Genomic DNA, 64,187 nt, shown 5'->3' with positions numbered 1-64,187 from the left:
ATGTGAGTGTATGGTGTTTGTGTGTGGTGTGTGTATGTGGTGTGTGTAGTGTGTGTGGTATGTGTGTATGTAGTATGTATGTGTGTGGTATGTATGGTGTGTGTGTGGTGTGTGTGTGATGTGAATGTGGTGTGTGTGGTATGTGTGTGTATAGTATGTATGTGTGTGGTATGTGTGTATGGTGTGTGTGTGCTGTGTGTGCTCACACACATGTGGTGGAGGCTCCCTGTTGGTATCATTTGCTTTCTACAATCTTTCCAATCACTCTCAACTTCATGTTTTTGAGACAGAGATTCTCTTGAACCTTCTTGTCTCATGATGCACACAGTATGCCCTACCATCTGCCTGCCTCTCCTATCAGGAAGCACCCAACACATCTAGCTTTTTACATGGGTGCTGGTGACCCAGGCCCACATCTGGCGTTTCCCTTGAGTGCTGACGATCTACGCTCAGGTCCCTCAGGCCTTGGCAGCAGGCACTTTACCCGCAGAACCATCTCCCGCAGTTTTTACTCTTAAGTTGTTTCTCTTGAAAATTTTTTATTTTTTCTTTCTGTCTATATTTTTAAATGACTTCTAGAACACTCTGCTAGTCTAGATGACTTCATTTTCTCTTGAGTAACAATATGTAATACCTAATTTAGCTACAGTTCCTTTCTAATTTTTCTTCCCATGTAAAATTGTCAAAAATATGCCATGTATTGATCTCAATAATAAAGGTTATTTTTTTAAAAAAACTCTATAAGTTAAAAATCAAAATCTTCCCACTTAATCAGTAACTAGACTCAGTTCTGCTTAGGTTTTGAGGTTATATTGAACCAGGCTCACTTAAGATGGCATGGGCGTAGGCAAAACCCAAGTCTCAAACTGTGTGGTAGCATATGCCTGTAATGCCAGCACTCAGGAGGCAGAGGGATTTTGGGTTAGCCTAAGATACAAATCAAGACCCTGTCAAGAAACAAAGAAGGAAGATGGGAGGGGGTGCAGGGAAAGAGGGGGAAGTTGGCGACTGGGGAGAGCAGAGCTCTCAATCAGTCTCATTTATGAGTTTAAGAGTGGGTGTACAGCCTGGTCTTCACACGCTTGGACTGTGTTATGCAGATGAGAGTACACTGTACACACAGGTTTCTTGTGTGATTAGTCTTGGGGGCGTTTTTAGAGCATTGCACACAAGCTTGCCTCGTTCTTTGTCATGTTGTATAGGATGCCACTGTTTTTATTATGCCCTAATATATTTGGTTGATTCTATATGGAAATTACCTAAAGCACTTTTGTGATTTAGAAGAGATGTTTTATTAGATTTTTTTTTTTCTGAGTAGGGGCTCCACTGTATGGGCCAGGCTAGCCTCAAACTTGTTGTCTTCCTGAGTGCAGGGATTACAGGCATATTCCACCATGCCCTGCTTTTTTTTTTTTTTTTCCGAGACAGGGTTTCTCTGTGTAGCCCTGGCTGTCCTGGAACTCACTCTGTAGACCAGGCTGGCCTCGAGCTCAGAAATCCACCTGCCTCTGCCTCCCAAGTGCTGGGACTAAAAGGCATGTGCTACCACTGCTCGGCAAGTTTGTGCTTTTCATGACAATGGTAAACCTTTGAAAACCTCACTCACCTGGTGACACCCCTGTAATGGAGTTACCATAACCTATGCACAACACAGGCGAGGCCATGGAGCCCCATGTCCCTCTGTAGCTCTAGTGATAGCTGGGACCCCTCATCCCTTCTGTATGCTATGTGGATACACATCCCTTTTATCCATGGCAACATGGTTAGTTAAAATAAGATGTGCCACCCGATGGAAGACAGCATTGCCTTCAGTCCTCTTTATTGACCTGTGAGAGCTATTACTTCTCATTCTGGAGCAATGTGGTTTATCGATCGCTATTGGCTTTTTTAATAGAGTAGGTTATTTAAAATCATCTTCTTCCATCACTCTTTGGGGTTCACTTATTCATAGGCAATAAGCTGCTGGAGCACAAGAGAGAATTTAGTCAATCATAATCCCGGAGCATCAGCGATCAGTATCTGTCTTGTTGGTTCATGCTTCAGTGACATGGTATATAGCCTTGAAAGTAAAAGTTAAATGTCCCAGGGAGACAAAGGGGACCATTTGGGAGAGGGGGGAGAAAAGAATAGAGGACCTGGGGAGTGTGCTCAGTACGCAGTATGTTCTTGGGGGAAAGTGCCCTTGTGTGGCACAGTGCTGTGCTTAGTGAATAAACACAGGGAAAAGCTGGCCAACCCCACAGCATTTCCTGTAGATGGAGACAGATCTGGAGTCCTGTGGGTTGTATAAAATGCACATAGCTCAAGTTTATTCAGTTAGTATGTATTGAATCCTTGCTATGGGTCAAGCACTTGTGCTAAACCCTGGGGATGAAGTCTTATACAGTCTAACTCTGAAGGAGCCCACAGTGTGATGGTAGAGAGGTAAAATACCAAACAATAGTACAAGGTTGGGGATTTGCCCAAACATGACTACTCCATTTGGGGTGCATCATGTGTTTGCATGTGTAGCACCCTGGGTCCAATTGATAGCAACACACACACATACACACACACACACACACACACACACAAACCCAAAACAAAAATTTGCTTAAACTGGTTTTCTTTTACTCCTCTTTTACTCTGCGATTTAATCAGCTACTTGCTCAACTATCACTCCCTACCTCTCAAATCTACATGTCTATTCTAGGTTATCATGAAACTCCACTCTATACACCAAAACACCCCAGGGTAGTTGCTTAGCACAAAGTCAGGTGTATAGACTGGAGTTTAGTGATAATCTAGAAAAGACGTGTAGATCTGAGAGCTGGGAAGTAAGGGTTGAGTGTGTAAGAGCTGATTAAACCACTAAGTAAAAGAGGAGAGATTTGGGACTAGAATACACACATACATATGTGAGTGCATGTGTGCTTGCTCTCTCTCTCTCACATACATACATACACACATGCATAGAAGCATGGAGAATGCATGAATACACACACACATATATATGCACACATGCACACACTGGCATTTGAAAGACAGGGAGAAACAAGCACAAGAGAACCTAGAGAGGTGGGAACAAGCACAACATGGGCCAGCATCTGAGACCCCCAAGGCACAGCACTGTAATTCAGGTGGGACCTGAAAAGACAGAGGGGCTTCACTATTCCTACAAGGTACCTACTAAAAAGTTGAAGCTGTTGGAGACATCAGCATGAAATGTTTCGATCAATAATGAAGATGAAAATTGTATTTCTGGGAGCATCTAAGAAGTCAGGTATGGGTGGCATAGACCTGTAATCCCAGCTATTTTGGAGACTGATACAAGAGGCTCCCAATGAGGCCAGCCTGGGATAGTTAGCATTTTGAAAATGACCATGAAAAGAGGTTTAGGATGTAGCTCAGGTGGTAGAGCACCACACTAGCATGCCCGAGGCCCCCAGTGTGATCTCACCACCACTTAAACAGGCATCAGTGGTGCATGCCTGTCTGCCATCAGCACTCAGATAGTAGAGAAAGGACAGTCAGAGGTTCAAGGTTATCCTCAGTTACACGGTAAGCTTGAGGTTAGCCTGGACTACGTGCGATCCTGTCTCAAAGCAAAGTGAAAAGGGCCTGTGGATGTGGTTCAGCAGTAGAGCATGTGTCTAATATATGCCAGGTCCCGAGTTTAATCCCTGCGCCATGAAGCAAATAGTAGCCAAGAAGAAAACATGCCATCTGCTCTGGTGAGAAGCAGAAAGGGAGAGTAGTGGTTTGGTAGCAGCTTAAAGGTGGCGGAGATTATGAAAAGCAGCTTTGAAGCCACGAAAGCTACCGGTATGTTTCTGGTTCACACAGAGGAAAAGACATCGGAGCGTCAACACGGGAGGGAATTCTCAGGGGATAAACAGGGAGGAGGGGGATGATCTCGTGGGGCTCACAGACAGTTGCTTCACCTGAACTGATGCTGTGTGTGAACCTCTCGCTGACAATACCCCTTCCTCTTGTCAGCAAACACCTCCCTTTCCTCGTCCTGGGTCCATCGTCCATGTCCTGCAGGAGCTCTGCCCCCCGACCATGGGAAGTAGTTCATCCACCCAGCACCACTTTGCGTTTCAGAACGCTGAGAAAGGTATGTGCTTTCCCACTTCAGAGCTAGCTTTGGTATCCGAAGCCCTTGTTGCGTAGGTTGGAACCCCTTAGGATGAAAGTAGAAAGCCATCATTCGTTCTCAAGCCGCCTCGCAGAACTGGGTTGCCCTGGCAGTGACTACCACAGTGCTCAGCCGACCATCTGAGTTGAGAGTTAAAACGTCTCCAGTAGTCGCTGTTGTCTCCGGGTTTATCCCGTCTGCGCACAAGCGGATAAAATGATGGACAAAGAGGGAAGAGAAGAATGCTGTGTGCCACCGTGTGCCAGGGTCAGCAGGGACAAAGAGCTAACCCCCACTCATGGAGTTACCACCTGGATAGACCAGCGGTTCTCAACCTTCCCAACGCTGCGACCTTTTAATGCTGTTCCTCATAATGTGGCGACCCACAACCATAAAATTATTTCGTTGCTACTTCGTAGCTCTAGTTTTGCTACTGTTATGAATTGTGATGTAAATATCTATGTTTTCTGATGGCCCTAGGTGATCCCTGTGAAAGGAATCTTTCGACCCTCAAAGGGATTGGGACTCATAGGTCTGACGAGAACAAGGCGGAGAATTGAAGGGACTGGGCTGTGGAGGCTGGCGGAAGCCAAACCTTACAGGATTTTGTTTGTTTGGGGTCTTATTTATTTATTTATTTATTTAATGTCTATGAGCACTCTAACTGTATGTTTGTCCATATGACACAATGGGGCATCCCATCCCAGAATAGATGGCCATGAGCCACCACTGTGGTCGCTGAGAAATCTGCCTGCCTCTGCCTCCCAAGTGCTGGGATTAAAGGTATGCGTGAACACTGCCTGGTGTATAACAGTATTTTAATCTCTTCAGAACACCCTCCTGGCTTCTGTGAAAAAATAAAATGAAGAGTGGAAAGAAATTAATTTATTTTATCTACTTTTGCATAGATGTGACCAAACCCTTTACAGGACAAATAATAATAATAATAATAGTAATTATTATTATTATTAACAGCAGGGTCTCAGGCTGTCCTGGAACTCACTAGGAAACACTCATCACTTGTGTGGCATAAAAAGAGTACCTGTTCTCCACTGAGTTTAATTCCTGGTCCAGATAAAGATGCTGAGGCATAAGCTGATTTGTTGAAGCCACATAGTTTGGCAGGACAGTTCAGAGGAACCCAATGTCTTGATATTCATAATACTGCTGTTACATTGTGGAAATACCACACACACACACACACCCCTACTTCATGCTTCCAGCCCCCATCTCTGGGAGTCCTTGCTCATTTAGGCTTGTATCTTCATCTGTGTTACAGCCTTCAAGGCCTTGATCCAGCGATGGTACCGGCGCTACATGGCCCGCCTGGAGATGAGGTGGCGATGTACCTGGAACATCTTCCAGTCTATAGAGTATGCTGGACAGCAAGATCAGGTCAAGGTATGTGGCGATGACCGCAGGGGGTGGGGGTGGGGTGGTGGGACCTGGTGTTGGAAGGTGCAGCGGATGGGACCGCTCCTTTGTTTTTAAAGCTTGCCTTGTCTGGTTCTTCCACAGCTCCATGAATTCTTCAGCTGCCTTGTGGACCACTTTACTCCCAGTAGCCTCCACGAGAGTGAGTATGAGTTCCCACGCTATGCTATCTTGGCTTAATACTGTACTTTCGATGTTTCTGCGGGAGTGTAACTGGGAATCTGCGGAGAGTTTAAGTGGCAAGGTTGTCAAATGAATGGCCGAGTAAACTTTTAGCCTGTGGCTCTCCTGTAAACATCCCTGGAGACAAGAGTTTACAAGCATGGAGTTGGTTTTACTAAGAAACGCTGGAGGTAGAAGGAAGTGGAGAGAAATGAAAGGGGTGGAGAGAGATGCTAGCCAGCAACTCAGAAGGGCTGCGAAATAGTGAAGAGTGAACATCCAGGTACCAGGACCTTGGGGAAACATCTGCTTGGAAGATCCTGGTTGAAGCCATCCTAGTGAGCCAGATGGAAGGGGGGTTGACTCTGTGGCCTTTCTGGTTCTGCTACCCATGATCCCCTGCAGTTGGGGAGGGAAACCCTTGGCCTGGACCTTTAAAGCCTGGCAGGTAGAGGAGCCTGCCATGCTGGAGATGGTCCGAGCCTCTGCTGTGCCCACTGAACAAGGTGAATGGCCGAGAATCCTTTCCTCACTGGCTTTACCCTGCTCTTCCTTCTGCCTTCAACAGGCCTCTGCATTTGGGGATGTCCTCTGATCAATATTTTGATTTTTTAAAAAAAATATTTATTTTAAATCATGTGTAAAAGTGTGTATGCACATGTGAATGCCAGTATCTAAGGAGGCCAGAAGAGGGCCTCAGATCCCTGGGGAGCTGGAGTTAGAGGTCACCGTGAGATACCAGATATGGGCGCAAGAATCTAACTCAGGTCTTCTGGAAGATTAGCAAGCACTCCTAACAGCAGAGATATTACCCCTCCTTCTCCTACTTCTGGTGATTTTTAAAAAAGTAAATGTAGACCAACTAATGATTGCACAGACACAGAAACATAACCTTCCTCCTGCGCCCCCGCCTCATCAACTTCAATTTATCATATCCTGGGCTGGAGCCAGAGCTCAACTGGCAGGGTCCCACAGCACTAACGATCCCTCAAGGTCTGTTCCTAAGCTGGCCTGCTTTTACCCTCTGTGCTGAACTAGGAGACTTCCTGAACCGCATGTTCACTGAGGAGAGATTCGCCCAGGATGTGGAGACAGAGGAGGGTGGATATTTTGAATCCATAGAGGTGTCCGACAGCTACACAGGGCCATGTCTCTCCTTCCCACTTCTTCCTGACCACGCCACTGCCCTGGTGGAAGCTTTCAGGCTGAGACAAGTAAGCTTAAGTGAGGATGTGGGTCCCCACCAACTTGTAGACCAAACCTGCTGGGAAATATAGCCAGGGTCCAGCAGCCAGCTTCTAAGAGGGTAACCTTTGTGGTTTTGTTCGCTCAGCCTGCAGGTAGCTGGTGAGGAAGGCTGGGGGGGCTCACATGGATCTAGGTATGGGGGGCTGCCACTGCCCTCGTGCAGCTGACATGTTAGCAGTGTAGGAAGTAATAAACTAAAGGATCAGTAAGCAGTAGCACAGAAACTGATGGGAGCTATGAAAGAGAGGCCAGGAGAGGAGGCAGTCTGAGCAAAGGAAGATGTCTGAGCAAAGGTCAGGGTGCTGAGAGATGCGATATCTGGAAACAGAGTGTTTGAGATAGACGAGCAAGTGCAAAGGTACAGAGGCAGGAACTCCGTGGATTCTCCAGGGACCTCAGAAAGGTCACTGTGATTAGTAAAGAGGAATCCAGGAAATAAGTAAGAGATGCTAGGGCAGAAACACAGGAATGATACTTAGGCTCACTCTTTAAAACAGTCACTGTGCATCAGACCCTAGTGGCACACACCTTTAATCTCAGTATTTGAGAGGCAGAGGCAGGCAGATCACTCTGAGATCAAGGTTAGCTGAGTCTAGATAGTGAGTTTCAGGAGAGTCAGGGATTCCTAATGAGAACCTATCTGGACTAATAATAAACTTATTATTAATAGCACTTATTAAGTTCTTGCCAAGTTGAGACTGGAATACCAGTGAGCGTGGAAGAGAAGCAGAGAGACCTGTCAGTAGACAATAGTCCAAGCAAAACACTGTGTTGGCTTAAAACCCCCCAATGGCCAGTGTAGACCTGGTGAGAAGTTGTTCAGTTCTGTGAGGTACGTAGATCATGGTCCTTCCTCTCTCTGACAAGATGAAAGCAGTGTAGGGGTTGGCTGTCTCTCAGTAATGGCAGGATTAGTCCACACCATCAATGGATGTGCACAAATTCATACATTGCTACTACTACAGTCATACACTGCTTCCTGAGGGCAAAGAAAAACTCTGTAGATTAGACAGGAAAGAGGAGGGAAGATAAGTCAGGCGAAAGCAGAGTTGCACGAAGAGGATCTACAGTTTACTGGGTTCCTTTTGGGGTCTGGGGTAGCTGGACGTTTGCCAGCAGAAGCAGGGCCATTCCTGTTACTTTATGGCATCCCACCCCTTCCTGCTGGTAGCAGCTCAATGCTCGCTGTCTTTACTCTTTTGTATGAGACCAGAAAACACCTGGCCCAGCTGCCCAACATCAACCGAGTCTCCACCTGCTACAGCGAGGAGGTCACAGTGTGCTGTAAGTGCTGGTGGGAGCTGCCTTCCTGGGTAGACACAAATCAGAAAACCCTGCCACAGAAAGGGGCCAGGAGGAGAAGCTGAGCCAGAGGAAGACATGCTGGTAGATGAACAGGTCAGATCGGCTCCCTTTCAGCCGACTGTTTTCTCACAGTCACACATTTATTTAAAGGAGACATGGCTCAGAGAAGCAATTCATAGTGACTCCAAGTTCACATTCCATACTGAGAATAGAATCACCACAACAGTCAACAACAACAACACACACAAAAAGATACCCCAGCCTTTTGACATTTTATTTCTTGGTACTTGAGCAAATTTCAAGGCTTACAGAGTTTTTATTTCCACCCCTACACATGCCTGTCACATAGAGAACCATAGTGGCCGACCTTCTCCATTTGCTCAGTAGCATCCGTGTGGACGGAAGCCCACTCCCCAGCTGAGGGAGATGCACACGAGGAGGGGGTGTGAACTGGTCCAGCGGCATGCCTTGCTCACCCTTAAGCATCTGAAACTTAGAAATCATTGTTTCAATGTGTGAAAAGGAGATTTCTTATTAGATTTTGTAAGTTCTCTTGAACTATCTCCCAACACTAGTCCACAAGTGAGTGACAACTTCTAACTTAGGGAGGGTGAACTTCCCAGCTCTCTTCCCATTACTGCCCTGTGTTATACTGCCCAGTCTTTGCAGCAGTTAACAATGTAGCTAACTGACTACTTGTGATAATCATTTTTTTAAAAATCCCAGTGTTTTCTGCTTTTCAGTACTAACTACATCTGCAACTAGGTGAGATCGAAACGATTCTCCCTAAACTAATAACTGTTCCTTTCAAGCCTTGCCCCATTCTTCCAGGCATAGATATTTTGTTCAAGTATAGATCAGTATGAGCTAATATTCTTTTCTCTGTTAGGAGATCTACATGGCCAGATGGATGACTTAATGTTTATATTTTATAAGGTATGAACATCCAATTTAAGTTACTTTCTTGTTCGGAGGCTTAATTTAAAAGTTCAGATCGGCTCCCTTTTAGCCGACTGTTTCCATATTCCTCACACATTTATTTAAAGGAGACATGGCTCAGAGAAGCAATTCATAGTGACTCCACTATAAGTATATAAGTATCGTAAGAAATACTCTCCATTACACAAATGCCTAACCATTGCTTGGACTTACAAAAAAGATTTATTTTTATCTTATACTTTTGTTTTGCTTTCCTGCGTATATTTCTGTATGCCACATGCCCACTGTGCATGGAAGCCATCAGAGATGTTGCATCCCCTAGAACTAGAGTTACAGATGATTGTGAGCCTCCGTGTGGGTGTTGGGAATCAAACCTGTGTTGTCTGCAAGACAGCAGCCAGTGCTTTTAACTGCTGAGCCATCTCTCCAGGCCCAATTGCTTGGGTTTCTATATGTGTGTCTCACAGCAATACATGATCTAGAATCAGCTTTGCTTTCTACTCTGGTTTATTTTTGTAAATCGTAGGCAAATCCAAATGTTGGCTTGATGAGCAGGGGGAACCAACATTTAGCAGTTGATTTTCTATTTTTTCCAAATAGAGAAGATTATTATGGAGGCATCCAAACTTTGTTTTTTATATTCACTTTAGCTATAAGTAGAACATAAAACAAAGTATGTATACAATATTTTATTAGTACAATAGTACAATACTACTACTTTGTATGTGTACTATATTTCCAAATTATTTACACACAGACACAGACACATTCACACACACACACACACACACACACACACACACACACACACGTTCTCCTTTTTGGAAAGTTTTTTGGAATAAGGGCTCATGTAGACAAGAACAGCCTCCTTCTAACTCACTATGTAGTCCAGACTGGCTTTGAACCCCTGACCCTTCCTGCCTCCATCTTCCAAGTGCTGGGTTTACAGATGTGTGCTATCAGGCTCAGCCTGGTCTTACCTTATTTAATCCCCATGAGTTCATGGCAGTCATTACAACTATTGAAGACCTCCGCAGAGGGGAGACCCTCACTCAAGTCTCAGAAAGTCGCAGCCTCCCAGTAATCTGCTCGAGACACCGTGTACCAGAGCAATTGCGAGGTTTATTAGGGCGTGACAACTAGCTGCTGAATTGACCCCGACAGCCAGTTTGAGAAGGGTTTTTAAGGGGAAAAACCACAAACCAAGGAATGGGAAGGGGAATGAGGGGTTGTTGAGGTGGCATAACATAAAAATAGTGGAACATTCCAAAGGAACCCAACCTACATGAGTCAGGGTCAGGTGAAAGCTCTCTGTCTGCTTATCTTTCTCAAGAATGTGGTCCTGCCCTGTTACTTCGGCCTTGCCCTGTCACTGTGGTTCCCAGCTTTGTTCTCAACTTGGTTCTCAGCTTGGTTCCACCTAGTTCACTTGCATTCTTTCCTTTCTCTTTGCAGATAGGCCAGTTCCAGTAATGGTGACTGGTCTTTCCACATTCCTAACTTGCTTCATGGCTCAGTTTCTCAGAAAATTTTCCATGTCCTTATAAAGAAAGCCTAAAGAATATTTTATATGTCTAAAAAGGATTCTATATACCCAGTATCTATAATTTTTCACTCTACACTATTATTGTTATTGCCAATATGAACCTGGAACTTAGAAGTGGCTTCCATGATACAAGCTCAGTGCCCTTTGGTTCACACCACATGGCTGTGTCTCTGCATCAGATGCCAGATTTGCTGAGCATCTCCTAACTTCTGCATCTTTGGAAAGGAAATATAAGACAATGGAAAACATTTCCCTTTTTGCTGATATTTCCTGTGTAGAGGAACCCACAGATCACAGGATTGGCTATGGCTCTGACTTAACAGTCAGATGCCTGCTGCCTTTAACCTAATGTTCTCTCCCCTCCTCCACTGCCTCTTTGTGGACTGATCATCTGTCAGAAGAACGGTCTACCATCATCAGAGAGAGCATACGTGTTCAACAGTGACTTCATAGATTGAGGCAAGGACTCTGTAGAGGTCCTGATGGTTCTATTTGCCTTCATGTTGGTGTACCCCAAGGAGTTTCATCTGAACAGAAGAAACCATGAGGACCATCTAGTGAACTTACGGTACAAGCCCAGACTTGTTGGATGTTGCGTGATTCCTCTAGCGTTCCTTGCTTTAGATGTCTTTTAAACATAGCTTTCTTAGGGCCAGGATTCCTTGGAGGCAGAGTGCTTGTCTAGCACACACAAGGGCCTGGGTTCAAGTACAAGTGAAAAAAAGGAGAAGCTTTCTTATTTCTGAAAGAACACACGGTATATAATATTTTAAAATATTTTTAAATTTCATGTTATTTTACTACTGTAATAAAAATAACATTTCTTTTGTTTTGTTTTGTTTTTTATTTTTTTCAAGACAGGGTTTCTCTGTGTAGCCCTGGCTGTCTTGGAACTCACTCTGTAGACCAGGCTGGCCTCGAACTCAGAAGTTCGCCTGCCTCTGCCTCCCAAGTGCTGGGATTAAAGGCGATTTTTACTTATTAATACTTTTAGCTTGTAAACAATAAGGATCCACACAGAAAAAGTAGCAATTCTAGATAAACAGAAAGAATAGAATTTGAATGTCTCATCATTTCTCTACCCAAAAATGAAATTGTAATCTTCTTGATGATTTTTTCCATCTCTTTTCTACATATTCTAAGGGCACAAAACTAGAATAAGCATTTTTATGAAATATGACTGCTCCGTGACCTCTGTCACTAAATGCATCTTCATGTGTGCTTTGCCTCTGTGTCCAGCTACGGCTTCACCAAGGAAGTGAGACACAATATAAGGTAAACTCCTTCCAAAGCCCAGCGCTTCCTCCCTCCAGACAATTCAGTAAAGCTGAATAGCTTTACTGACTGGTGAGAGTGTAGGGGAAGGGCTGAGGCTTCCCAGCTGGCCTCAGGGAGCAAGTGTTCTGTAAACCATTAGTAATGTCTGCCATGGACACACAAGTGGGGGTGGCAGCTAGTGCTGCATTTTTGCCATCCTTGATCTAGATAATTCTAATCACTGCCCCTTAGCACCACTTCTTCCCAAATAATTCACATGTAAATTGTCTTTAAGTTTTAATCCATGTGTGTTGACAGTGCTTTCTTGCCATGTACAAAGTCAATTCTAAGGAGATGTGAAAAGGATCCTGAGACTGTGTCTGCCCTTCAGGTGCCTACAATAGCTCTGCATGCTGGCAGAGGGGGTGGAGAGTGAGACAGGGAACAGAGTACAGCTGATGAACAATAACTTTCTATTGTCCATTTAATATTGTCATTTGGACATAGAGACCTGGAAAACCAAGACTTTTCATTCTTTTCATATTAGACCCTTGACTTTTCAGGGCAGCCCCATGCATCTCCTCTCCAAGTGTCCCATGTGGCTACCTCTGCTAAAGCGTTCTCTATGGCTTTTTCCTGAAGCTTCAACAACTCAGAACTTGTTACCACAAGCCAAGCTGCCCCAAATCTGAGTGACTACAATGGCTACGAACATATCCAACAGCATGAGGTTTTAGAATCAGGATTGGCTTTGAGGCTTGCAGTTTTCAGTTATCAGGTGGCATGGCAACTTAATGCTGTGACATTGCCTAGGGAATCACCTCCGAGCCTCGATCTGTATTGCTAAGAACAGGTGCTGCCATACCCAGGTTCTGTACACTAGGGGAGAAGAGGAAGGGAACAGCATTCTTGCCCCTTCCAAACAATTCAGAACTCGTTTCACCCCTTCGTCAGACTGCGGTTGTGTTTGAAGGGCATTTTAAGCGAGAAAATTTAAAAAAAGGGCAATCAACTCTTGTTTTAGCAATGGTAGAGGGTGGCATTTCTTTAAAACCTAAGCCAGGTAGTCAGAAGGTTTGCAAGTATGTATTTCTACTACACTGCTGCCAGAAGTCAGGGCTGTGATAGAGCAGAGGGCAATGAACTGGAAACTGCCTGGAAACATGGTGGCATCACACCCACAGAAACTGCTTCCCACACTTTTTCTAAGCTCTTGACCTTCAAAGCACTGTACAGAAACTAAACTAAGCAGGCTCATTCCAGATGTAGCCAAGACTCTGTGACCTAAAATACTGTTCTTTCCAGTAGGCAGAGAGATATGAAAAGGCAGTCCCAGCAGAGGAGAGAGCCTGTCAAGACAAAAAGGTCACCAGGAATGTTGGTTTTGGCAAATGGAGAAAAGACTTTAAGTCTGAGGGAAAGAAAAGATGCTCCTGTGCTCTGACTATTGACCCTATCCATACATGTTGACCTGAGGTGAACCATCCATCACTCATCTGGGTATTGAGATATTCCTCCCTGTCAAAAATATACGCCATATTGCCAAAGAATTGTCAAGTAGACTTTAATGACAGTAAAGTGTCTTGAGGTACTGGGGAAGATAGTATGTAAGCATCCAAGATGGAGGGTACCAGACTGGGTCAGGGCTCTGTTCTGACACTGTTTCAAGCATTTACCATTTGAACAAGAAGAGCCCAGGAATTCCTACTAGCCTAGAAGCTTCTCCATCTGGTGCTTAACAACTTAACTCTTCCTAACATTCCTTTCAGGCCACATATGGAGGCCCACGGAGACTGTATCGTCCAAGGTACATAACCAAGGACCATGAAAAACCTATTACAAGTATTTTCTCACTTGGGGTCTGTGTTCTCTGCCAAGCCCACCCTCATGACTCACATTCCAGAAGCATACCCCCAGTACAGGGTTTCACTGCCACCCACCTACCCATGCATCTCAGCCAAGCTCTTACTGAGGGCAAGGCTTCTACTCTCTTATCTCCAGGGGCAGGGTTGACACACATGGGTGGAAGGCGGGGTGTGGGAAGCTCCCTGAGCTGGGTCGGATCTAGGGAGAGAGAAAACATACAGGGTGACATGTTCTCACCCTTCACAGTGGACAGTACTGAGTTAATTCACCCTGATAATCCAAGTGGACCACAGAAAAATATTGGAGAACCAATCCCAGGTTCTGAGGACCAGGGCATCAATGCTATACTGTAACTGGCTTATAGACACACTAGAAACATCCTTCTAGAAGATCCCTTCTGACTCTCTAGAAGCCCTCAGACTACATCTACCCTTTATAAAGTTTATGATTGCTTGGTTTTATTTTTCTAAGAGAAAATATCAAATAGCCTAGGCTAGCCTTGAACTCATTATGAAACCAAAGATAATTTGAACTCTTAGGGCCAAGAGCTGGAATCACAGGTCTTTGTCATCACATCTGACCTCTCTAGGAGTCTGAACACACATCCTTTATGATTTGCTTTAGTCTTTTGTTGTTTTTGTTTGAGACAGGATTTCTTTGTGTAGCCCTGGCTGTCCTAAGAACTAGACCTGTAGACCAGATGACCTGAGTTCGATCCCCAGATTCACACAGCGGAAAGAGAGAACTGACTCTGACCTCTACAAGTGTGCCACAGAACACAAATAAATACAACTATAATTTGAAATGTTACAGTGATCAACTTGTCACACGGAATGTTTCATTTAAGAGACTAAATCCTAAAAAAAAAAAAAAGAGAGACTAAATCCTACTTAAACAAGAGCCTACAGATTACATTAAATTTTACTTTTATACTTACTTATTTGTGTACGTGTACATTATTATATGCCATAATGTGCATGTCAGAGAACTCTGTGGAATCCATTCTTTCCTTCTACCATGAGTTCTAGGGATCAGACTCAGGCGTTCAACCTTGGCAACCAGCACCTTTACCTGCTGAGCCATCTTTGCAGTCCACATATTACCTTTTGTTGTTGTTTTTGCCACAGGGTCTCACTATAATAGCCATGATTGGCTTGAAATTCACAGAAATTCAGCTGTCTCCACCTCCCAAGTGCTGGGGTTAAAGGCATAAGCCACAACACCTGGCCACAAATTACTTTTATAAGAAACTCTAAACTTTTGAGATACCTGAAGTAAAGTTAAACATCCGTAGCAGCTTGGAGCTCCGCCCCCGCACCGCCTCAGCAAGCCTGTTCCATCCAAGTGTACAGATACAGTCTTAGCATCACACTAGCCGCCTGCCTTGGTGGACCAGAGCATCTTCTCATGCACACACCATGTGTCACCCTCTGGTCACACTACTCTACTAGAAAGAAGTTCTTAGGGTCCTACAGTATCACCAAAAGCTTTCTGCTGTGCAGCTGAAAAAAAAAATGTGAATTCTTGTTACTGATCTAGTGCTTCTTTGTAGATATTAATACAGGGGTTTTATTTGTTTTAAGTTAATTGTACATGTATGTTGTCTGTAGGTACATACATGCCACACTGTGTGTGGAGGTCAGAGCACAACTCTTTCCACTTTTATGTGGGTTTCAGAGATCAAACTCAGGTCATCAAATCCATGCCACAAGTACTTTTACCCATTCAACCCCTGATCCAGTGTCTTTTAAAAGTTATGTGCTAACTACATAAAACTGAGCTTGGTGTTTAAGCCTTCGCTCTTGTGACAATATAGCCAAAAAACCAGTCAAATATTCAATACACAAGAAAGGGCAGAAAATTCACAGAGAGTGGAAGGCCAGCCTGGGCTATGACATAGAGTTCAGAGCAAGTCTGAGCTACTATCAAGACACTGTTTCCATATAAAATAGAATAGAACAGAACAAAACAAGAAGATTATTGGTAGATATGTTTAACATTCCCTTGGTTAGAAAACCAGATCCAAAATTAGACCATACTCTATCCTGTAGCTACTTAGTGATAATGGGGACTGTTCCTTTATAAGGAGTCAGGCCCTGTTCTAAGGTCTTTACAGGTATTAACTCATCTGATCCTTGGGATCCTGTGAGAAAGGTGCTTATTTCATCCATTGACATAATAAAGAAGCAGGACCCAGAGAGGCTCAGTCATTCAGCCAAGACCCCCAGCCAGCCAGTGAGTATAAAACCATCATGTAAACCAGAAATCTAGGTCCAGGTGTTCTGTTAAGGCCACACTGCCTTATACAAGACAGCAGTAAGAATGTCACCCCTCAGGCTAGGTGGTGGTGGCAAACACCTTTAATCCTAGCACTCAGAAGACAGAGGCGGGCAGATCTCTGTGAGTTCAAAGCCAGCCTGGTCGACAGAGCTCCAGGACAGCCAGGGCAGACACACAAACACACAGGCACAAAAACATACGCAACAATAAAAAAGATAAGAAAAAAGGAAAAAAGAAAATCAGGAAGGATGTTGATAAGCAGTGAATAAGCAGGAAGAAGCGTTTTGGGAGAAGGGCAAAAACATGTACAAAATCCAGTATAAGAGGCAACATCAGTTCTGAGCTAAGGCAGGCAAGGAAAAGGGTTTGGGAAATTACTCTGAGAGGGTCAGAGGACTGCACACTGCAGAGGTGCGCTCACAACCTTCCTAGTGTCCAATCACACAGAAGAGAGGCATGGAATCTCATTCAGTTCATTTCTTACCTTTTCTGAATGAGTCCAGGCTGAGCATTTCTGGTCAGGAGAGAAAGCTGGAATCCTGAGAAGGAGGGTCAAAAGGCCATGAATGCTGATTACTATCCCTGGTTCAGGAATCTGCAAAGACTGCAAGAGCACAGACATTATCCAGAAGACAAAGGAAATGAAGCTGAAAACTAGTGAGCCCCACCACTGCTCCCCAGGCTTAAGAATTCAAAGGCTAAGCCAGGGGGTGGTGGAGAGCACTGTTAATCCCAGCACTCTTCAGGCAGAGGCTGGTGGATCTCTGTGAGTTCAAGGCCAGCTTGTTCTATTGAGCTAGTTCCTGGGCAGCCAGGGCTGTAAAGAGAAATTCTGTCTTAGAAAATCAGGACAAAAAAAGGATGAGAAGTCCAACTCTCCACTCTGTCCTCACTGCTTTCTAACTGATAGCTTTGGCCTTTTGCGGTAATAAAACTCCCGAAGCCTTAAACAAGAAAGCAATAAAGGGTGGCAAGACAGACACAGTTCCACCCAGCTACAACACTTGGAGATTTTCTTGGGCTTTCTAAGAAGAAACTATATTCCATATGGGCCTTCTACAGCAAGTGGTCTCAGGGAACAGGACTAAGGACTTTCTAACAACAAAGTGGCTTACTGGGCTTTTAGAAAACTTTTAGAAAACCTAGTTCAGCCCTTTGGAATGAGAACTGACTAAGAGTTCCGGTCAAAGGATGACCATGTGTGGGACCGTGATAGGATGGATTCGGTTTTGGTAGAAGCGCTGGCTGGAAAAAGCCCAGAGACCCAACAGGTGTCCATGCCTGTGAGGGACGGGCATCTGTTCCACCGCGCTCCCAGATTCCAGGCTCCTGACGCAGTCTAAGATCTCCATTGACCCGTGATTTTCAGTCACATAGGGCAATCCAGCCCCTCCCAAGAGGTCTGTGTCACCTAGCACAGTAGTGGGCATGACTACAGGCCTCAGCCTCAAGAGATATCCATATTAATGAGATACCTAAAGGCCAGAGGGTGTAGCTAATTACGTATTCTTTTCACAGGCCCTCCTCCCTCCCTATTTAAGTCAGGTCTGCCCTGACCTAAGAGGGGGGGGAGGTGCATTCAGATTCAACTACCATCCGCTATGAAAATAAAGCCGTTTGTAACCATGGATTCCCCTGTGTCTTTTGGGGCCCGCTGTGGGGAACAGTGGAGAAGGCCTTTAATGAGCCACTGTCTGCCACCCTGAGGTCCTCTCTGCATTCCACCTCGAAGGCCCGCCTCTTCAAGCAAGCCAGCCGAGCAGCCGCCTTTCAGCCAATCGAGTAAAGTATAGAATCCCTTTTCCACGGGGTGCGGTCCGGGCTTCCCTCTCTCTCTCTCCCTCATTTGTCTTGGATGCGGGCTGGGCATGCCCCCACGCCCACAGTTTCAGTCCTTCCACTGCCTCTCAACGGTGTCAGAGAGCCCAAGAGCTTGAGACCATTTGGTCCCCATCCGCCTCCTGGCCCAGGAATCCCCAATTCAAGAGCCCCCCCCCCCCCCCCCCCCCCCCGCAAAACTTCAGACTGAGATTCTGTCATGCCAGGACAGGAGCCCCGCAGCATCCACCCGGTGCTGCGTGGAGGGAACCCAGTTAAATTCTCCCACTTCCGCCTCTCTGAGCCGTGACAGATGTGCGGGAACCAACACCGCCCAACAGAGATCCAGGCCCACGCACCCACGCTCCCCACAACCATGTAATAAAGTTTCATAATTTAAAAAGTTTTTTATGACGAAATCTCTTTGAAATGCATGGTAAATTTCTAAGTAATAATTGCTAATGGTGTTATTAATAATAAATTATTAATACTACATTAGAGCACAGCTACTGGCCAGAAGTCTTGATGTCTTTCTTTTATTCCCAAGGCAGGGTTTTACTATAGAGCTCAGGCTAGCTCAGACTATCCTATTTCAGCTCCTGAGCACTGGGAGTACAGGTACACACCTCATACTCAGTGTTTTGGTACATTCTACCGATTAGTACATTCTTCCTTTCATTTTTTTTGTTAATTTGCTTCACTTTCTGAACTGTGATCCTCTTACATCTGCCTCCCAAGTGAAAGAACAACAAGTGTGTGCCACCATGCCTAACTTTTATTAAAACATTTAACTGAGGGCTCTATTTAGAGAGTACAGGAAAAGTAACACTTGTAATTCAGTAATACTGTTTTGTAAAACATTCAAACTCATATTTAGAGATCTTCATAACAATAGCACTCCTGGAATAGAATTAGGTCCAGTAACCCTTGCTAAATTTAGGTGTTGTTGTTTTTAACTCTACATAATGTTTTGTACCTTAGGTTAACGTGCTAGGAGACTGGGAGGGCCATGTGGAGGACAACTTGAAAGAGCCAGTTCTCTCCCCACACCACGGGGACCCCAGGAATTGAACTCAGGTCATCAAGCTTGACCGCAGCTCCCTTTACCTCCTTTATCACCAGCCACTACCTCCATTTTAGTAGTTTCTACACATTTCTGACTTGCTCTTAGTATGTCTCATGGCAAACTCAACAGTGTCCCTCCTGCTCCAGGTCCTCAACTCCTGTTGGTCAGGCCACCTTTTACCACTAACTAGATTTAAATGTCTTAAAGTCGTCACTTTTCACCTGTATTCAGTGCCTGTGTCCTCTAATTCTACGTCTACATGTCCCTCCCCCCATCAGATCTTCTCTGCACCGTTAATGTGTGCCCTTTTTAAGTCAACAGATACCCATCAAGCTCACTTTTGGCACCCAGTTTCTCCACTCCTACCTAACTTTGATGTCAGAATCAGATGAGCTTTATGTAGCTTGGCTCTTGGTCTATTGTTTTGCTCCTCAAACTTTCGATGGTTTTCTGTTCTCAGCAGGTTAAGATCAACGGCTTATCACAGCCTGTGAAACTCAGCTCAGCTCACTTGCTTCATCCTGCAGGGTTCCATTCCCTCTCCACTTGCATCCAACCTCAGCTTTCTGCTACCTCTGCCTTCCAGATGCTCCCCATCCTTCAGGGTCAGCTCTCACGAGCCTAATGGATGAATCAATTTCCAATTCATTTAATCAGCTGCACTCTCACTATTTCTGACTTACTTATTTATGTGTGTCTTTTAGATTCCCACTAATATTGTTATTAATATATTATTATAACATGTTATTATTGGACTACGCTTCTTATTCTAACCTTGAATTATAATTGTCTCATTTAAGAGTGTTATGCCTGAAATTTTTAGCACTAACTTGTTCTAATATCGGCACTTGTTGAATAAATCAACAATTAGAACTTATATTTGAGTCACCAAATTTTATAGCATTCATGCATTATTAAAGTTCAAACATTTAATTGCAGATAATGCTGAAAAGGAGGAACAGCCATAAGAATGACTATCTAAGTAATACTTTTTTTAATCTTTCTGTTCCAAATAGCAGATAAGTGCTGTTAAACAGTGAGCATGCTTTGCATTAGATACTTTCAGTTTTCTTCCGTAAATTCTTCTTATAATATTTTTAGCCAATTTAGCTTGCTCAAACTCATGTAATGCGATGTCTTAGTTAAATTAGGGGAGATAATACCTTAAAATCGTGAATTCTCAGCTTCTCCACTTTTTTAATCCCATAATGGCTATGATACCAAGCTATCTAAAATGATACTTCCAGACTGGGAAAATTGCAATCTCAAATATCTCAAAAACATTTTTAGTTTACAAAGAACACCCATATACTTGACCTCCTCTAGCCTGTGCAGGAACCGCACACATGTAGTACCCATGTATACATGCAAGCAAACATTTATCCACATGAAATAGAAATAAATCTTTTTTAAAAAAGAAATTCACATAAAATGATTTAATCCTATCCTGAAGGATAGGACATATTAATCACAGAAGGACTACTTAGTATAAGGACTACTTCTGACTTGTCTAATGCAGTTCTGTTTTTTTATTGCTACAGGTCCAATTCCTGGCAGCTCATGCAGACCTAGTCCCTACCTTCCCCTTCCAATAGCATTGGCTGCTCCCCCTTCCAGTTCCATGAAGCCACGATTTATAATGCTGTCAACAGCTCAAGCTGGACAAGGATCACCATCCAGCTGCCGGACCACGTCTCCTCAAGGTGTGTTGTCTTCAGAGGTAAGTCTCGTGGGGCTGACTCCTCAGCAGGCTCCAAACTCTACCATCACACACTCACCATTACTTCTTCATAGCTTATTAATTGAAGCTGAGAAATCGTTGAACTTTACAATACCCTGATTTCACTGTTTGCATAAACTATACCCAGTCTTTAGAGTCAGTCATCTAAGTAACCTGTGTTTAAAGAGACCTGATAAATAAGTAATTTATTCATGCCTCTAACTATTTGCTTCATGCTGTTCAATTGTAATAGGCAGATGATCTGAATATACTCCAACTGGTATCTGAACTCCTAAAACACATTAGCAGTGGTGGAGGGAGCCTGGCATGGGGCGTTTCCCTTGAGATAGCTGTCTAACACCATCTCTATGATAACTTAATTGTATTATGTTAAGTCAATTGATTCTGTGTATGTTTCTAGTGAGAAGTTACTTAAACCCATTCTTATGCATGCTGTATAATTTGGGCTTAGAGGTTAAATATTTGTTAAAAGCACAGAGCTGGTAAAAATGACCAGGTCCTGGATTTTTCTTCCCAATCAACACTGCCAGTTCTCACAGTTGAGAGGTTTATCTGAATAAGATAAAAAATTATACAGCTTCCCCCAAGAACACGATGTTAGAATATATATGTTGGAATTAAACAGGGATTTCTTTCTTGGTGCTGTCTTTGCCTCCAGATGGAATGGATGTGATTAATGTAGACCCTACACATCTCTGCTGTTGACATTACTCCCTGCCTCCTGCTCCCCTGTTACCACTACTGCCGAGACCAGCTGAGGCTGCCTGGCTATTAGCTGAAGAACTTTAACTTTGGGCAAATTAATGCATCAAATGTCTCATGAGAAGGTCTGGCTGTCTGGAATTTTCCCTCTTGCCTGATCCAACAAAAGTGGGCCTTTTTATTTTGAATTATTTAGGGCATTTAGTAAACATGTATGGTTCAAATGTAAGAAATGAAGAAATGTAAGGATGCATGCATTCACCAGCCTAGTGTCTGGCACACCAGTCTCACCTTATGGCCCCTGAGAGACATTTCCAGTGTATTTATTATTCATGTATTTATCCCAGCATACTTGCTGAGTATTGAAAAGGTCCCAAGAGTTGTGTTAGGTGCTGGAATCCATCAAGGAATTAGGAGATAGCCTCTGCTCTCAGGACTCATTAAGTAGAGAGCGGGATGTAGAACAAGAACACAGCATACCTACTTTCCGCAAAATCGAACTGGGGAAAAAAAAATTAGATTGGCCTCCAATACCAGGAAGAAAGCTCCTTGCTGAGACCCATCACTGGTAAACCCACAAGCCTGACCAGATGCTGTAGCCTTTAAACAATAGATTGGCACAAACAGTGAATGCGTTCACATGCACGTATTTAAGCATTGACTCAAAAGTAATAGGATTTGTCTCAACATAAGCCAAAAATTATCTAAATACAAGAGAAATAATTGCTTCTGGGAGCGAGCCTGCCTGGTACTTAACTGTTCTTGCCTAAGACTGGCTCAAACCTGAAACTGAATATTGTTCTTATTCTTGGAGGATTGTGTTTACTCCAACTAATTCCAATCTCTGTGATTATTCCTTTCCCCCAGGTAACGACTGCTCTGTCTTCAGTCACGAGCTTCCTAGTTACATTAAAGATAATTTTGAATCAGCAAGAGTCACTGAAGCCAACTGGGAAACAATTCAGGGTGGTGTCATCGGAAGTAGCTGTGGGCAGCTGGTGCCCTATGCCCAGGAAGACTCACTTTACTTTAATGGTTGTCAGATAAGGCAAGCTGCCACCAAGCCACTAGATCTCCCTCGAGCAAGGTAAGCAAACCCTGTGCCATAGACACAGAACTAATCACAAGCCCAGATCTGATCATGGACTTCATGCAACAATGTTCACTAAGCAAGGGAGACTGAATATCAAAGAATCATTGTATGTTTTAACAACTCAAAGCTATCATTGTGTAAAATTACGATAGTTGGCTTTGTTATTTCTTCCCACACATACTAGCTGCATAGATAAAACATGTCAACCATAGTAGTGGCGTAAATAAATATAATATGAAAAAGTTTATAAATGCAAATACCTATGTTTAGCCCCAGTAAGTTTAACAAATAGAAATAAAGGATGATAAGATCTTTATTATTAATGCAGAAGAAAATGAGCAGAAACTGTATACTATATATCATGTCTATTATATAAGTGACGCAGGACAGGACCTTGACAGGGCTGACTTTCTTCCCCATTTCCCATCCTCAGCCATTCTGTCAGAGCCAGAGTATGGGTAACAATGTGAAGGTTTAAAGGGACCACAAAGCCCTGGACTAGAGTACCCACTGAATGGCGGCAAGAGCTCAGAAACCACATGGTTATCTGAGGGCTAGATGCGTAGTAACAGAATGTGGTGATTAACCTGAAGAGTCAGGTTTCCTTGACTCCCATGTACTGATGCAAATAGTCAGTGAACAGTTGCGCACCATGTTACATAAATAATATATATATTCCTTATTTATTCTAAATGTAATCACTCTGTTAGGCACTAGTAACCTTATGGGGAGATGTTTCTATGTTAAAATCCATGTCTGCAGGCTGAGGAGTTGGCTCAGTGGATAAAGAGTCTGCCTTGAAAGCATGGCAACCTGAGTCTAGATAGCCAGAATGCACATAAAGTGCCAACTGTAGAGGTACACCTATAATCCTCGCACTAGAGGGTAGAGACAGAAGGACACCAGCCATTGCTAGATAGCCAGTGTAACTGCATCAGTCAATCCCAGGTTCAGTGAGAGACCCTGTCTCAAAACAGTATGGTGGAAAAGCTCTCAAAGACAGCTCACATCGACTTCTGGCCTCCACACACATATGTACACACACACACACCCTTATAAATGCATAGAAACACACTGCACAGGCATACACTCACATGCACACACAAAGATCTATGTCTTCTAAGCATGCAGATGTCTGTGGAATGCAAAGAGGCATCTATCTGAAGGACGGGCCTGAGCCTGAACCGGCATGCTCCAGCTTTCCCTCATCTAATCTCCAGAGAAACTTTCCAGAAATACACATGATGATTTATCCTTGTCCAGCTGCTGTTCAGCTTGGAGCCATTTATAAATAAGCATACAGTATACATGTTGTGTTTGTGTTCTGTGTCCTCGGCTGCTTTGCCTGGATTACTGTTTAGAGAACAAAGGGTATTTGGGAGAAAATATTCTAAACAAATTTCCAGCATCATAAAAAGGGACACACATTTGAAAGTTAGAGCTGTTTATTCTTACCGGTTTGTATTATACAGTCAGCCCTTAGTAAGCATGGGGGATTAGTTCCAGGGTCCTCCTGGATACTCAGCTCTCTCTGATGTTGGACTTTCTTTTAGCCTGTGCTAATGCTTCTGTGTGATTTAGATCGTGGTTTACAGTGTCCAGTACAATGTATAGACTATGCAGATGGGTGATACACTAGGTTGCTTGAGGAATAGCAAAGTAGGTAAAGGCTGTACTCATTCAATAACATGCTTTTCTGGAATATCTTCGGTGTGTAATTGATTGAATCTTCAGATGTGGAACTTATGGAAGACCCAACTGTATTATGGCCCCAGGGATTATGGACTTTAGGAAAAACAAAGATTAAAAGCGTCCTCCTCCTTAAACGTTTTCCAACTCTCATCTAAAGTTGATTCCCCTGTATTTTTTTTTTCAGGAAAATTATCTTTGTCTTGCAAATTGGGAGCACAGCACAGACAGACAGTTGCAACAGTGACCTCAGCGGCCCCCACACCGTAGACAAAGCAGTGCTGCTGCAGTACAGCGTGAACAATGGCATAACCTAACACGTCATAGCTCATCACCAGCTGAAGGACTTTACACAAGCTCAGCGGGTGTCTTACAACGTCCCCCTGTAAGCAACATTAAGGGAAATGCGTGTCCTCCTGCCTGCTCAGTAACTCACTGAGCATGACACGGAAGCTGGGTGGTTATTGGGTCAATGCCGTGAACCTAGGCAGTGACAGAGCCAAGACATCCCATACCACCAACATTGTATTGCTGTTTTCCATAGGTCCAGAGGCAGATAACTAAGCAAGGCAGAAGAGCAAGGGGGAATGGATGGAGGGCTAAATGCAAAGACACTGTACATGTCTTTCTTCCTTTAAACAGTCTTTCTGATCCTTTAGAGAACAGCAGCAGTGAGTTTCTGTTTGGAGCCACTGTTGGGGAATCTGGAGAACATGCATTCATATCACCATTGCTTGGCCTTGTTTACCCAGCTTCTAGCACAGGGTCTGTCACAGGAAGCATTTTATGCTTGTTGATAAACACATTGCTCTTCCAGATACTCTTAGAAGAAAGGGAAGGAAGGAAGATAGACCACTACTACCTGCCTTTTAAGACACTGATTTAATACTGCTTAAACAAGTACTAGGCACTAGGCAGATCTGAATCCTATGTGCAACATTTTCTTGTCTTGAGTTAGCCTGTTAAAGCATCTGAAATCTGAAGCTCACCTACCAGAACAAAGGTCCTCCTTACCATAAACGGTTTCCTAAACATTCAGCCTCTGTGTCCTTCTGTCTGTAACCCAGAGAAGCATGGATGAAAGGGGTTTCACTGCACTGGTGGCAACCATGCCACAACAGAACAGGCCATGATCAACGGGCTCTGGACCATGTGGAGGATGTCCTGTGAGTATCTGCTACTTAGCGTCCTCCATCCATTTTAGAAAGGTTTGAAGTTCCTTTTACCTGGCATGGTCCTTAATTCAGTAAGAAGTAGACTTTATGAAAAGGTCCCCACAGGGCCACTGTGGCTAACACTTTTTCAGCAACTGCAGGCTATGGTTCAAGTCAACAATCAAGTGTAACAAAGCCCTGAATGTAGTTTGGTGGGCTTTAGAAAGCTTCGATAAGTAAAATGTTTATTTAAGGGTTGACAGGATTGATCAAATTCAACAAAACAGAAGTCTTTGGGGAAATGGGAAATAACATTCCTGAAGGAATCTCAGGTCTCAGCCTAAACTTAAAAATTAACTTCTCCGGAGACATGTTCTGGGAGAAGCACATTCCAAAGACTTACACACACAATCCAGGAGAAGGGCAAAAGATCAGAGAATTGAAAGGTTATCAGGAAGCTGGGCCCTTATCAAAATAAACCTGGGTAAACAGGAGCTGTGGTAAGATAAACTTAGCTAACATTCATTGTCATAGATAATGTGCAAATGAGTTGCCAAGAAACCTGGTGTTGGAGCAGCCTTTGAGGTCAGCCTTTGTGGTTAGCATTGTCTAAGAGGTGATTGTAAGACTGCCCTCATAAACCCTGTGAAAACTGTATAAAAACTGCTCTTAGCTTTCAGGGATTCCTCTAGCCTGCATGCGGGGAAACCCCAGTGCACTGGATCAATAAACCTCTTGCTTTTGCAATGAGCCTCCTGTCCGTGAGTGTTTCTGTGGGAGCGCGTCTTCCTGGTTTGGATCTCAGGGTCCAACAATCTGGGTTGCCTTACAAAATGAAATGGCCTCCTAAAATAATCATCTATGCTGGTCTATATACAGAGCATCCATGGTGGATAAGCCCATGGTGAAGACCTATATCAGCCCTAGAGGCATTCTACAGGTAAGGTTTTGGTTGTAGCTAGAACAGAGACTCTGTGGTTTCACATTGCTCCTGACCAGTCCCATCACCCAACAAGTGCAGGGTGTCCTCCCCCTTGTTTGTTTGTCCCCTGTGAAAGTGAGGTCACCACTCTCCTCTGTCTAGGTTGACTGTTCCTTGCAAAGAGATGACCTGCTTTTTCTCTAACAATCTAGTTCCTGTAAAACTGGAATGCTTATGTCTCGGCGGGTTCGAACTGGTGGCTCCAATCGGTTGTCAAGGAGAGGCGAATCTTCTCAGTAGATAGGTTCAAATGTTCATTCTGTTTACCAGACCCAAAATGAAATCAGTCTCATAGCTGATTTCAATCATTTTGAAACCAAATTTCAATTAATTGGTAGGAGAATTACCAGATTTTGTTTTCTTTCTGTCATGGCCGTGAGCTGAATTCTGCAGTCTTGAGCTAGCCTTTATCCTGGCTGTCACTGAGGCACCTACTTGCATGGCATCCATATCAATCCCAATTCCAAGAGCTACCCAGTCCCCACACAAGCCCCCACTGTGTGCTCTGCTGCTTTTTGATCACTTGCTGAGCTCTGCCTCTACAGGACAGAAATCTAAGTTTAAAGGAATAGTCAGATCCTTGAATCTAAACGTGAGGCTGGTATTTTACTTAGATATTAGTTTTTTTCCAACTACATTATTCTAGGAGGGTAGAGTAACTTGGGCTCTTAAAGACTGTAAACATACACATGTATGTATATTAACAGTGAGGGCATAGAGAATGTCCAAGTAGACCAGAATCTAGTCCTAGAGCCATTGTGCCTTGACCTCTCTCGGAGCAGAGAGACCCCATCTGACTGAAGCTCAGAATCTCTGGGGAAGCTGGCCTTCCTCTGAAGGATTAGCCTTGTCTGCACTAGGAACTGTGCAGACTTTATGGGAACATCAGATGCTTCTTGGGAATTAATCCAGAATCAGCAACCACATCTTTCAAGCCTTCCACCAAGACCACTTGCATAAACAGCATTACCAACTCCCCTGGAAACTTCAAAAGTCGCCCATTCTCAACAGAAAGCAGGACACTAACTCTGCCCTGGGTGCATGCAAGACTCCTCAGCATAGCATACGTTTGAGTAGATACTTTCCACTCCCACCCAGATAAGCCACTGCCACCATCTAGAATATTCTATGTTGGCATGAAGTAACCCCTTCACAACTGGGAAACAAAACTCAGTTCCCTGTTGACCTGCTGCCTCAGGGGCTCTTAGAGTTCTATCAGGAAACCTTCCTGCCTGCCCCTAAGAGAACCTTCTGGAATACTTGGTATTGGTATCAATTTTTGTAAGCAACTACCAGCATCATGATACTGTCATAAGACTCAAAGCTTACTACATTCTGGAACTGTAGCCTGTATTATAAGACTTCATTTTTATTCAATCTCCAGAGTTTTAAGATTTTAAAGAATCTATCACTTGCCAGGCATCTCCTGTCCTGACCCTGTATCATAGTCTCAAAGCTTCAGGACACTAAGTCTTTTGAACAGGGACAGTACCAGCGCTCATGAGTGCTGCTGCATAGCTTGTCTCTCTCCACATCATTTTTTTCAGTGAATTCTTCAGATCTACAGTACATATAATTTTAGAAACCAATCATATCTTTTTAGTGAGATCTTAAAATATGTTAAAATTATAGGAGTACTTTATTTCCCTTGTTTTAGAAAAATTATATACTTCACAGAGTTCAATTCAATAAATGAATATATATATATATTTAAAGAATTCTATTTTTAGAGTTTCATATTTGGTATTTTTGCTCTGTTATTAAGAAATAATGTTTTTATGCCACTATAACATTCAAAGTATTTCCTTTTTGTAAGAATCATAAAAGTTTTAAAACAGTCATTATTATGTACTTGGTAGCTTTGCAATACAGTTTATCTGTTAGATGAATATAATAATATAATAAAAAGTTCCAGACAATTCAGAAAAATAAACTATAACAACCTGGATGTCCTTCAACTGTGTGAGATACACAGAATCTAGCTGAGGTGATTCATTTTATCTCATAAACACTACAAATTTTGCTATGGAAAATATGTATATTTAAGAAGTAGAATAGAACGCATTCATAAAGCCCCACTAATGGAATATATTTTCTTACTTAGCTACACTTCCCTATCAGAGCCTTTAACTGTGTGAGCTAGTGATGGTCAGCTCTCCACTATGGAGGAGACACACATGGGGACACAAATCCAACCTGATTTAACATGCAGACAGCACTATTAGCATGTTTTTGCAACATTTCAGTGAAATAACGTTTACAATGTATTTTCCTTTCCAAGTGACAGTTGCTTTGACCTAGCTTTGATGTCATAGTTTTACTTTTGTATATATGTACCAAGGACACATGCTAAAACCCCTAGAAAGAAAAGCTGTGACCATGCATGGTATCTCACATTGAGTAATGTCCACACTGCCTGTATTAAACAAGGACATACGAGTTTGGTGAGAACAAATTCAACACCTTTGGAAAACGTTTCCAGATATAGGGGAACTTCTAAATGAACATGACATATAATATATTCTTAATGTTTTAATTCTAAAAGACTATCTGTGGAAAGATTTGAGCATCATAAACATAACAAAATGACCAGCCTCAAACTATAAAGACAGAAACGTCCCTTTTAGCAGTTAACAAATGAAGTTCTTGTGCTTATTTAAGACTGTAATATTCTCTTGTTTGCCAGTAAAGCCTGTACATGGAAGCCTCTGTCATGGCTACTCCCTGCTAATCTGTCTGCATTGAACTGGCAGATTAGGTCTTTTTCCAGCCTCACTAGTTCACAAAAAGACTTCATTCCATAAAGTCTAAATGGTATAGCATAACAGTCATTACCAACCAGGAGAATCTTAATTTTTCTGAGCTCCCTTTATAACATAGGGTGTTTTTCAATAAATGTTTATGAAGACACTTGGGCAGATCCCTCACAAGATTCATGCTGGTGGTAGGATGCTTCTTAGGGTGCAAGAGAATCTGTTGTCTTATCCCCTTTTGTTGGGCACTCAATGCTTCTCACCTAAGAATCTCCCTCACCCAAACGTGCATTCCATTCACAGATCACATTCATGTGTGTGTCTCAGTCACGGCCTGTCATGTGGTTAATGAATTGGGCCGATTTTTGCATGTGCACCTTGAAAGCAAATCACTCAGTAAAAAGTTAGCCTTTGTGAACTGACTTAGTAACAAGCAAATTGTTGCCACATTTTTTGAAAACTGAAAACTAATATGTTGCTAACTTTGCCTTTAAACACATTTATCAGATTTTAATATAAGTTCCATCATGACCATCCTCTCTTGCTATTCATCGTCAAGATACTGTCACATTTTTGGCACAATGATTTATGAAGATGAGCACTTTATGTTTCTTGCAAAGCAATATTTTTCCTTTATTAAATTTGACTATCTTATCTGATGTAGAAGGCTTCTCCATTTTTAAAGCCCATTCCTTAATCTCATCGGGTGTTAATAGTACCTAAAATGTAAATAATTAAGAACTCAGATAAAATTTACAATAGAAATTAAATGATTAATATTTATACTTTATATGTAACATTTATGCCAAATGTAGTGTTATAGCTACATGTACCTTGACATATGGTTATGAGCAAATATTGCATGTTTCATTACATTAAAAGTTAAGCATATCTCTATATTGGAGATAGAAGGATAAGGAATAACATGTTGAATTTTTATTTTCACAAAAGATGAAAAATCCTATATTGTACCTAAGCCCAATCAGACTTTTATGAGTAATCACAGTGCTGGATGTGATGAGAAGCATTTTTAACTTGTATTATATTTCATTATTTGCTGTTATTGGTTTTCTACTAAGGTAGGTCATTGTCACTACATCGGGAATACTGTTATCTGTTCAGTTTTGCAGTTTTACCAAAGCTAGCTGAGAATTTCTGTAGAGGACCCTTCTCAAGTAAAAATTTTCTAGAAAACCAGTTATGGATGATACTGAGATACACTGACAGAATGTTCAACATTCAGATAAGTTTGCCAAATTAGCCAAAGTCTGGGATATTGGATACAGCAGCATAGGCTGGAGGGTGTGGTAGTCGGCATTCCCTCGTAGGCCAAGCATGCCGGGCTCCGTATTAGACATCACTGAAGCGCTCATGGCTAATAAACTCCTTATTAGGAATTACTCCATATTCAAATGTATGCAAAAGATCTCAAGTCTGTAGCTAATGTCTTTCAAAAGATTTGTTGGGCAGGGGAAATGCACAAAGGTACCTTCGCTTACCAATTTTAATTTAGTAATTGACAGAGAGGTGCTTTGCTCTTGACACTTACAAATTCTGGATCCAGCCTATTGATAAGATGCGTCACCTTTCTATTTGTCCTCTGATTCACCAGCTTCAAGACTTGAGACTAAAATGGTCCAAAGTAAATATGCATTTGGTGTTAAGGTTTTTCATTTAATCCTGGAAGTTTCCCGAGGTGTGTGGTCAAATATCATCCTCATTTCCAGTTAGCAGAAGGGAAATCTGAAAGTCTTGGGGTCTCAGGCATTTATAACTCCACTTACTGATGTGAACCATTCCCAAAAGTTTCTGTCCTTCATCTGTGCTCTGGGGTCAGTTTGAATTGTGATATCTATCCTCAAGTCACCTGAATTTCTCTGAAAGATACAGCTATAGTCACTGGATTCTTATTTCTGCCTTCAGATAAATTATTGTTTGTTGTATCACATGTTGAAAAATATTGAACTTCTGACCAGTAAGATGCCTACATTTCTATAAACTCAACTTCTTCTAATCTTAACTTTTTCCATATCCTTTAGAATCTGTCTTTCAAAATCAGATTAAATTTATTTTCATTATAATAAATGAGCTAATACTGTAACTCCAGTAAAAAGTAATGGTTCAAAAGAAGATAGGATCACAAATTCCTTAAAGATCTCACAATCTCGATATTTTCTGTGCCAAATCAGGGATGTATCTTCTAATTCCATATGTCATCTAAGTCTTCAGAAATCCCTGCAACAGAGGGAATTTCAGTCAGCATTTACTGGAAACCGCTGCTCACTCTCCCTTCTTTCAATGAATTACATTTGATGAGTTATTTCAGCTACTACCTACAATCAGAGCGGATTGGTATGCCCAATGCTAGAATGTGCCTCCAGATGAGCATCACTGCTCATATTGAACTTATACTAAAAATCACTTTCCCCAGTAGTTGCAGTAAGAAATGAATCTTATGAACTCAGTTGTACCTACTATGGCACTGTCTATAGCACGCCTCTGCATGCATCGAAAGCAAAAATACACAAAATAGACCAATGCAACATTTTTAAATGTGTTCAAAACTCCTAAGATTAAAACTCCTCAAATACACAGTCTTGTAAACTGGATGCTTTAGCAGACAGAGTAGCTGCTTACTATTCACATAGGGTATTGAGTGGGCCTAGAGTCAAACATTGTTCTGTCCTGACCATCCCATGGGACTTGAACAGGCAGAGGAGCTATAAAATTCCACTTCATTAAACTGCAGTGCAAAGGACTCAGAACCAAGTTCCTAGTTAGCTATAAGCATGCTTTGAAAGTGCGGCTGCTTCCATACAAGTATATAAACATTAGAGAGCTGAAGCAGACAAACTTCCTTGTGCCTATCAAGATTCATGGGAATCCACAGCTATGAAACACAAACTGAATCAAATCCACTGGGCCCCGTGAATTAGAACATCCCCTAAATTGAGTTTAAGTCTCTTTAAAAATCTACAGCATAAAGATGGAAACTTCAAAGCAGTGCCATAATAAAGTAACTTCAGTAGACTTTGCTTTGAGACTGTTAACAACTTCAGTTAAAGTTAAGCATGTCTTTTCTCACATCTGCAGGGTCACCGTCACACCATTCTAAGTTGCAATGAGATAACTAAGTATCTTGCTTGTTTGGCAAGCAAGATATGTAAATATGTAAAATTTTTAACCATTTTACATTTGAGTACTTTGTCTTTGAACGTATCCTGACAGAATAATTTCATTGCTTTAACTCTGCAATTAGTCCTTCTAGTTAAAGAGTAATGATTTACAGCAGGAGTCTAATCTGTAAGTCTACAAAGGCTTAATATAATAGCATGCCTTGACCACCCACAGGTCAAGCAGGAGGTGCAGGGCTGTGGCTGAGGGTGGAGAGAGCTGGACCACAGGCCCCCATATTATCAGAAGCTTACATGTGGGGAGCCACACTCTGCAGGAAATGAGGGCTGTGGGGGTTCAAAACAGAAAAAGGAAAGAAAGACAAGAAATCCCTGCTGAGGGGTGCTGTGAGCACAAAGGAAATGTGATCCTGGACCCACAAATAGAAACTGAGGGCATGGTGCCGGAGGATGCCAGTGAGGCTGGCATAGACTAAGAGGCCGCTTTGTGTAGAGCAGTCTACATAGTGGTGGATGAGAGGAAAGGATCTGAAAAACAATAGGTTTAATCAGGAGGGGGACATGAGATGCGTGCTGTCACTACTTAGATGCTGTTATGACATGTAAGTTATGGATACATTTTTAATAAACAAAGCCAACCTCTGAAGAAAAGATTCCTGAGAGTGGGGTATAACTAACTATTTTGTGTATGTGTGCATGAGGCCTGGCATACATGCATACAATCTTAGCATGAGGCCCGGTATACATGCATATAATTTTACAGTTGTCTTAAGTGTAAATCGTATGCTTCACAGCATGTCATAGTTTCTTTTCAGTGGAGAATAGAGACACAGAAATTGGTTTAGGGACCATTGTGATAGTGCAGAGGACTTAGGGTGACTTCATATGCCGGCAAAAAGACACCAAGGGCCAGTCCCAAGATATAGCAAATAAAAACAGTAACAGTATTAGTTTCTCTAATACTTAACTAGCTCAAGGCACTAGGTCACTGTCCACTTACAAGACTGCTCACAGCAGCTGATAAGTGTGGGCATGTTTTCTTCACCCTTTCACTTTGGCACTGATGCTGATTGACATAAAATTATCACCATTACTGGCAAGCAGAGGGTGGTTGTGACCAAAAATCAAAATCACACACACACACACACATTCTGTTTCTCCAAAATATCCTTTGTGGATATTCATTTTGGCTTTGTAGTTACTAATATCTTGATAATATGGAAATCCTAAGTAGAAAGACATTAGCAGTTTGCTTTTTATAAAATATGCTTGTTTTGCACCTACCTTTTTATCAGGGTCTCAAGACAGATATTGTTGCTTCAGAGCTATGTCTGTGTTTTCCTTGAAAGTCTTACTATAAATCTATTCAAATGATTAACTGTCACTACATAAAATTCTCTCAGTTTAAAGTTTTCCACATTTTTATAGCTAAGTAGAGTGCCTAGACTATATTGTTTAAAAAGCATTATTTTATACCTTGTGAGAATTGGATTATTGATAAGATTATCCTTTCCCTTTATCCTAGCTCATTGATCTTATGCTGCCCTTGATGGCAGAATCATATCACTGGCGTCATCTCTCTCTGCACATATTAAAGAGACTTAATTCATTTGGAAGATATCGCTAGCTTTCTATTCAAATCACATATTGATGCCACATATTGCCCTTCAGATCAGTGAATGAAAATACAATTCTCATCTCAGTGACGTTACAGATCATGAACCCTAAAAAAAACAGAGTGAGAGTTGGGGTGCTTTCCCTCTAACCCCAACACTCTTGAAGTAGAGGAAGGGGAAGTCTGAGGCCAACCTTCGCAAAACAGCAAAACCCTGTCTGATTTTTTTAAATCTATTTTTCATGCTACAATGTTAGCAGCTGTCACTAAAACTATCATTTAATTTGCTAAGGATCCTAATATCCATCTTCAGTATATTTATCAGCTTCACATATAGTACATGTAGGTGTGTGTGTGTGTGTGTGTGTGTATAGGGGAGAGTATATATACACATACATATGGTTATATGTTCTCCTGCATTTCGTAAGTATTTTATGGCCTCCTTTTTAGCATAGAGCCCCTTTCAGTAAGACATGATTATCAAATACAACCCGAGTTCTGATTGAAACAGACAGTGGAAGGCAACATCTTCATTGTGCACCCTGAGAGTGAACCATCTAGGAAAGTCCAGCTTGGTCTTCCAACAAAGCTTTTGTTTTTATTTTGACCCTTTAAGCTTGAAACGAAAATGTTAACTAATGTAACTGAATTGCTTTTGCTATGTTTGTTTGTAAATAAGGTAATGAGTATAGTATGCACGTCCTCTGGAGGAGACTCAGTGGGGAGATGTGTTCAGGTCCTGAAAAGAAAAGGACTTCAGGGCCAAAGGTAGTGAGGCAGGTGTCCATCTAATTATTCTGATCTTAGGTGGTGAAGTCTGCATGACTCCTGAACTCTGAAAATGTTCAGATCTATAGCAGGCTACCTTGGGACCTTAGAATAGACCATATGTTCATTGATGGGACTGACATGCTCTTTATCCTCTCCCTCCCATCCTGTACCCTTCTTGTGGTTACTAACAGCACTCGCAAACAAAATTACACGATGCATTTTTTCACGACAACATGGGCTCAGGCACTTCTACAACAGAGGATGAAGGTCGCTTAGGCGATGCCCATGAAGAATCCACGTTTATTTCCCTTTCCAGTATACAATGTGTCCCTTCCTGGTTTTTTTTTAAACACCTCTCACTGCATCCAATATCAGGAAACAAAGATGAAGGACCTGGCTAACAGAAAGCCCTTCGAGACCAAGTGTACCTGACCTTTCCACACTGTGAGCTAATGATGTGCAGCTTCTCTGCACATAAGCAAATGTCTTCACGTCAGTGCATCCATGGACATTGTGATCTGTTGTAATATCAGTTACAGTGGCAATATTGAGAATAAGAAATGGCTTAACATGAAAAAAAAAGTTTAAGCACAAAAATTTTTAAAGACTTTATGTTTTAAATGGCATTTTAGCACAGTATTTAACATTCTGGGTCACCGAGCTATTTAAGAAGACTGTCTTTCATCTTTGTCTCTTGTTTTATATGATTAAGTTGTCATCATTTGTCCTTTATGTATCCTCCTCTACCCTATAACACACTGAAACTGTATCTACTTGCTGTGTTGCATTATTTTGCTGCTGGACTTTGACCAACTTGTATTATGCAGAAAGTTAATTCAGATATCATATTCAAGATGATAACTGTAAAGACACCGCTAACTCCTTTAATATGCCCCTTAACATGTATGTTGATGTAGCATCATTTTGTGGATAGGAAAAAAATGTTTGACCTTCAGATATTTTCTACTTAAAATAATTGTGAATGAATACCCTATCTCCTCCTATCTCTATTTGCAGCTTGTTTGCGTTCATTCCATTTTTATACTGTGTGTGAGAGTGAGAGTGTGCATGTGGAGGTCGGGGAACAACTTGGGGTGCTGGTGTTCAGTCAGTTTCCACATTGTTTGAGACAGTCTCTTGTTGCTCACTGTTCCACAAGCCTGTCTAGCTGGCCCATGAGCTTCTGGGGATTCTTCTGTCTCCACCTTCCACTTTACAATAAGCACAAGGGGGTCCCTGATAACTCATCTGGCTTCTATGTGGGTAGTCAGGGTCCAAGCATACCTCCTCACGCCTGCACAGCAGGCTCTTAATCCATAGGCCATCCCCATTGTCTTTCTTTTTTTTTCTAAGTAAGTCTCACACATAACTTACCAGCCAAATCACACCTGCAAAAAGGTGTCAGATGTTGCTAAGAGGTTTTTTGTTCCATTGTTGGTAACATCAATACAAGGCCACACTTTCAACTTAGCCGTTTCTCTTGAGTGTGTGTCTAGTGATGAGTGTGTGTGTGCCCATGTGCGCAAGTGAGAGGCCACGTGTCACTTGTCAAGTGTCTTCCTCCATCTCTCGCCATCTTCTGAGATTCTCAATGAACCTAGAGCTCATCATTTTGGTTAGACTAACTGGTCAGTGAGCTGCAGAGGTCTGCGTGTGTCTGTAACCCTACCCATCATTGAAGCCACACGCAAGCCCCTGAGCTGGGAAGATGAACTGTTTCTCACACTTTTGCAGGAGTCAGCTGATCGCAGGCTTCTTGCTTCCATTCCCCTGGAAACCACCATCCTGCTCTGAGTTTCACTCATCCTAATTCCACATTAGCTGATGTTTTTAAGACACAAATAGGAAGGTTGAAATTTTATGTGTCAAGAGCTACATACTCCCAGCACTCAGGAGGCAGAAGCAGGTAGGTCTCTCTGAGTTTGAGGCCAGCCTGGTCTGCAGAGCTAGTTCCAGGACAGTCAGGGCTACACAGAGAAATCTTGTCTGATTTAAAAGAAAAAAAAAAAAAGCCAACAAAGATGAAAAAAGAAGAACCCTTTTTACATCCCTGCAGGGGATGTAATCCAATGCAGTCACCATAGAAATTTGTTTGTAGATTCAAAAAAAAAAAAAAAAAGGCGGGGGGTAACAATGTGGCCTAGAGAAATGACTCAATTTTTATTAATTTCCAATAATTACAATTTAAGTATTCTTTCAGAACTGGAGTTTGGATGTCCGGTCTCTGTCTATCAGTCCTCCATAGACAGAAGCTTGGAAAGACCCAGCAGCTCTGCAAGCATGGCCAGTGACTTTAGAAAACAGAGGAAGAGGGAACCTGCAGTGGGCCCACCCAGGGTCTTGGGGGATCAGAGTTCGAGCAGGACCAGCCCCAGCCAGGCAGTCCTCCCAGGGTGAAGTTCCACCTTTTTGAAGTCTTTCATTAGCTCTTCTCCTTCCTCTCCCTCAAGAGTACAAGATCACGAGTCCCCAAGAAGTTATTCATCTACTCTGACTGACTTGGGAAGAAGTGTACCACAGGAACGAAGAGGAACTCCAGAAAAAGAGAAACTGCCTGTAAAAGCTGTCTATGATTTCAAAGCTCAGACATCTAAGGAGACACTGTCTATATCCTCAGGAAAATTGACCAAAACTGGTATGAGGGGGAGCACCACGGAAGAGTGGGCATTTCCCCAATGTCATATGTAGAGAAACTAATGCCCCCAGAAAAAGCGCAGCCGGCGAGACCACCACCCCCAGTCCAGCCTGGAGAGACTGGAGAAGCCATAGCCAAGTACAACTTCAATGCAGACACAAACATGGAACTCTCCCTGCGAAAGGGCGACAGGATTCTTCTTCTTAAAAGAGTTGATCAAAACTGGTACAAAGGTAAGATCTCAGGAACCAACAGACAAGGCATCTTCCCCGTTTCCTACGTAGAAGTTGTCAAGAGGAACACAAAAGGTCCTGACCCTCCTCTACCCCACAGCTACTCCAGTGATAGAATCTACAGTCTAAGCTCCAATAAGCCACAGCGTCCTGTGTTCTCTCATGAAAACATTCAAGGTGGGGGAGAACCGTTTCAGGCTCTGTATAACTATACTCTTAGGAATGCAGATGAGCTGGAACTCAGACAAAGCGATGTCGTCGATGTCATGGAAAAGTGCACTGACGGATGGTTCATGGGAACTTCAAGAAGAACCAAATTCTTTGGTACTTTTCCCGGAAACTATGTCAAAAGGCTGTGACTCACCTCACTCCTAATTAAGGCCACATTTCAGCCACACATCTGCATTAACCCACCTGAAACATCCCAGCAGACCTGTTGCTGCCATGCCTTATGGTTCTCAGTCAGCCATTACCATCTCCACCTGCTGCCGCCACCAAACCACCAGCAAAGGGACTGCCACTGTGAGTCTTAGGAAGGCTGGGAGCTTTAGAGAAACGTGGCAAACTTACACCCACATAAATATTCAGTTTCCTGCTTTCTGCCCTGAACTTTGAAATGCCTATGTATGGAATCAGAACAACGTGATCATACTTTTAAAAAGTGAAATAATTAAGGAAGGAAGAAAGAGAAAAAAAAAGAAAGAAAGAAAGAAAGAAAGAAAGAAAGAAAGAAAGAAAGAAAGAAAGAAAGAAAGACTCTTCAGGAGACTCTCTGGTCTCATGGCTGAATCTCCACCTCTCTGGAAGGTACACTGTCCTCAGGAAGCAAAGCCAGAAGGTTGTTCTTTTTTTCTGAAATGCTATGGTTCTCATTTTCACTCTAAGCTTGGCAGTATATTTTCCTTTCACGAGTTTGCCTAGTGCTCTGGTTTACACTATATGACAAGTATACTTTGGCTGTTGTTTGCCTGCACTTTTTCTACGTTGTCTCATGCACAGTGATTACAAAATCAGGAGCCCGTAGGAACGTTCCCTGGGACGAGTGTGATTTTTGTAGACTGCATTACATTTTCACACGGGGGTCTTTTCCCTGCCCGCTTTTTTTGTGCTTATTAGAAGTGCAAACAGCAAGCAGTTTGGTCACTCTTATGAGACTACAAAAGGCTTAGCCACACTACAGGACAAATCGTGTTGTGAATTCACAGTGCTGCTTTTGTGTATTAAAATGTAATCATCAGCATTGTGAACAACAAGTTCTTAGTGGTTTATTTACCTGTTAAAACTTAAAAGCAGTGTTAGTGAGTTAGGCAGAAGAGATGAAAGTAATACCAGTAGGTAGGTTTCACTGCGTGCACACTTACACATTTGAGATTGTATGAGGACGTATAGCTCATATGCTATTTGTACATTTTATGGAAATATAAAAGAATACCACATTATTTTACAGAGTACTTCAGGGGGATCCTGAGTGTTAAGGCTGGCTTTAGCAAGGGTTATGATCAATACAACTATTTTTACTACAATAAGTATTTTTCTTCTATAAGACCCAGAATCCTGACTCCATTTGCAGACAGGAATATATATGTTGAGCTTGATTTTTTTTCTTGTGTGTGTAAAATACTTCCTAGGAATACATTGGGCACTTTTGGAAATAATGGTTAAATCACTCAGGTTGTGTTTCCTGCCCCCAAAACAGATCTACAAAATGATACCAAACCTGAAAGACTTCATGAATTTACGGTGCCTGCATTCCACACACCCTGAGACTTAGCTTTGTATTTTGAATGAATTTGCATAAGACCTATTCATCCTTAGCACCTTATAGACAAACTGTTTTATGGCTTTCCTCCCGTGGGCAATGCTTGATCTTACACAACATATAAATTCTAGCATATTTTGTACATATGTTTTGTTTTCTTTTCCTTTCTTTTCTTTTCTTTTCTTTTGTACAGACTATTTACTTGTTCAGAAAACAGCGAGATCTCCCAATTTGTTCTTTATCCTGCACTTAAAGGAGATTAAACTTTTTCAGCAGAACGCCTTTCATGATGTCTTCACAGATCACAAGCTAATGTGAATCTGGAAGATAGCATCTGCACAAAATTCTGTGAATCGGAAAGATCTTTGTAACTAATCTGAAATACACATAAATGCCCGTTACAGAGGAGCATTGTTGGGGGCAGGAGGTAAAGAAACATCTTAGAGAAATCCACTTTACGATCCAGTTCACAACCAGCTTTATATGAGAAAAACTTGGGATTGGAAAATCAGTCAGCCGGTCAGCCACATGCAGCTTTGCTGATAAATGAATACTTTTTCACACCATTTATGAAAACAAATCTTCAACTCTGTTGCCTGTTATATTTAAGAAAAATTGCTGTTTATACTTTCTGTATCTGATTTTAAAAGGAAAAAGAAATACACCTGGCTTTCAGGTAATTGACTTTGAATTCTTACAAACAAAGGTCGTTGTGTTTTTCTTGAGTAGATACCTAATAAATTTTGCTTGAAAAAAGAAAACAATTTGAGTATTCATCAACAAAAGAAAGGGTGTCATTATTTGTATAATAAAGTATAATATAACACAGAGTATATCTATCAACAGAGTAAGTGGCACAATTACAAATGTAGTACAAAGTTATTCATCAGATTTTAAAAGTTGCAAATAGATGCAATATATTGCTTATGAACACTGGTGTGACAAAAGTATAAACCCATACGAATAAGTGCAGATACAGCAAGCATATCAGTTAGAGGGATAAGATTTTATTATTTTTTTTTAAAAGAGCTAGTTAGCAGATAGCTCAGTGTTTAAGAGTGTTTGCTGCTTTTTCAGAGGACCCTGAATTTGGTTTCTAGCATCTACATTTCGCATCTCATAACAGCCTGTAACTCTAACTCCAGGGCATCCAAGGCCCTGCTCTGGCCTCTGTGGGCACCTGCATACACATGTGAACACACACACACAAATGAGCAACACAGAAATACAAATACTTTTTCAAACATTAGAAAGGACTTATCAAAGGCATTGGCTCTACCTAAAATACTTGATCTTTAAATTTTCAGAAAGTTAATGAGTTATGTGCATTCAAAAGCTTTGTCTTATTATCTTTTCTTATGTGAAGATAAAATATTATAGCCAAAATCAAAAGACGATTTGATGGGCAGTTTCAAGTGAAGAATAGAGCCGAGTCAGCACCTAGCGTGGCTCCAAAGCGGGGCTGTAGCTCACTGGAACTGAAGAGCTTCATGTGCCTGAACTTCCTGTCAAGAGCTGCGAGCAGCTTCAGTATCTCAGAGAGAAAGCAGGATGAGCAACGGGGAGGGGTTTAATCCAGAGGCAGCCGTGGGAAGCTGTTGGGAGATGTTAGGTGCATGCTCAGCTGCTCTGCTCTAACAAAAACAGAGACTTGGAGTTAGAAAGGAAACTGGGAAGTCAGAATTAATTAACAGCACCTCTAGAGTAATGCCAGAGAGTCACCCTAAATTGCTAAGAATTTTACTAGAGTTTTATATTTTCTCAGATAACTTCAAATTCCTCTCATATTAAAGTTAATAATAAAAATAAAAGGCATACATTAATTGCTCAGAAGAAAAACAGCTCTCTGTTACTGAGAGAATTTCAATTAAGTGGTTAGTAAAAAGAAAAAAGACTTCTTACTATATCTCCTATTTAATCCTTTGAGTACTTATTAGAATTTTTATGGTTATTTTTATTCAATCAAGAAGGATAATAGATGCTGTTTTACAGATGTGGCAGGCCATTCAGTGACAATGGGAAACTCTGACACTCCCCTGTGGCCTTATTACCTGCTCTTGTGTCTGGACCCAACCCCATATTACTGTCAAAGCAGAAGACAAGCTCAACCTGGAAAATATAACTCTTTTAGAGAGTCCTGGTAGGATATCAGAAGGGGCTGTGTAGATGAGTTATGAAAAGCACAGACATTGTGCAGAAAAATATTTAGCAAACCAAGAGACAGGAGCCTAACTTACACAGAGATTACAACAGTAGCCCCTGTCTGTCAGTGCTCACAGGGAGCACACACATTGTGATGAGTTAGACATCTATGTGTGCATGTGACCATTGTGCACAAGTGCATGTGTGCATTTGACAAGGTCACTAGTCATCCACCTCTATGGGTGTGTCTTTCTCTGTCTCTGTATCTGTGTTTCTGTCTTTCTGTATGTCTCTGTCTGTCTCTGTCTCTCTGTGTCTCTCTCTGTGTCTCTCTCTCTCTGTCTGTCTGTCTGTCTGTCTCTCTCTCTCTCTCTCTCTATCTATCTATCTATCTCTATCTCTATCTCTATCTCTATCTCTATCTCTATCTCTATCTCTATCTCTATCTCTATCTCTGGACTTTCTCATTGGCTTAGACTTTTTCAACTAGTCTATCTTGGCTGAGCAATGAGCCCCAGTGACTCACGGGTCTCCGACTCTCAGCCCTGATATTAGAAGCACACGCTGCCATGGCTAGCTTGTTTATTTTTTAATGTGGATACTTGATCTCAAATCCAAATCCTCATGCTTGTAATACAAGCACTTATACAAATTGTCATCCAGTCCCAAGACAGATATTTTTAACTCCTCCACAATCTGTCAGAGACTAAATCACCACCTTAAAGACTGGGGAAGAATCTCTTCCATATTCATACTTTTGGTAATTTGAAGTTAATTCCTGTACATGCCCTAACTATAACAGAATACTTAAATGCTAGTATCCTTTGTGTTCTGAGGTTGGTAAGACAGCAGGCTGATTGCCATCTTTGAGCTTTTCTTTCTTTCTCTCTCTCTTTCTTTCTTTCTTTCTTTCTTTCTTTCTTTCTTTTTTTGGTTTTTCGAGACAGGGTTTCTCTGTGTAGCCCTGGCTGTCCTGGAACTCACTCGGTAGACCAGGCTGGCCTCGAACTCAGAAATCCGCCTGCCTCTGCCTCCCAAGTGCTGGGATTAAAGGCGTGCGCCACCACTGCCCGGCTTCTTTGACCTTTTCTACCTGAAACACACCTCGCAGACTAATAGAACCCTCCACCACAGGAAGCCAGCTTGAGTCACAATCCTACAGAGTTGGTCACCTCTCAGATTTAAAAAGAGGGAGGAACTCTGGATTTTTCAATGTCAAGCACTGTGATAGATTTATCTCTCTCTCACACACAAACAAATCAAAACAAACCTTAACATCCCTAAATGGACTCGCATTTTACGAAGTTACTATATTTCTAATGTAGAAGTTAGGATATTTTCCTGGGTAACTGAAGAAAGCATTCTGTTAGAATGACTTTGCCAATCGCTTTGGTAACTAAGATTTTCCATTTGGCTCAATCAGACCTCACAGTAATATGGTGACACGGGTTCCAAGCACAGGTTCCTGTGAGATGTTTAATCTACAAACTAGTCCATTAAACTTGTCCTAAACTTTACTTCACACAAATGCTAATGTTTGATACCTTTAAGTACCTAGAATGGCACCTTGTGCCTGTCCTGCCCTCTGCTGTCATGATAGGTAAGTTTTCACCATGAGTGCAGACCTGATTCTCCATGAAAAGAGACACTCAAAAACTGTCTAAGTGAGAGATAATTAAATATATTATGATTTTCCATTTCATGGAGATTTTTGTCTCAAGCTTTTATGACCTCCTGAGCTGCTTAGGATTAAGGTAGGTTTTGTGACTCTATAATCATATAATTTGATATACTCCCTTTTAAAAGAAGAAAATTAAGGACAGAAGTGTTTGTTTTAAATGAGAAATAAAATCATAACCTATTATAAATTTGTCGATTTTTGAAAACTGATAAGAGTCAAATTATCTGGAGCTGCCGGACTTCTTAAAGAAAAGATGGACCAGAAAGACAAAAATGTCATGTGGTGGCTTAGGGAACATAAAGCAGGAAACTTTACCTACAGAAGAACCTTGCATTTATTTGAAAAGCCTAATAACTTTTTAGTTTAATTAATTAACTATAACATCAAAAGCAGGGAATGTCAGGCAATACAAACACAGAAAACCATCCCAGACACATAGTTTAAAAAATCTAAGAAAACTTGTCACTGAGAGCAGAGATCTTACACTGTCCTGCAAACTAACAAGTGAGACTGTTCCATACCCCGCCCTGTCTATATATCCTGGGTCAGAGACAAGCAACTAAATTCCCAGCACAGAAGACAGCATAAGTTTTGTGTCTAAGTTGGTCACATGGCTCCTTTTGTGGGTGCAAAAGGCTGCCACAAAGGGAGGGGGCACAGCAGGTAAACAAGTGGGTTTGCATCAGGGCTGAGGATCCCTGAGCTTAAGAAACATGTCTTTTAAAGGGGCTGTTAGCACATCTGCCTGATCTGGGCTCTAGAATACTACAGTATCTCTTTCATTTGCAGTGAAAAACACTCTGTTCTGAAGAGAGACACCATCTTTTTTTTCTCAGGTTCTTATATCTCAAAAACCCCTGATAAGGTAGTCCAGATAAAACTGTCATACCGTGTACAGGGATGTGTCGGGCCCATGGGGAACATGGAGGACAGCCTCCCAAAACTTCAGTGTAATTGCCTTTCTATGCACTGGTCTCTAGCACATCTGCAAGCCTGTTTTAGCAACTGAAGAACTCTTTGTCAGCACCACACGTCTCCTCCTGCATCAAAACCAGGGCTGTGGCAAGATTTCATCCCTCAAGTCAGTGCTCCCCCTTCCCCCCCGCACTAACTTCTCAGTGCACCCCCTTCTGTCTCGCCCCCTGCCTATCAAAACACTGTTCCTAAATCAAATAAACATTGGTCTTGTGGCTTGGCTTTGACACTGTGGGCCAGAGTTCCCCTGTGATAATTTTCCCCACTTCCTGTTGTGCAGTTTGTGGGGTGATGCTTCGGCTCTGACGGGAGCTTAGGTAGCCCATAGCTTGACTGACCAACACCTTGGAGCAGGGCTGACTGTTGCCAGAGAAACAGGATGCCTACTTCTTCCGGCATACCCATTGTCTTCTGTCCAATTTCTGCATCCAGGGGAGTGAACTGAGCCGGGATTTGTGAAACCTGGCTCTGGTAGAGAAACACTGCTTGTAGTTGTCATTAAGCCTGGTAGCCTCGCTACCTTGCCCTAACCTGCTCATCATCTACGCCCGGTCCGTCTGCTCACTTCCAACCCATTTTCCAAGAGCTTCTCAAAACGCAAACATGGCTCTGCTGCCTCCTGCCTAGACTTTTCCAGAGTTCACACCACTCTTAGACTAGAACACATCATTCTCAGCATGATTCGCCAGGCTGACCTGACCTGGCTCTGCCTGCTTCTCCTCCACCAGGGCCTTCCTCCTGTTCTTTGTCCCTCCAGCCTGCATCCTAATGCTGACTTCTCATATAGCATCTTTATGAACTCTGGCTTTCCCCACCACCCCACATCACTGATGACTGACACCTCTTCCAGGCCTGGAATACAGTTTCATTTGCTTATGTTCATATAGACTACTTTCTTTTAGTTTTCTAAGTTTACAGTTGTGTTTTTTACAAATGAGTTTATCTAACCAAATTCTGTTCTTTGTTGGGCTACAAGGGCAATTTACCATTGTAGTGTAAGAAAAAATTTTTTTAATTGGCCAGTATCTCAGAATAACATGGGACCATGAACTCGTGAACTCCCAAGGAAGGGCCCCAAGGCAGGACATACCAATTATTTCTGAAAACTGCAGCTGTGTGTGTGTGGATAAGAGAGAGAGCACTCCTGCCTGGAACGTCCCGGATCCTCAGTTTCCTAGCTGTGTGCTGATAAGAAATACAATCAGGAGCGTTCCTGCCTAGGAAGCCCCTATTACCGAGCCCCCCTCCCATCCTGCGGCTTTTCTCTTTATAAATCTGTGTATTTTGATGGTCGAGGCTCACTCTCTCTCTCCTTCCCTCTTGAGGAGGTACGAGACTGAGTCCCAGTGAGCTGGTTCTTAGTAAAAGCCTCTTGCCTTGATTGTATCAAGTGCCTACTTCTGTGGTCATTTGGGGCGAGCACGGGTCCCTGGGACTTGAGCGGGGATCTGAGCCTCATCTGGGGCCTTATAGTAGCCTCCATGACCTCCACAGGGTATTTGAAACAATGACAGTTGATAGAACAACAGATGAATATATTAGTACATCCAATAAAATTAACTATTCACAAGCCTTATGTACTTAGAAAAATCATTTGATATTAGTCTGTTTGTAATATGGAAGAAATAGCATCTACTCACAAAATGGTGAGGATCAAACCCCCCACCTCCAGGCTATAGGTACCACAAGGCCACGCCTGGGCCTTTGCATGGATGCTTGGTAATCTAGACTTGTCTACATATTTGTGCAGTACTCTTTCTCACTGAGCCATCTCTCCAGCTCCAAAGTAAATATTCCTATTTATCTTTTTTTTTATTTTTTATTTATTATTATTATTTTTTTTTGGTTTTTCGAGACAGGGTTTCTCTGTGTAGCCCTAGCTGTCCCGGAACTCACTCTGTAGACCAGGCTGGCCTCGAACTCAGAAATCCGTCTGCCTCTGCCTCCCAAGTGCTGGGATTAAAGGCGTGCACCACCACCGCCCGGCAAATATTCCTATTTAAAACAAAACAAAACACTTTAAATTCAAAACACAAATGATTATTTGGAAAATATTTTTGTTACACTTACCACAGAGAAAATATTAATAATCCTCACGTTAAAAAGTTTTAAAGTTGGTATTGGCAGGAATGTTAGAGGAGTAACACTTTTGGATTTAAGGCCAACTCCGTTAGATGGAGTTCATGCCTGACAGTTAGTGAGAGGAACACCTCTGAGTACAGAGGTCATGGGCCTTAGGGGAAAGCATGTTACTTGTATTCTGCTAAGTGAATATAGCAATAAAATGACTGCTAATGAAATTGCTCTACCCACAGATCAGAGTCTCACTCAACCCTCATGGAGAAGCTTCTCACAGTAACTAACAGAGACCCACGACTGAGCATCATGCGAGTGAGGCTTTGAAGGGCTCAGCCCTGAAGAGCATGTCTGTATCACACTCATTCCTTCACGGGTCTATAAGGGATCCATACAGACCCCTCGGGCATCTATAGGGAACAGGGGGTGGAAAGATTCGTAAGAGCCATGAGCTGACTTCAAGGAAACTGTTCTTCTAACACAACAGGACGATGCAGATGTGAACTCTGACAGCAGCAGGAGACCTTCACAAGCCTAAGCCAGGCAAAGGCTCAGTGTGGAGAAGGAGAGCAGGCACAAAGCCTCGCCTCCTGACCAGGAAGCTGATGCAATCCATAGCTGCAGGGAGAGGAACATCTGTTTTCTTCAAGGACGTGACACTGGCTGTGTCAACCCCACTCCAGGGCAGGCCCACGCTTGCAGAAAGAGTTGGCCAATACAAAGCAGACTGTGTGGTTTTGATTATTTGGTTTTGTCTTTCCTTTTACATTTACTTTTGGTTTTAAAAGAGAATCAACGTGAACTTGATGGGGGAAAGGGACGGAAGGAGTTAGGAGAAGGGAAAGAATATGATCAAAATACAGTGTGTTCACTTTTCAAAAATAAATAAAAACAAACAATTGAAGGCAAAACAATAAATGAAAAAATGAGAAATAAAAGATGTGAATGGATAATTAATGAAAACTTTTGAAGTGACTTAAAAATATGGAACTATATCCACATTTTCTCATAATAGGAAAGCAAATTAAACCTTACTGAGATACTCTTCATATCTATCAGGATGCAAATTCAAGAACTTGGAGGGACTCGTATGCATAGACCCCTTTACTCATGGTTGGTGAAAGACCAAAATGACAGAAGTCTAACTTGCAGGCATGTCCAACTTTCTGACATCGCCACAGGGCATCTGCAAAGTCACTGCTCTCTAGAACTGTTCAACCAAGCTACAAAAATAATCACACACACTGGTGCATGCACACACACACACACACACACACACACAACTCAACATGGTTTAAGTTTATAATTTTGTGTTGGACCACTCATAGCTATCCTTAGACAGAGCAGCATGCTGCCTAGAGGCCAGGCCACAGCAGACACACCTACATGGTGAAGACTATGGCAGTAGTTTTTAAAAATTGCATATGGATTTGATTTGGTAACTCAGTAAATAGAAACACTTCTAAACACAGGAAATTCTACACGGGCAGATCACTGATTGCAGCATCACTTGTAACTACAAAATGCTAACAACAGTTTAAATGCCTAAACACAGGTGGTTATTTAAACCCTTCATGGTACAAATACACAGTAAGTCATTTGGCTGTAAAAGAGAATGAGGAAGATCTCTGTGACGTGATTTGAGGTGACTTCCCTAAGATGTGGGCACGTGAAAGGTGCTAACTGCATAAGAGCATAGAGAACACCTCACCTCCACGCCTTTTAGCTGTGCAAAAAGAAACACGGGGAGAACAAAGCAGAAAGTCCCGAGGAGGTTTACTCAAGCATAGGTAGAATAAATAGGTGGAGGGAAAGGGGAAACACTTCTGAGGCTGTGTGCTCCTTTCACTATGTGATCATATTAATGTTCTACAAATTCAAAGAATAAAATTAAAGGACTGGAGGATGGCTCAGAGTCCTGAGTTCAGTTCCCAGCACCCAAGTCAAGAAGTTCCCAACTAACTGTAATTCCAGCTCCAGGGCATCAGTGCCCTCTTCTGACCTCTGTAGGCATATGCATACACATGGCACACAGACATGTAGACACACATACAGACTCTTAAATAAAAATAAAAAGTAAATCTCCTATTTAAAAAAGCAAGCCCTACTAGGCAGTGGTGACACATGCCTTTCATCCCAAGACTCAGGAGGCAGAGGCAGACAGGTCTTTATGAGTACAAGGCCAGCCTGGTCTACAGAGCAAGTTCCAGGACAGCCAATGCTACACAGAGAAACCCTGTCTCAAAACAAAACAAACAATAAAGAATTAAAACATAAATACATACATAAATAAATAAAGATGGGTGGGCACAGCACCTGAAACTAGAACTATAAACATCTCAGATCCAAATAAATACCCATTTTAGGGTGAAAGAGGTTACTTGATAGTGATTTTAAGGTTCTGGGTGCTCCCCCAGCAGTAAAGTCTAATCTGTATGCAACAGTTCTACACAAGAGTGGCTCTTGAGCAGCCTGGATACTTTTGGGGTGAGGATGGAAATGCTCATCTGTGGGCTCCACCCCAGACTTAGTGAATTCAACTCAGCATCATTAACTAGGTCCATGGGTGCTGTGGGTGCACTTGTGGCTTCCGAAGCATCAAGCTTCGGGGCAAATATGTGACGAGGCAAACTTAAAATGACAACCGCCGAGTTCCAAATAACTGACAGCAAGACAGCCAGTTTCTCCTTGGGAAATCTTCCCACAAGGACTTGTTCTGAGGTGGCCAAAAGCCTAAGGGAAAAAAACTATTTTTACATCATGCCCAGATTCCAGTACTCCGAAGACCAGGTGGCCTGTCTCCCTGGTGCACTTGAACAGGGCGCCCTCCTGTGAAACAGGAATCTGCAACCCTGCCTCGCATACGGGATCCCAGCTGATGTCACTCCAGACCTTGGCTGGTCAGGCTGGTTTCCCTGTGAGCAGCAACAGCAACCGGTGCTCTTTTTCAGCTTTAAGAGGGTTGCCACAGTTGGTCATACACCACTACAGCGTTCGACAGCAGAATGCACAAATCAGAAAAGAAGCGTTTCTGACAAACCAATCCTAAGCCTTGCTAAACCGTAGGAGCAGAGCTGGCTGGACATAGAAATCATTTCCACCCCCCACTGGACGATGCTGGCAATCGCCAAGGGCTCGCAAATCCTAGCTGTTGGAAGTTAAACAGACCATTTCTTTCCCCCTCCTTTCTCTTTTATTCCTCCTTTCTCTTCACCCTCTTTCTTTGTACATGGTAATCTGCTTCAAACATAACAGCTGCTTTATAAATTCTAACTCCAATGACTGCAAAAGACTGCAATGACCTGCTGCTAAGTCCCCAAGAGTCACTATCCGCAAGTAAAGTACTCATCAAAGCTTCAAGAAAAACACCTTCGATTGTCATCCAGCGTTCCCTAAAATTTATAATTGTCTTATGCCCGAGTCAGCTAATGGTTATTCTTTTTTCATTTACATAATACCAAACCACACTTTCTATAGAATGTTACTGCAGCCTCCTCAAAGAAAGCTTTTCAAATTCTACACTGACGAACACGCCAGCCAAGTTGGGATGAGAGCTGTCAGTCCAGTCATCCATGTCCTTGCAGATAATTTTACCCAGGTCTAAGTTGCCCAGCATATCTTAGAAAGTTCTAGGTGTTTGAGAGAAGACCTGTGGAGATCTGGGAAGCCCGGATCCCGGGCTCCGAGGCGAGGCGGGGCCGTCTCGAGTTACAGCTCCACCACCCGCTGGGCCACCGGTGCCTCTGGGACAGTGAAGCAGAGTTCATTGCAGTGGCGGCTCCGCCCAGCGCAGCCCCGGGCATCGCTGGTGGCCGGTGAGTACACGGGCGGCCAGGGTTCTGGGTGCTCTAGGGGACCTCCGGCCCACTAGACCCTGGGCTCTGACTGACCGCCTCTCCTATGGGTCTATCCCTCTACCAACTCTTGCTCTCTTCTCCCACTAATGACCTGACTTCTTGTATCCAACATCCAGATCCCCAAACCTGCTGGGTGCGCTATCAAGAAGTGCTTTCATCCAACAAACTTCCCCAAACCCTGTCCCTTCTCAGCTCCTTGGAGATGCTTTGATTGGAGAGACCTCTTGAGGTCTCTTTGGTGTTTGACTTCATCATTTCTTGTACGCCCTGAGCTGGCCTTGCCCAGGAACCCTCTTAGCTCTAGCTTGTTTGTATCCACTCATCTCCTCTCTGGAGACCAGCTACCTCCAGTTTAGTCGGGTGGACTCTGCGAGCACCTGCCTATTCTGGGTTTCTGGGTTCCAGGAATTGGCCCCCTGCTAAAGAATCAATAAAGCATGAACCTCTGTTTCCTACTTCCCAATTAGTGAAGTGGATGGTTGTGAACTTTCCTGCCCTGAAATATGGTGTTGGTCTCCTCCTCAAAAATCTTGTGTTCACCAAATCCCTTAGAGAGCAGGTGCTCTAGTGTCTTGGCAGTGTTTATAGTTGATAGAACCCCTTAGAGTTAACCAACTTTACTGGTGCTAACTCTGACTCCTTTAGTTTGCCCATGGGCCAATCTCTGCCCAGGACACAAGCTTGATGTTCTTGGTCAACTTAGCATGCTAAGAATGAAAAACTGCCAGGATCCGCTGGCCCCGGTCCCACATGAAGAGGGGTGGGGGAGATACATCCTGACCTGTGAGGAGGCTTGTGATACCACTGGAACTAGAACTAACAATAATAATAGTAACAACAGTAGTAATAATGTAAAGTCAACAACAACCGAAAGTGACAGTTTGGGGAAGATTCAGCTATCCTATCTGAAAAGGAGGATTGTATGCATTGGATACAATGTATTATCTATCTATCAGGAGCGTCCCACATTTGACATTATGATTTGACATTAACGTCTACAAATGTATTGGTCCTTGTTCGTTGCTATCCTGGGATGCATGAGTCCCGTGGCCCTAGGTATTGTAGATTAAATGCACAGGAAGGCATGAAAATGGAGACCAATCTGAAATATGCAATAGGAAATCTAAACATTAAAAAAAAATGTGAATTCCTGGGGGATGGGGAGGGCTGAGAACCAAAACTCAGGATCTAGCACAAGCAAGCCCCACACTGAGCTGCAGCCCTGGCTAAAATGTACTTCCACCAGCTCACTCTTCTAAGTATGGGGGCAGATAATTGCCTTGTATCAGAATACCTTAGCAGGGTGAGAGTCAAACCAATTTGCAACAGAAAGAAACTTAAGGGTGAAGAATTCCTAGGTAAGGCTGATACCTTAAGTGCACTGCTGGACAGCTTTCTTGTCTGTTACGTAACACCAGGAGCCCCATTCTCATTCTGTCCCACAGAACTGCCTTTTTCTCTCTCTCCTTAACTACTCTGAAACTAGACAGAATTACATGGTCCTCATTAATTTATGAGTGATACCAAAAGAATCGGCTCAATCCAAGTACCTCAGTGTCTTCTGTGCATAGACACTTTGCTAAGAGCCGAAAGATGAAGACTGGGACTTCCCTCTTAGCTAAATGGAAAGGTGTAGATGTACGTGTGCCCAGCCAATTTGATTGACAGTCCAAATCAATTTTCAGCTCATTTCCAATGCCTTCTGGATATTCTAATGCATCTTGTAAAAACTCTTTCGCCCTGGCACATGTCAATGGTTCCAAAGAAAACAGTTTTCTAGGACATACCCTGGTATTTGCATTGCCATCAAAACAGTTAAAATCCATAGGAGATGTTAGAAAATTATGTTCTTCCTTTGCTTGGCTTTGCTTCCTTTCTAACTAGTGAACTCTTGAAACAAAGTCAAAATGGATACAGTTAATCTTCCAGGGTCTCTACACCATATTCTTGTCTAAGTCCTGATTTCATGAAGTGTTTTCTTTAATTTTTTTTTTTTGAGACACAGTTTCACGTGGCCCAGGTTGGTTTTCAGCTGCATAGCCAAGTATCACCTGCTTATATTTTTCAAACACTAAGATTATGGGAGTATGCCACCATGATCAGCCTGTGCAGCGTTGGGGAGCAAACCCAGAGATTCCTGTATGCTAAGCAAGCACTCTATTGAGCTATGTTCTCAGCCTTCTGGATATAAAATCTTCCACTGTAGACACCATAGTCACCCTTGAAAGCCAGTGGTGACAAACCTTTCTCAAAGCAATGCTCAGGATTTTATCTCTTAAGAATCTGTGTGTGCATTCAAAGGGTAGCATACCTTCCAGAAAACTCCTGGTGTGCAAGTTATGGAACATCAAGCAGAGAGCAAATAGAGGGAAACAGATGTGAAGCCAGGATAAGGAAACTGAATGGATGTGAGTTAATGTACTATCAAATAGAACAATCTAGCCTCGTGAAGATGTCTTTTGTGAACAAAGTGTACCAACTGTGTCATATGAGAGACTTAAAAGACTCATACATTTTGTAATTAAGCAAAATCACTTTTTAGGCTAAAAGCATCCCGCCTTCACCAAATCTCATGTGTCTGAGGCCAGAGGCAGGCCTCAAATTCATTGTCCTGCCACCTCCAGCCTCCATGCACTGCGAGTGTGCACCGCCACAACCAACCCTCTCATTTTTCTATTTTTCTAGCTCTCCTTAAGTATTAAAAAATGCTCCCTAAAATATTTGTTCCCATTTACTGATGCTCAATTTGAGGGAATCATTTCTCATACACAGTTCTGCCCTGATGAATATCAGAATGGCTGAGTAGGCTGCTAGTTGAAGCCTATAATTCCAGCTACTCTGGAAGCTGAGACACAACTATCACAAGTTTGAGGCTAACCTGGACAATTTAGGAGGCCATAAGTTAAAATAACTAAAGGGACCTAGAAACATACTTCTCTAACCAGTATAAAGCTCTGGATTTGATACACAATAACACACACATACACACACACACATACACACACACACACATACACACACACACACACATACACACACACTGACCCTTGTCTCTCACACACCCTCACAGTTTCTCTTTAAGAAAAATATTCATTTTGGGGTTTTTATATATCATGTAAGTGTCATATGCCATATATGGTTACAGACCACAGTGATAACAGTAACTATGTCTTGGAAGGGAATGGGTTAACTATGAATGTCAAGGGCTGAGATGGTACACTGGGTAAAGGTGCTTGCCTCCATGCCTGCTGACCAAATTTGATCCCTGGAACTCATATGGTAGAAAGATAGAATCAACTTTCTGAAATTGTCTCTGACTCCCGGGTGTATACTATGGTATACATGCCCCCACACACAAACAGATAAATGTTTTAAGAAAGTCATGGGGGAAAAAAGAATACAAAACATTCTAGGTATAATTTTCTTCATAAAACAAACTAGAAAATACTAGTTTAATGTTCTTTTCTTCTTTGTGTAGGGAAGGGCATACTGTCCCTTTTCCAGCCCTCAGAAATTTACTGCCCTGTGCCTGGAGCTCCCAGCTGGGTGGTCATCTCCTGACCTTGTGTTATACGTTGGATCTAGGTGAGTAAAAGTCCTCCAGGGAATACCTATGAGCAGGTCAGATAGGTAGGAGTGGATCATGCCTGAACCAAAGAAATCCTTACATTTTTTGTAGGCCAGGACCACTTGCTGCCATTTGGAAGGAAGGTTTTTAACCTAGATTGGGATCAGGCTAACTAGTTTTAGAGATCTATCAGCTTTGACTTAAGCCTATTCCTAATGGCAAGTAAGTGACTATTGATGAATGCTGGCATATCATGGGTAGAAGTCACTGGATGAGTGAATCACAGAAGCCATGGCTTTAATCCACTAAGTAGGCCTGTGCACTCGGTAAGTCACAATTCTGTGTGTAACAATAAGACAGTACAGGACCAGGGGCTCTCAACCACGTATGGAGAATTCCATTGTGCTTGTACTGCCTAGGAGTTTACCTTTAAATAAAAACATTATTTTTTAAAGCAAATATTTTTAGTTCATTGGCTTGGTAACTCCAGTATCTCTAGTTTTGAAAAGTTCTGTGAAGAAAGACTAATGTTCCGTGAAAACAGAACTTCACCAAGAACTGACTTTAGACCCTGTCCTTGTGGACAGAAAGTCCTCAACACCTCCATCATGCACAGCCTGCAGCAGCCCCACGCCCACCAAACGCTCATATGCACACAAATGCCTCTCTCAGCAATGGTCCAGCCCCTGCTTCAGTGTCTCCAGGCATAGGGCTGGGCCTTGCCTCCTCTCTACTTCCACAATGCTTTGCTGCGTTCTCAGCTTCCCATATCTCTTGACGGGTGAAACTCTCGCCTATCTGTGTCGATCAGCTGTTCTGAAAGGCCCCTGGAGACGATAGCATCTCTTCTCTGGGTATCCATGCCAGTGTTTAATAGCCTCTTGAAACTGCCGAGAAGTGATCAGTAATTGTGTGGTGGGGAAGGAAGGTGTCAGCAAGGAATAAAGATGATCACCTCGGCAGTAGCTGAAATGTGAGTTTCTGTGTCCAGGCTGAGATAAAAAGTGATCCTCACACCTTTCTCAAGTAGCCAGAGACTATTGAATTTCCAGACCAGGGCAGGCAAACAAGAGCCTGTTGCTAACCTTACTTAGTGCTTGGGACCTGATCTTCTTGCCATTACATTGTCATTTTTGTCATTTTCATTCTTGAGGAATTATCATTTGATTTAGAGATAACTTATGACAATATGACTCATTACCTTCATTCTCTTTACTCCTGTCTTCATATCCTAAATTACCTAGAATACAAAAGAAAAGTGTAGATAGTAGACTGTCAGGTTAGTACTAGAACAAAAGACCTGAGCTGAGGAGCTACAGAGTAGGAAAGAGGCGGTGAGTGAGTGGCAAGGAGCCATACTTATTTTCTTTCCCCCATCCGAGTCCCCTTGGCTCATCCTACAGCTTCCCATCCCACCTGTGTTGGTGAAAATGGCCTATGACTCAGTACCCTTTCTGTTCCTTGTGGGCTTCCATACACAGTGGGTGGAGCAGCAGCTTCATGGGTAACCTGGTGGCCTAGATACACCTGATCTGACCCAGAAGGCCAACTCTGGGTCTTAGTTAATTCTTGAGAATGTCTTGAGCTAGAGGATTTTTTTTTTCTGGAGTGGGAATTGACTTGCAGTAAAGCTCAACTGGAAGCTAAGGCCTACAGGACCTGCTCTCCTCCACCCTTCCAGCCAGCATTAACGACATCTCCAGGACAGACTCATTTCATAAGCTTATTGCTAACCATAAGATGTCAGACCTTCGAGCATAAGTTGTGCTACCATTTCATAACTGATTCTTTACTAACTGCTTATAGTGAATCAAGGGATGAACAAAGACACTAGGAAGTGATGGATTTGTCACCATAACTGTATTGGAAACTCTATGATTATTAAACTCAAGGGCACATTCATATGATTCTGTACAAGCATTTGTCCTCCCGTATACTGAATGTGTTTAAGATTATACAAAGTTTGTCTTGGTCCTTAAGATTATCTTTACTTTACTTTTTAACTTTTCATTCAAAATAATGAAGTGCTATGAAACAATTAGAAACAATAAATTTTTCTCAACTAGTCCCTGTTTAATTGTCACTAATGACAAGATCTCCTTCCTTTTGAAGATTAATATTCCATTGTGTGTACACACGGTGTTTCCTTTGTCCATTCATCTGTTCATGGATGTCAGGCTGTTTCCATGTTGCTTTGGGAAAGTGTGTCAGTATAATTATTAGACTATATGATAATTCTTACCTATACTTTTTGAAGGCTCTATTGTGCTCCCTAAAATGGCCCAACTTACTTTCCCAGCAACAATATACAAGATTGTGAGTTAGTTGTAGTGAACTCCAGTTTCTCATAACAGTGTGAACCCTACAGGGTACAGTCGGCCCTCAGTATTCATGGAGATTGTATCTAGTACCCTCCTTAGTTGCCAAAATCCACAGATGCCCAACTTGCTTGTGTAAGTATCTATGTATAATCGACAGACATCCTCCCACACACCTTAAGTAGCCGTCTATAAATTATTTATAACGTATAATGCAATGTTAATGTTATTTAAAGAGTCTTTGAGGAAGATAATAACAAGGAACAGGTCAGCCTATTCAGGAAACGGTTGCTGTCCACATCTGTTCTTTCTGGGGTTGGTTGGATCTGTTGAGCATAGGATACAGGAATACAGGGAGCCAGTCACACTTCACTTCTGTGTCTGACACTCAAAAAGAGGGTGAGCCCTGCCCTGAAGGCCGGCTCTTGCCTCCTTATTCTACATGAAACTAGCTATCCACAAGGCCCAGTCTGGTGTGCAAAGCCTTCTCTTCTCCATTTTTGGGAGTGAAAAGCCTAATTCTAGAGTATGTATAGACCAGACAGCAGAGGAAGGCAGCACGAGTTAGGTAAAAAAAAAGTTTATGACGTCCTTAACTTAGAAAGAAGACATAGAAACAAGAAGAACCTGGCATATAATGAAGCAAGAAAATGAAACATCAAAAGAAATCATGTTATTGCTAGAGAGAAGAGAATTCAAGGGAAAGAAAATATTTTTTTTAAAAAAATCTGGGTACCCTTAGAATAGTTAAAAATATATTCTTTACAAACAACAAAAACAGAATACTATTAAGAAGAAACTAAAAAAATAAAGTAAAAATATTACAACAAATTTGTACATATTAATAAAGTAACACCTTATTATCTCTGCTCAACATAGCAAGCTCCATCTAGCAGTGTAGGAGGAAGAGTAATATTGATAATAATAATAATAAATATTCCTTACATTGCTCTTTACTTCATATGTGTCTGGGTGTGCACGTGCATCCAGGCCATGGATCCTGAGAGGTTTAATCTGCAGGAGCCGACTCCCTCTTTTGACCATGTAGGTTCAGCCCTGGTCCCTGGGCTTCGCAGCAAACGCCTTTACTGTCTGCACCATCTCTCCAGCCACATAAAAACATCTAAATCTCTCAAGTTACTTAATAAAGAGATGGAAAATATGTAAGAATGAGGCCAAACTCAGTCTACTAGGACTTCAGAAGGAGAGAACAAATCAAGGGGAAAAGCTGACTAAGAAATTACAGAAAAAATCCTATAGTAAAATGGACTCAGCGGACTGTGTGTAGATAGACAGATGGGTATACAGGTACATACACAGATAGATACATAGACACATAGACCGATTGCCTCTTTTCCTTTATTGTAATTATCAGTTTCAGGGGGAGTAGAAACTATGTTTTTAGAGTTTTAATGTAAACAGGGGTCCATCAAATGACTGGACATCCAGAGATAAAACGTTTCAAAGTCATAGGCATAGACTCCTGGAACGTTCTCACAGGAAAGCCAAACTTGTCTACTGAGGATTGGCAGAAAGCTTCTCAGGAATGGATCAGATCCTGTGGGGCTAATTCTTTCATTTTTGTTGGGGAGCATGATTTCATATGTAAAAATCTATTGCCAGTAAAATCATCACTTATATGTAAAGGCAAAGTGAAGATACCTTCAGGCATTCAAAGGCACAGATCATCCACTTCCCACGGCACTTCCTGAAATAGTCGCCTGAGGATGTGCTCTTCCCAAATGAAGGTGAAAGCGTAGAGGAAAATGTGGAGTGAAAAATGGTGGAACTAACCCCCAAATACAGTGAGCGTGTCCTCTGATGACACTGTTTCACAATCTCAGGTGTTGGGCACCATGGTGTATACCAGGAATCTCACTACTTGAGGCTGGAATAAAAGGATTTAATTCAAGCTCAGCTTGGACAGAATAACCAGACCCTACCTCAGAATCCAAGCAATAAATACCTGGTTTAGAAAAAGTACAGCAGGTAGCTGATAAGCTACAAGATGAATGACTAGGAATTAAATAAATCTCATTTACTAGATAGAAGTAGTAATGGACGGTAATCACAGTCATAGTAACTGAAAGATTGGAATATCAAAGGCTACGCTGACTCCTTTAGCTCCCCATCCCATACAAACACACACACAAATGATGATACATAGCAAAGTGTTTAAATGAATAATCTTGGGGTATATGTTACAAGCACACAGGAGACAAAGAACTGGGATCAAAGCACTGGAACAGCCTGGATCCCAGTGACCTCTCTAGTCCATCACCACAAAACTAGGGAAACCAAGTAACTCCACAAGGAAGCAAGTTTTCCAGGCCTTGAATGAGAATTTAAAAACAAAGTCACTCTTGGACAAGCAAAGCCCAGGTCTGTGCTACACACAAAATTGACTTCAAAATGACACTCTTGCCATGGCTCAGAAACCTCAAGTAATTGTTAAATAGCAACAGAAGTGTAAAGGCCCAGAACAAACTGTCTTAGTCTGTATCTACTCTGGCTAATACTTAATAGGAACCATTTAAAGGAAGATGGATTCCTACTGGCTCACTGTTTCCGAGATATTGGTTCATGGTCACTTGGTACTGTTGCTCTTAACCATGGGTGTGATGAGGCAGAACCTATACAAAGCTGCAGCTCACCCACAGTGGATAGGAAGCAGGTAAATAAATCAACCCTGGAGCTGTAACTTAATGAAAATATGGGTTCATAAACACATTTGAAAATTTATTTTTATGGTGAGCATTCAGAGATAAAGTCTAAATTTGATAAACTTTAAATACATACAATTTTACTGCAATGGTTATTAATTCTAGAGTTTGTTTGTTTTCTGAAATAAAGTCTCACTGTATTGTCTGGGCTAGCCTTTAATTCCCAGGCTCGAGGGATCGCCTGCTGACCCTCCCAACTGATACACACCACGATATCCAGCTATAGGGATGTGGAAATCAGTCATAGTGGTTGGGTGAGTACTAAGAGGTAATTTCAGCAACAGAGAGCTTGGAAAGTGTTGTATGTCAGCTGGAAGTGTGCTTGCCTAGTAGGCATGATGCCCTGAATTTGGTTATCCACCAACACATAAGCCAGGCATCATCTCCTGGGGGTGGGCTGAGGCAGAGACATAAGGACACAAAATTTCAGGTCATCTTTCTTATAGAGTGAGGTTGAAGCTAACCTGGGCTACAATCTAGCATGCTGAAGAAGAAAAAAAGAGAAAAGCCTAAACACACAGCACAACCTCACCAAATCCCACCCTATATTACCAAGTACAAACCTGCCAGAGACTGGTCTGGAATAAGGGCCGGTGAAGCCAGTTACTTGGGAAGCTGAGGTAGGAAGATCACCAGTTCAAGGCCAGCCTGAGCGATATAGCTAGACCTGGCCTCAAAATAAAAGGCAAAATAAAAATCATGTACGAAGCCTAAGATTCAAGTCCCAATACCACAAATAACAATAAAAATAAACTGATTAATGATAATAGTAGTAGTAGTTACTTAAGGGACTAGAGCTGAGGAGGGTGTAGTAGCTTGCTGTTTTCATCCTTCGCTCCTTCAAGGGGCATCCAGCTTTATCCAGTCTATGCTATGTTGACCAAATGGTATAGTGGGGAAATGCCTGGGCTAGCCTCCTTCCATCGTCACTTGGAGAATGTTTTCTTTTCTATTAAAGTATCTGACATTTAAATTCAGCCCCAGTTTGAATCACCCGGCCCTTCTTGTTTTGTTTTTTTTTTTGTTTTGTTTTTTTTGTTTTGTTTTTTTTTGTTTTTTTTCGAGACAGGGTTTCTCTGTGTAGTCCTGGCTGTCCTGGAACTCACTCTGTAGACCAGGCTGGCCTCGAACTCAGAAATCCGCCTGCCTCTGCCTCCCAAGTGCTGGGATTAAAGGCGTGCACCACCACCGCCCGGCCCCGGCCCTTCTTGCAGAGATTCTAAAGGCTGTCTTGTTACGATTAATGGTATTTCAAGCGTTCTCGTTTGGAGGATGTCTTGCACTATATCAGCTTTATGTGGCCATCACTGATCTGTGCTTAAAGGGATTCGATTTCCTCAACAAGGCCGAGTCTGTCTCCATGGCAGCGTGGTTGTGATCAGGAGTCACCACTGGGACTGAGGAGGAGAAACACGGGGTGTGGGTAAGCAGCAAGAGCCTATGGCTTCAGAGCAGAACCTGCGTTCTGCCTCTCGGGCCCTCTAAGGTCTGATCCTTCTCACTTGCTCTCCTTGTCTGAAACTACCAGAGCAGGATTCCTACCTATGTCTTCAGTGTTTCATCTCCCAGTGTTTCCCGTCTCGCCTACCCACCTCTCTGTGTTATATGTTATTCTAGAGTTCCTTAGAAATCCAATCCTTTCTGAGATTTTCCTAGAGCCCAGCTTATCTTTTGGCTTTAATCACATTTCTTTACAAACAATAAATCATGACAAGTGGGAACATATGCCCATAATCAATATGATGTAAAAAAAAGAAAAAAGCTAGATAAACATTGTCATATCAGTCTAAGGCACACTCGGTGAGGCAACCAGGATAAGAGCATGGGAGTCTGTGAGCTGGGACAAACCTAACTCAATCCCAGCTGTGGTGATGCTATCAGAGCCTGAGGCACTTTATCTGAATGTGTGGGACTCTGCTGAAGTGGATGCTGGGACTCTTTGCCTACAGTTTCCTAACAGTTGTAACTGGTTTTGACTATTGTCCTTCATAAGGCCCCCATCAACACAAACTGTCCATATTTTTAAATTCTGTCTGTTTTATGTGCTTATATGAAGTATGGCTTATAATTAGAATCAATATTGTTTAAATATTATATATATATATTTTTTTTTTCCATTTGTAATAGCAAAATAGTGAAGAAAGCCCAAAGAAGTATCAATAAGGTAATAAGTAACTAAATTATTGTAAATATATTAGGAAATATCATATATCCATCAGAATCTATGTTTATAAAAACCTTAATGACATAGCAAAATAACTTTAATACAATGCCAAGGTAGAAAATGAAAGCTGCCAAAATGGTTTCTCAGCCATGTAAGTAGGCCACATTATAGGTATGTTGTGCATATATGTACATTTATAATATACCCTTAATGTGTGTAATTTATGGTTTCCAACTTTTTACAGTGGGCACAATAAAAAAGGAACACATTTTATATATCCCAAAAAAAATCAGTCTCATTTTCTGAACCTTGATTTTTCCTCTTGGTCCCATTCCCAAAACTTCCACTCTTCCTCAAGTGCCTCATCACGTCCCACGGGCCTGCCTACCTGTAAGAAGTGTTTACGGAAGCCGATTGCAGCAGGCAGCCAATAACGTGTCCTAAGGCAATGAACGATAATTTACTGGTCTCTAAGTATAACCAAGTTCTGTGTTACAACCTAACATGTAAACAGAAACTCAGTATATATCATTTAAATGAAGATTTAAATTCGTACCTCAGCCCTTGTGAAATAGAGCAGGTGGCGGGGGGGGGGGGGAGTAACTAGGCACTTAACTGTTAACATAAAGAGCTGTACAGTGGTACAATTCTATAGTAGCAGCTGTGTGGCAGACAAAGGCAGGAGGATTTCTTGAGTCCAAGAGTTCAAGATCACCCAAGGCAACACAGTAAGCCTCCGCCTAAAATCTTATCTACTGAGATAACAATTGCTGGATTATGAAGACTATATTCTAAGCCCTTCGAATTTTATATTTACCCTTCATGCAGCATTGTAAGGATAAATTAAGCCCACCATGGGATATATTGCACACTGAATGCTCTGCAGCTGTTTACAACAGAGTTCTCACAGAAAGAGCACCAGGATCTACTGTTGTTTAACAAAGCCCCACAGGCTTGCCCATCGGCCAATCTGATGGCAACAATTCTTCAGTGGAGGCTCCCTTTCCCAGGTGACTTGTTTGTGTCAAAACACTAACCAGCACAGATCCCCTAAGACCACTGTCTTCTGATACCTGTAATCCAAATAAAACTACTCAGCTTCAAAACTTCAAGATGGTGTTCCCTGCTTGTGCATGTTCCTAACTTCACTCGCAGAATCTATTCATACCTGTCTGAGTGCTAAAAGATTGGCATTTTGAGCAAAGGTCAGATTGTCTCTTTAGAATGTTCTCTCTGGAAACACTGATTTAAGACGAGGGAGCAGAAAGAATGGCTAGATGGTGATTGCCAGGGTGAGGGGCTAGTGAGGAGGGTCTAGTCAAAGGGAGCACAGTATCATCTTTGCCAAAGAGCTGCAGCACACAGTTCCCACAGCTGGCAATGACGTATTACACATTCACAATGGTAAGAAGGAGGTAGATCTAATTAAATGTTCTTGTCACAAAATAACAAAGATGGTGAGAGAAAGCTCCCAGAAATCACGGGTGTGTGTATGGTGCTGATTGTGGGGAGGGTTTCGTGGGTATATTCTTAACCCTAAATGCAAGCTTTTTAACTATGAACAGTCTTTGCATACCAATCACACCTTAACAACGTGATTAAAAGTAAACATAAAGATGGAGAACAAGGCCCACGGACGTGAGAAATCGCCACGTGGAGCCGACAAGCATTTTTGAGCCTTCGTACCGGTCACCAAACACAAACCACCAGAGTGGATTTTATTTCATTTGTTGTCTGTTGCTGTGATAAACAAACATGAGACCCAAAAGCAACTTGAGGGGATAGGCTAATGTCAGCTTAAAGTTTAGAGTCCATCATCAAGACAAGTCAGGCAGGAGCTGGAAGCAAGAACCAGGAGAAGGGAACTGAAGCCGGAACTGAACCAGACACCCTGGAGGACTGCTGCTTGTTGGCTTGCTTCCAGTCCTACACTCAGCAACCATGTTTATGCAGCCCAGGCCTACCTACATCAAGTTGTAGTCAAGAAAATGCTTGATAGACATGTTCCCTGGGTCACTTTGATGGAGGCAATTCTTCAGCTGTGGCTGCCTCTCCCTGGTTGTCAAGTGGATAAGCAAGATCATCATGACACTATAACAAGCCATCATCACAAGCTGTCCTACCATGAAGCCAACAGGTTGTGCATGGCTCTCACGCCATGAACTTGAAAAAATAACAAATTCCAAGGCTGGAGGAGGTATCTTTGTTGTCAAAGTGCTTGCCATTATAAGCACAAAGGCCTGAGTTCAATCTCCAGCACCCATATAGAATGCCAGGCTAGGTAGCTTGCTTCTATAATCCCAGTGCTGGAAAGTCAGGACAGTGGATGCCCAGGGTTCACTGGCCAGCCACACTAGCCTAGCTGGTGAAGTCCAGATCCCGGTAAGAGACCAAGATGTACAGCTCCTTAGAGACAACACCTAGTTTTGACTTCTGCCCTCCTCCCTGCACTCTTGCATGTAAATGCAAATACACACACAGACACACAGACACACACACACACACACACACACACACACACACAAGCATGCGTACATGTGGAGTGTTAGGAGGTAATCCCAGCTTGGAAAGCTTAGGTCCAGAGAGCACACTGTGTCTTCAGAACATGTTCCTTAGGTGTTTGGAGCAGAAGCAGGACTCAGTTCTAAGGGACACTGTGGAGCATAATCCACAAAACCATGCCAAATCTCTGTTGTCCAACAGCTAACTTCAGCTCTTAACTGAAAGCTAATAAATTTGAAACAACCTTTGTTTACAAAGGGCTGCATATTTAAAGCTTGATTACTTTGTCTAGGAAGCAGAGTTTGTAATTTTAAATGTTGTGGACAAGTCAATTACCCCTGAATGGATGTAAATAGTTTCATTTTCTCACCTTGGAAAGTTAAAGTGAGCCATCTCCAAGGCTGTTTCAATCTCAAAATCTGAAATAAAAGATATTATAAAGTATTCTAATTGCTCTTGCTTCATAGATGTTGAAAATATAACTGGAACCTAAGTTAAATGTTTCTTTTGTAATTTGTACTAAATATTTGAAAGACAAAAATATCTTCTTTTTTTTTTTCTTTTTGCACAGAGCAATGCAGTGCCTTTGCACAACATGCTTACATCCTATTCAGATGTTTCCTTTTTTATTTTTAGGTAAGATTCGTAGACAGGGGCTGGATAGATATGTGGATGGGTACACATGCAAGAGGGTAGATAGACAAGTAGTTAGGTGGGTGAGTACCATGTTTACACAGCCCAGGCCAGCAGGTATGGGTATTTGTTTTACCATCTCCTGGTCAGTGATTTTGTGTTGGTTTTGTTGTTACTGCTTTTTTTCTGAGAAGGTCTCACTGTGTAGCCCAGACTGACCTTAAAACTCTCAGCAGTCCTCCTCCC

General features: G+C 42.3%; 1 protein-coding gene and 1 pseudogene across 1 annotated transcript; both read left to right on the top strand.

The window, feature by feature from the left end:
• The first annotated feature begins 4,044 nt into the window (after window positions 1-4,044).
• Ppef2 (protein phosphatase with EF-hand domain 2) lies at window positions 4,045-34,964 on the top strand. The gene is given in 10 exon segments (XM_028789202.1): window positions 4,045-4,099; window positions 5,400-5,521; window positions 5,639-5,696; window positions 6,755-6,930; window positions 20,659-20,761; window positions 22,352-22,571; window positions 24,454-24,651; window positions 25,334-25,432; window positions 34,867-34,894; window positions 34,896-34,964. Coding segments are annotated over 10 exon segments (1,128 nt in total).
• Window positions 34,965-36,808: 1,844 nt separating this feature from the next.
• On the top strand, window positions 36,809-37,953 carry LOC114640259 (annotated as a pseudogene).
• The last annotated feature ends 26,234 nt before the right edge of the window (window positions 37,954-64,187 follow it).

The sequence above is a fragment of the Grammomys surdaster genome, unplaced genomic scaffold, assembly GCF_004785775.1.
Source record: "Grammomys surdaster isolate TR1022 unplaced genomic scaffold, NIH_TR_1.0 125793, whole genome shotgun sequence".
Lineage (NCBI taxonomy): Eukaryota > Metazoa > Chordata > Mammalia > Rodentia > Muridae > Grammomys > Grammomys surdaster.
The sequence above is the reverse complement of the archived record's forward strand: the minus strand, read 5'-3'. Positions and strand labels throughout refer to the sequence as shown.